The following is a 72,089-nucleotide window of genomic DNA, read 5'->3' as shown; positions in this document are numbered from 1 at the left end:
AGAAGATAGATAATTGAAAGAAAAGAATGGAGAAGAAATGCCAATTTCTGCCACAAATGAGCTTGAGAAGGCATCCTTGGAGAAAGGTCGAACGAAGTTGTTGGAAAAACCAATAACGAAAAGAATAAGCTTGATATGGTCTTATGAAATACATCTCAAATTATGAGGTGACAACCTGCCACCCACGGGGAAAGAATTGGATTGATATGAACAAATTGACGAGAAAGTATGTCGCACCGGAAATGATAAATGAAGAAATCGGATCATTTATAAGCACCATAGATAGCAACAATCCTTAGGGAAAGCTTTAGGTGAAATATAACCCAAGGTAACTCCAATGACGAGATTGATGGATTTAAAATACCTCATTCTTAATAACATGTGAATCATGAAACATGAACTCAAATTATCAAGAATGACATAATACCACCTCCAAAGATATGGTAGAAAGAAATTGCACTCCGGATTGCAAGATGAAGAATACTTCAACTTATTTGAAAAGAAACTTGATGAGCACTTCAAAAAGGAATTAAATCCTTGATGAATCATCATGTAGAACCTTCATGAAGAACTCCGGTAAACAAAGGAATGTTCAAATGAAAAGAAAGATGAAAAGAGTAAGGTTGAAGCCTTGCAATGATTAGATGAAGCTTTGCGACGAGATAAAGTGGAAACTTGGAACTCCGGAAAGAAAAAATGAAAACAAGTGAAACCAAGAATTTGGTGAACCTCCGGAATAAGAAATTAATCACTTGTGTGAAACAAGAGTAAGAATTATGTTATGCGTATCCTTCACCAATTAAATTGATGACAAACAATGGATTTGGCATACTACTTACTCTCTTAGAAAGGATTAAGATAGATATTGCGCAAACTTGGGAAGGTCTTCAACGAACCACCGATATGATTTGAAAGAACGAAAGAATGGATATGATAACGAAGGAAGAAGAATCTTGATCAAACCACCGTAAGAATTAAAAAAATGAACGAAGAGAAGATAAAGAAAACACCGGGAAGAATTAGCAAATGAATGAAGATGCTTGAGAGAATTTATATGTGAGAGAACGAAGAGATCATGCATTGATTAGAGGATATTTGATCGATGCACCGGTAAAATTAGGAGGATGAGAGATAAAAGCTAGAATGAATAATCCCGAAATGATGGCCTTCGGAGAATCAAACTGAAAATACTCTGAATTACTTCGGATGGGTGAAAAGAATTCTGACAAACGAATACAATTATGAGAGGATGGTAACAAGCTAGAATCACGAATCTTTGAAGAGAATGGAGCAAGATTAAAGAGAAACTCTTCTTCGGTCTTCAAAATTCGAGAATGACGACGAGAAACACCACCATGAATTATTTAGACACTCCGGAATGAAGAATGGAAAGGTTGAGCCAACGATAAAAAGAATTTGAAAGATCTTGGAGAAAGGCATTAGACTGATGATAACTCATTCTTACATCAAACTTTGAAAAGAATTTTAAGGATATCTCTGGGAGAATTAGAAGAGTCAGGTAAGATCCTGGGAAAAGACCTGTGGGTTAGGGCCCACTCAAAAGAAACACCATTGAAATGATTTAAAAGAGAGGTCGCACCGGTTGAATTAAATGACTTGAATGAGATAACAACCTCGAAAGATGTTGAATGAATGCAGAGTGGAAAACACGAATCTTCGAGATATCTTGAGCACTCCGGAACAATTAAATAGCGAGAAGTGAATGAATATTAGGTGCACCGGCATGAGAATGTATTTGAAATGAGGAAAAAGGGATATGAGATCAACACTGAAAGCTTGATTTGAAACCACCAGAGATGAAAAGAATGAAGAATGACAAACTTGAAGCTCCATTAGAATCTTCATGAGAATCACCGGATAAGAACATTGACGGAAAAGGAATGGAGAGGCTTCACAACAATAAAATGATATTGAATAAGAAATCTGGTTCCTTGAAGAAAAGGGTGGGAGGGAGGGAAAACAAAGGCAACTTGGAGACGGATGAAACAAACACCGTTCAGAAGAAACTGATACTTGATCTTGCGGATGTTGAAATGATCGGATCCACTTGAAGAGAAGCACGCCAGTTAAAAAGGATTGACAAAAACAATCTTGATGATCAAGAAGGATTGGTATTCACATCGGAGTATGAGAACACCATTTGGGGAAGGTATGGAATCAACATTTGACTTCGAAGCAACTCGAATACCACAACTCAAAAACAAAAACAAAGGATTGGCTTGCAGGATAAGCCGGAACAAACATATGATAGAGATTTCGTCCGAAGTTTTCGTGGTTGGGCCTACATGGGCTCGATCGTACATCACCGTCATGTACAAGGAAGTGCACATGACATATGAAGCGTCCTCGAGTCGGCATAGCCAAGGACTCTTTAAGACACAACGATACCACTGTAAAACCAACCGTGGATAGGTGGACCACTAGACGTCGAACCCCAATTTCATATCATACATCTGTCGGAAAGATATCCTAAGAGCTACTTGAATTCCCACTTATAAACTCCTAAAATTTTCCCAGTTATGCAATCAGGTGTTGGGGATACAGAGGAAGCATAATATCTCACCCAAACTAGCAAATCCAACATCCAGCTGTATCCATCCTTCAACACATAACCAAGAAACCTTCGGAAATCGTCTACCTCAACCTTCGAAAAGCATCCGTTATACAAGTTATGGCAATACTCCCGAACTCCCGCCCCAGTACTGGGTGGCATCGAGGTTATCTCACCAAAAACTGCATAAAAGAGATTTTCGATGTCGGCGAAACTAATCTCAGGTATTCCAGAACTGCAACGATAAAATTGTGACGACAACACCTCGGAGCTCAACTCCCCGGGACACTGCCACAACCCGTAAATGACAGGAGGCACCAAGAACAATGTTCTCGTCACAAAACCATCAGAACGATTCCAAGATACCCACGTGATCCTAAAAAAAATTTAGTGAAATTTGAGAAGAGAAGAGTCAAAACTCTACGTCAGGATGCCTCACTAGAGCGACGAAGGGACTGGGGAGTAAAAAGAATTCCTAACTCTCCGATATATAAAATCCTAAATGACTCAAAACATTTTTTCTAGACTCAACAACGCTAGCTATTCGATCAAGCAGGGGGATCCTATGGTCGGGGAAGGCTCTGATTACCAACTTGTAACGCCCTCGATGCGGCTATATCTCCCATGTGTCGAAGCACGACTTAGAGGCATAACCGCATTGAAAGCAATGTCGCAAGTGAGGTAATCTTCGCAAACAACCCATGTAATACAATAAGGGAAAAGAGATACATAGTTGGTTTATAATCGCCACTTCACACAATTACATGAATAAAGCATTACATCAACCAAATACAATCAAGGTCCGACTACGGAACCAAAATAAAAGAAGACTACCCCAATGCTACACAGATCCCCGATCGACCCCAACTGGGCTCCACTACTAATCAACTAGGACAAAACAACACAAAGGACAAGATCTTCATCGAGCTCCTCCTGAGCTTGGTTGCGTCATCTGCACGGACTCATCGGCACCTGTAAGCTGGTTTTGGAAGTATCTGTGAGTCACGGGGAGTCAGCAATCTCGCGCCCTCGCGATCAAGACTATTTAATCTTATGGGTTAGGTAAAGGTATGAGGTGGAGCTGCAGCAAGTGACTAGCATATATGGTGGCTAACATACGCAAATGAGAGCGAGAAGAGGAGGCAAATCACGGTCGAGAAACTATGATCAAGAAGTGATCCTAGAACAACCTACGTCAAGCATAACTCCAACACCGTGTTCACTTCCCGGACTCCGCCGGAAAGAGACCATCACGGTAACACACGCGGTTGATGTATTTTAATTAAGGTCAACTTCAGGTTTTCTACAACTGGACATTAACAAATTCCCATCTGCCCATAATCGCGGGCACGGCTTTCGAAAGTTCAAATCCCTGCAGGGGTGTCCCAACTTAGCCCATCACAAGCTCTCACGGTCAATGAAGGATATTCCTTCTAGCGGGAAGACCCGATCAGACTCGGAATCCCGGTTACAAGACATTTCGACAATGGTAAAACAAGTCCAGCAACACTGCCCGAATGTGCCGACAAATCCCGATAGGAGCTGCACATATCTCGTTCTCAGGGCACACTCAGATGAGCTCTCCATACAACTAAAACCAAACCTCGAGTTTCCCCGAGGGGGTGCTACATAGGGCTCTAGTTTGGACCAACACTCAGAGGAGCACTGGCCCGGGGGGGGTAAATAATGATGACCCTCAGGAGCGCGACTCCCAAGAGAAAAAAGGCTAGGTGGAAAATGGTAAAACCAAGGTTGGGCATTGCTGGAGGAGTTTTACTCAAGGCGAACTGTCAAGGGTTTCCCATTATAACCCAACCGCGTAAGGAACGCAAAATCCGGGAACATAACACCGATATGACGGAAACTAGGGCGACAAGAGTGGAACAAAACACCAGGCATAAGGCCGAGCCTTCCACCCTTTACCAAGTATATAGATGCATTAATTAAATCAGATATATTGTGATATCCCAACAAGTAAACATGTTCCAACAAGGAACAACCTCTCCATGTTCCAACAAGGAAAAAAGTTCAATCTTCACCTGCAACTAACAACGCTATAAGAGGGGCTGAGCGAAGCGGTAACATAGCCAAACAACGGTTTGCTAGGACAAGGTGGGTTAGAGGCTTGGTTCACAATATGGGAGGCATGATAAGCAAGTGGTAGGTATCGCAGCATAGGCATAGCAAAAGAACGAGCATCTAGCAAGCAAAGATAGAAGTGATTTCGAGGGTATGGTCATCTTGCCTGAAATCCCGCAAGGAAGAAGAACGAGTCCATGAAGAAGACAAACGGACGTAGACGAACGGGTCCTCACAAACGCGACGTAATCGGAACCAACCCGGAGAAGAAAACACCGGAAAGAAGCACACAACATTGTAAACAACCAACACATGAAAATGATATGATATGCGGGATGCGGTATGTGAAGCATATGCATGATTTGCAAGGGAATGAATGAACCTGGCCTCAACTTGGGAATCCAAGAGTGCCACTGGAAAGGTGAGGTGACTTCGGTTGAAATCGATATAAAGATGACCGGAATCGGATGCACGGTTTGGAAATGGCAAGCAAAACAAATATGGCACCGGTCTGTGATAAACAGCAAGTAGCCATCTTAATGCAACAAGTTAAATATGCTACAGCAATCAAACATGGCAACAAAATACATGGCAGGGATCCACTCATGAAGCTTGACAAAAGATGAACACTGAGCTACGGCTAGTTCATCCATTAACAGGTTCAAACAAGCATGGCAAAAATGCAAATGATAACAGGTTTCAGACTTAGTGAAATTAACACAAGTCTGGAATTTATCATCAGGAAGCAATCTTTAGAGCATGAAAACTATAAGCTACAGGAACTTAACATGGCAAAGCAAGGCATGGCATGAAGCTACTCAACGCACTTAACAAAAGTCCCTTAGTGACATTGAGCCAAAAGGGATCAGAAAATACAATTGCAAGCATGTGAACATGGCAAAAACATAAACAGATTCAGACTTGGTGAAAAACTGGAGCATGCAAAACAGTTAACGAGTAGGCATGTTAACGAGCTCGATGCACTCACTACAGAGCATGGCATGACAAGCTAAGCTTACACCCAACAAGCATACATGACATAGAAGCTAGGCATGGCAAGAAAAACAACATAGCATGCACGGATCAATAGCAACATCCTTGGCAAAATCGCTAACAAGTGAACAATCTGCCAGGATTCACGAAATAGCAAAAGTAGAGCTCGATTAACTCAATCTAGGGTGCTCCATAAATGCAAAAAAAAGACATGGATGGATAGAGCACCACAATGTTAACAAAACATTCTTACTGATCATCCTCAAAAGAGGCACGGATCACTAGGAAACAAGATGAACATATGGCATAACAACAAAATCAGGGCAAGGACTTAGTGAAATTCTAAGTCCCTGAAATCAGCATTACCGATTACGCTACTTTGCAAGCACCTCTGTAAATATGGCATGACATATATAAAAACACATGTATAGCTCAGGATCATATCATGCACACATTAAACATGACAAAAATGACAAATATCTATTTGATGAAACAGATCTAACAAATTACTCACATAGCCCTCTTCCAACAGCATTTCGGGCATCAAGATGAGCTCAAATGAAAATGATGCAATGAGATGGAATGATGTACTCGTCGAGACGAACATTTTGATATGCTACAAGCACGAATCGGAGCTACGGATGCAGAGTTACGACACGATGAAAAATGCATAAAATACTGAAATCCTCGGGACTTGGCAGAAAAATCACCACCTCGGAGCAAAAGTCAACGGCGGCGCGGGAGACGAGGATGACCGGGGAAGGCTGGGGACGGGCGCGCGTGGCGGATCCGGACCGGATCTCGCCGGATCCGGCCGGATCCCGGCGGGGGAAGGCGTGAGGAGGCGGGGGGGGGGGGGGGGGCGGCGGGGCGCCGGAGACGGTGGACGCCGGCGAGTGGAGGCGACCGGCGCGGTGACAGCGAAGTTTGCCAGCAAGGCCGCGCCGTGGAGGCGATGGCCGGGCGCCGGCCGGATTTGGCGGTGGCGGCGGGGCGCGCCTCGGCGAGAGGGCGCGGTGGCCGGCGCAGGCGCGAGGAGGCGGCACGGCGAGGCACAGTGTGGTGGCGGAGGCCGGACGGCGAGGGTGAAGCACTCTGGCGAGCCGAGCACATGCGGTGGCGCTCTCGGGCGGCGGCGGGTGGAACCGGGCTCGCGCGGGCCTGACGTGGGCCCCGCGGGCAGGCGGCGGCGGGAAGCGGCGACGCCACTTGGCGGTTGTTGATTGGCGCAGGAGGCAGCGGTGGGTGACATGTCGCGATGCTATTGGGCGGAGTGAAGTGGCGGCGGCGGCGGACACGTCCAGCGGCGGGACGGACATGTCCGGCGGCGCGGGGAGGAGTTTTTAGGGTTTCATCTGGACGAATTTCGGAGGGGAACACATATATATAGGTAGAGGGAGCTAGGAGAGTCCAAATGAGGTGCGGTTTTCGGCCACGCGATCGTGATCGAACGACCGAGATGATGGAAGAGGTTTAGGTGGGTTTTGGGCCACTTTGGAAGGGTGTTGGGATGCAACACTCACGAGGCCTTTTCAGTCCCCCGGTTAACCGTTGGAGTATCAAACGAAGTCCGAATGGCACGAAACTTGACAGGCGGTCTACCAGTAGTAAACCAAGGCCGCATGACAAGTCTCGGTCCAATCCGAAAACGTTTAACGTCCGCACACGAAAAGAGGTAGAAAGGGACACCGGAGGACATAGGAGCGCCGGATTGCAAAACGGACAACGGGGAAACTGCTCGGATGCATGAGATGAACATGTATGCAAATGAAATGCACATGATGACATGATATGCAATGCATGACACGCAAGAAATGAGAAGGCAACAACAGCGAAAAACTGGAGGACACCTGGCACATCGGTCTCGGGGCATTACAATTAGCTATGAGTTATAATGGTTTACCTTGCGTGCCAACATGCTATTAAAATGGTTATGATGTGGTATGATAGGGTGGTATACTCCTCTGAATGATTTAAGTGACTTGACTTGGCACATGTTCACACATGTAGTTGAAACAAAATCAACATAGCCTTCGCGATATTATGTTCATGGTTGTCGGCGTCAAAACCGGCGGATCTCGGGTAGGGGGTCCCAAACTGTGCGTCTAGGATCGATGGTAACAGGAGGGAGGGGACACGATGTTTACCCAGGTTCAGGCCGTCTTGATGGAGGTAAAACCTTACGTCCTGCTTGATTGTTCTTGATGATATGAGTGTTACAAGAGTTGATCTACCACGAGATCTGATAGGCTAAACCCTAGAAGCTAGCCTATGGTATGATTTCTGTATATGTTCTCTATCGTCTAGCCTGGCCTCGGTTTATATAATGCACCAAAGGCCTAGGATAATAAGAGTCCTAGCCGAATACGCTGGTGGGGAAGGAGTCCTTGTCTTGATCACCAAGTCTTGTGGAATCTTCCATGTATGCGGCAGCTGTCCGAATTGGCCCATGAGTATACGGCCATGGGGATCTTCGGGCCAATCTAACAGATCGGGAGATGACGTGTTGAGTACCCCCTAGTCCAGGACACCGTCAGTAGCCCCATGAACCGGTCTTCAAGTTAGGGACGCTCCTCGATTCTTTCGAACTATTCTTCATCTTCGGTTGTCGGTCTTGAAAACTGGTTCAACAAATCTTCTCATCTTCGATCTTGAGGATCGCTGAAATGCATTCGACGAGTTTATATGTCGGGTATCCGAGGATCCCCTTTAAGTTTCCGGCCTTTATCAATGCCTTGTTATTTTTATGCCACACCTCGGGTTTGAAGTTGTTCCCGGGAGGAAGTGTCCTCTTGCGTCCGAGCTCCAACACCGGACTGCATTCGAGGTATCTTTTGCAGACGAGCACAAATGCCGGACCGCTTCTGAGCTCCAACGCCGGAATGTATCCAGGCTCCAACGCCGGACTGTATCCGAGCTCCAACGCCGGACTATGTCCAAGCTCCAATGCCGGACTATGTCCAAGCTCCAACGCCGGACTGTCATAAATCACCCTGGTTCAAAAAAGTTGAAGGAGTTTAGCCGAGCTTAATGCCGGAAATGCCCTCTATGGAGCCAGCCACTAGCACCCGAGCTTTATGCCGGACTGCTTCCGAGGTGGTGCACCACCCCGACTGCGGGCTGATTTTTTGTCAATATTTTTTATTGGTGCAATTTATTCTCTGCCGAGATATATAGCCAGTAGCCCTCAAGGTGTGTATCGGTCTAAAACCAGAGATGCACCTGAAGGATGACGTAAGACCGCTGATCCCAGTAGCCGATGAGACTCAGGTTGATTTGCAAAATCAGCCTGAGGATCAAGTCCTAGCTCGGTAGAATACTTCGGGACACAAAAAGCAGCATGCTCAGTCCTCGAGACTCAGGTTGGATGTGGCCGACCAACCTGAGGATCAAAATCTCGTCGGAAACTGTATTGCACTTAAAATTTTCTGCATTGAACAGGAAATGCAGTAGCCCCTGAGACACTGGTCGGGTAGCAACACCAGATCAGGGGATCGATGTGCCCCTTTAATATTTGTAAATAATAAGCCCGAAGCCCAATAGCCCCCGAGCCTTAATGCGGGCACGGGTGGCCGAATTAAGGATCGATATCCATAGTAAAATCACAAATTATGTGTAATGACTATGTATCCAAGTACTTTACGTCATTAATGCTCGGATCCGCATTGTACAAAACTTTGTTGACCGACCATCGGCTTCCACCTCCTCGGCCAGTAGCCGAGGAGTGTTTGTCCTACTTTATAAAGCCTTTATGAGGGCAAAGACTTACGACAAACAAGGCAATATGGCCATACGGTTTTATAAACAAAGGTACGCAGAGAGATATGTTATATTACTGTTTAACATAAGAAATGTCTTCCAAAGAAAATAGTCCCGCTATTGGTTCCTTTCTTTGGGTTGTCATGCTAAGCATGATCATGAAACCTCAGCTCTAATGTAAGAGCGAAATATAGAGGATTTAGTTTGGGAGGCTAGTCAATAGCCCCCAGTAGTGTTCGGCGATAGTCAAGGTCAAGCCGTAAACACTTCGGCCATTGTTATGAATGGCCCGTCATTTAACACAGTCATCGGATCGCTGACCAGTTTACGCTTATTATGATAGTCAGTTTTCGGCTTTCTCCACTGAGGTGCTTAACCATGTGAGCTGGAAGCACAATCGCAGTGGTTCTCCCTTTGCACGCCTAGCCGAACAAAGCGGGACGTAGGAAGCAAGTGCAGGAGCCGGGCAACCCAACCATTGACCAAAGACACAATTCGAAACCGATGCATATATAGCAATATCCAAGAATGTTTTTGCCGAATCTCTAAAGGTGTCCGGCGTTGCTGTAACACCCTCGATGCGACTATATCTCCCACGTGTCGAGGCACGACTTAGAGGCATAATCGCATTGAAGGCATATGTCGCAAGTTAGGCAATCTTCACAACATCCCATGTAATATGATAATAGAAGGGGAGATAACATAGTTGGCTTACACTAGCCACGTCAATCAAGTACATAAATAACATTACATCATCCAAACACTCATGGACCGACTACGGCGCCAAAATAAAAGAGAACCCAACATGCGACAACGGTCCCGTTCACCCCCAACTGGGCACCACTACTGATCATCGGGAAAGGAAACATAGTAACGTTGAGAGTCTTCGTCGAACTCCCACTTGAGCTCATACGCGTCTGCTGGAGCGGAATCATCAGGCCCTGCATCTGGTGTAATAGTAATCTGTGAGCCACAGGGACTCAGCAATCTCGCACCCTCGCGATCAAGACTATTTAAGCTTATAGGTAAGGCAAGGTAAATATGAGTGGAGCTGCAGCAAGCGACTAGCATATATGGTGGCTAACTCATTCGCAAAAGAGAGCGAGAAGAGGAGGCAAAGCACGAGCGAGGAACTAGAGAACAACCTGCGCAAACATTACTCCAACACCGTGTCCACTTCCCGGACTCCGCCGAGAAGAGGCCATCACGGTAACACACTCAGTTGATTCATTTTAATTAAGTTAAGGTTCAAGTTATCTACAACCGGACATTAACAAATTCCCATCTGCCCATAACCGCGGGCACGGCTTTCGAAAGTTCAAATCCCTGCAGGGGAGTCCCAACTTAGCCCACGACAAGCTCTCACGGTCAACGAAGGAATAGACCTCCTCCCAAGACGTTCCGATCAGACTCGGTATCTTGGTAATTCAAGACACTTCGACAGGTTAAAACAAGACCAGCAACACCGCCCGAATGTGCCGACAAATCCCGATAGGAGCTGCACATATCTCTTTCTCAGGGCACACTCAGATTGTCCTGGGTACGGGTAAGCCAGCAAAGAGTTGCCCCTGGTGGCCACCGGTAGCTGACAGGTGGACCAACACTTAGAGGAGCACTGGCCCGGGGGGGTTAAAATAATGATGACCCTTGAGTCTGCAGAACCCAAGGGAAAAAAAGGCTGGGTGGCGAATGGTAAAACCAATGTTGGGCATTGCTGGAAAAGCTTTAATCAAGGCGAAATATCAAGGGGTTCCCATTATAACCCAATCGCGTAAGGAACGCAAAATCCGGGAACATAACACCGATATGACGGAAACTAGGGCGGCAAGAGTGGAACAAAACACTAGGCGAGAGGCCGAGCCTTCCACCCTTTACCAAGTATATAGATGCATTAAGATAACATGGCAATAAAATGATATCCCAACAAGTAAATAAATGTTCCAACAAGGAACGGCCTCGAATCTTCACCTGCAACTAGCAACGTTATAAGAGGGGCTGAGCTAAGCGGTAACATAGCCAAACAATGGTTTGCTAGGACAATGGTGGGTTAGAGGTTTGACATGGCAATTTGGGAGGCTTGCAAGCAAATGGTAGGCATCGTAGCATTGGCATAGCAAAAGAGCGAGCAAACTAGCATAGCAAAGATAGTAGTGATTTCGAGGGTATGATCATCTTGCCTGCACAGTTGTCAGAGTTGACTGGATCCTCGAAAGCAAACTCAATGGGCTCCTCATTAGCGAACTCGTCTCCCGGCTCTACCCAAACAACACAAACAAGCAACAAGTATACAATCAACCACGTGCAAACTCAAACAACACAATGCAAGATGATATGCTATGCGGGATGCAAAATGCAAGATATGACAGGAGATGTATGAACGTGGCCTCAACCTGGAAAACCAAGTGTGCCACTGGAAAGATGAGATGAAATCGCTTGAAAATGATATAAAGAACGCTGGAATCGGAGTTGCGGTTTGGAAATGGCAAGCGATTCAAAAATGACACCGGTCTGCGATTTACAGCAAGTAGGCATCTAAATGCAATGAGATGAACATGCTACAACACCCAAACATGACAAAAAAATACATGGAAGGGATGCACACAAGATGCTTAACAAAAGTCTAGCACTGAGCTACGGCCAATTCTTCCATTAACAGGTTCAAACAAGCATGGCAAAAATGCATATGACAAACAGATCTCAGACTAAGTGAAATTAACACTTGTTTGGAATTTCAGATCAGGTAGCACTCTTCGGAGCAACAAAGGTACATGCTATAGGATCTGAACATGGAAAAGTAAAGCATGGCATGGAGCTACTCAAAGAGCTTAACAAAAGTCCCTTAGTGACCTTGAGCCAAAAGGGATCAGAAAATACAATTGCAAGCACGTGAACATAGCAAAAACATAATCAGTTTTCAGACAGTGAAAAACTGACACATGCTGAAATATAACTCAAGTAGGCATGTTTACGAGCTCAATGCACTCACTACGGTACAAGTCATGGCAAGACAAGCATACATCCATCAAGAAGGAACAAAATGCAAGCTATACATGGGAAGAACAATAGCATAGCATGCACGGATTAACTACAACATCATCGGCAAAATTGCAAACAAGTTGACAATCTGCCCAGATTCACAAAGTAGCAAAAGTAGAGCTCGATTGACTCAAGCTAGGGTGCTCCATAATTGCAAACAAAGACATGGATGGATAGAGCACTACAATATTAACAAAACATCCTTACTGATCATCCTCAAAAGAGACACGGATCACTAGGAAACAACATGAACATATGGCATCATGAGATAAACAGCTCCAGGACTTGGTGAAATTACTAAGTCCCTGAAAACAGAATTAGCAAGTGCACCACTTTGCAAGCTTGCACAAGTCACCACACACATCACAAAAATACATGCGTTGCACCTCTGGAAAGATGAAAAAACCCTTAACAAAACACATGTGGAACTCATGGGCATAGCATGCACACATTAATCATGGCAAAAATGACAAAAGTGCTAAACGGAGTAGCAGATCTGACAATTAACTCAAGTAGCCCTCTTCTAACAGCATTTCGGGCATCAAAATAAGCTCAAATGAAAATGATACAATGGAATGAAATGATGTACTCTCTTAGATGAACATTTTGATATGCTATATGCATGAATCGGAGCTACGGATGCAAAGTTATGGAGCCGAGAACATGAGCACTTGAACTAAAATATCTGGGACTTAGAAAAAAACAACCCTCGGATCTAGGGTTTGACCCGGCGCGGAAATCGAGGCGGGGCCGGCGCACACTGTTCACGCCGGAGGCGGATGGAGCTCGCCGGAGCCGGCGTGGACGGTGGGAGGCGGCGGAGGCGAGGCCGGTGGCCGGGCGAGGCGGCGGCGGCGGAGGCGGCGCGTGGGAGCAGGCCGCGGGGGCCGGATCTGGGCTCCTGGGCCGCGGCGGCGGCTGGCGGTGGAGCGCCACGTGGCGGCTCCTGGTTGGGGCGGCGGCAACGTCCGGCGCGGGGCAGACAATGTCTGGCCGCGCGAGGTGGAAAATTAGGGTTTCGGCGAGGGAGAACCGGATTTCGGGGAAGGGGATCTATTTATAGGCATAGAGGGAGCTAGGAGAGTCCAAATGAGGTGTAGTTTTCGGTCACGCGATCGTGATCGAACGCTCTAGATGATGGAGCAGAGTTAGGTGGGTTTTGGGCCAAAATGGAGGGGTGTTGGGCTGCAACACACACGAGGCCTTTTCGGTCCCTCGGTTAACCGTTGGAGTATCAAACGAAGTCCAAATGGTACGAAACTTGACAGGCGGTCTACCGGTAGTAAACCAAGGCCGCTTGGCAAGTCTCGGTCCAATCCGGAAATGTTTAATCCCCACACACGAAAGAAAGCTAGAAATGGCCACCGGAGGAGAACGAAGCGCCGGAATGCAAAACGGACAACGGGGAAAATGCTCGAATGCGTGAGATGAACACGTATGCAAATGCAATGCACATGATGACATGATATGAGATGCATGACAACGATAATAACACACGGAGACAAAACCCGAACCCGAGAAAATAAAGTAACTTAACGCCGAAAATGGCAAGAGTTGGAGTACAAAAAGGGAAAGTTACATCCTGGGTGTTACAGTTGCACTGCGAGACTTGTGCTGAAAACACACAAAAGTGTCATAAGCTTGGAAAACCAAAAAACATCAGTAAAAACTTGACGTCCGAACAAGATCAAGTGTTCGGTGCCAATCTGAAAATTGGTCTTAGAAAAAAGAGTGCTTCTATCGTGCTTTAACATGACACATCCTATCTCAAGACTTCAAGCGGGTCAGCCTACAGCTTCAACCACCTATCCCGAAGGCGGAGTACTTCTCCTTAGGCCAGTTTAGCAAACTAAACTCTAGCGGCTTTGAGAGAGAAATTAGGCTCCCCGGCTAGTGACCACACACTCGTGTCGAAAAAGGGAGTGATGAATAATAATAGTAATAAAAACTTTACAACAACTAAGAAGAAGAACACTTATTATAAAACGGCTCATATAAATTTAAGAGCCCCCAAGTGACTTGGGTAAAAGAATTTTATGTATAATGATTGTATGTACCGAAGTACTAATATCATATCTTTGTTCACCCGAACTTTAAACGCGTCTTAACCGACCGTCGGCTTCTCCCTCTTCGGTCAAGGACCAAAAAGTGTTATGTACTCCACCTGTCGAGAATATCAACAGTGTTTCCGATAACCAGGAAACTGGGCCATAAGGCTGTAACAGACAAAGCGCACTCAGGGAACTTATGCTATATTACAGATGAAGTGTAAGAAGCATCTTCGAAGAAAATAGTACCCCCACCGATACCTTTCTTCGGTGCTCATTATTACTATGAGACTTGTGCAATAGATTTTTTGTACTCATGAGTTCCGTTGTGTGCCAACCATGATTGAAAACAATAAGAGCGCTAGCTTTCGGCTTCACCCAGTCTGAGGTCAGAGCTCGGAGGACTCGGTCGTGACAATCGCAGAGGTGCTCCCTTTACTCCCTAGCCGAACAATCGGGAACGTAGGGGTAAGCACAGGAGCCAGGCAACCCAGCTTGCAAATCGCTTAAGTCAATATGGTGCATATTGTGGCGTAATACACGAACAAGGAACGAAGCCGTACAAGTATAATCATATGCAAGAGGAAAAGCTTCATAAAGGAAGCCCCCAAATAATCGGGGTATTTGAATTTGTGCGTCAAACAAAGTTTGGACAAGGAAATTTTTTACAAGCAACTTTTTTTCAAAAAAGTATAATGCTTGGCCGAACCGAACACAAGTTAAAAATTTAAAACTTTGAGCATGAAGGCAACTTAGCTGGTTAATGTGTTCGGTATTGATGACAAGGTTCCATCCCCCAAGCCAGTCCCGAGGTTGCGGAGCAAAGGGCTCGGCACTCCAAAGTGGTGACATAGCACGGCCAATGTAGGCCGGTAGAGTGATGCCGAAGTCCCCGGCATGGGGTAATGAAGTGTTGACGAAGCCCCCCGTCCAGCCGAGGTGACGTGGTATGTTAGTACGCCGAGTTGACGATACTGCCCAACCCGGATCATTTTCCTGTGCACAAAAAATAGTGCAAATTGAAGATAATAGTAATGATAATAAAAAATGTTGCATAATAAATAATTTATGCAAAGTGAGTAATAAAAAAATATGGCCTGGCGCCGAAGTCAATATCGATGCAGGGCGTCGGGTGATGCGGTAAAGGTGTGGCAATTCCTGAATTCACAGGTCGGTCCGAGTTCCGGATGTGGCGTTCGCCGGACTATGTACAAAAACTGACTGAACCACTACGCGACCGTAGTTAGTGGGACATCATTCGATAGACCTGTGTACAAGAACAAACTAGAGTAATAATTTCTTGGGAAAAATAAACTCCAACAAGCAAAAATTACTAGGATTAATAGCACCTGGTTTATTTGTTGTAGCAATCCGAAGAAAGGTGACCCCCAAAATTGGGACTCAATCCGCACACCCATTGCCTGATGGCCGATAAAGCGATGCTGGCAAAGGTTGGCTTGCGGAGGCAAAGCCCTCGGTCCAGTTAATGTGACGAAGCTGGTCGGCTAGTGACGCTGAAGTCTCCGGAGTAGGTTGATGAAGAGATGGCGAAGCCCCCGGTCCAGCCGAGATGTCGAAGCCTCAATGTCAGCCGATGTGTCGAAGTAGGTCGGCATGATGGACATTGGCTTGAAGAAGCAATAGTGCGGCCCTGCTGATGCCGGTCGGGACGTGGTTGATGCCGGCTTGATGAAGTGACCGTGCAGCGATGCCGGTGTGCCCGCTCCGTGTAATCTGTGGGGCGGCGATGTTGGTGATAGTTTATCCTTCGCGATGCTAGACTCTTGTTCGGCTTGCCGAGATGATGATCCAAAGAAGTTGAGCTCGGCTCAACAAAGTGACGACGTGTCTAGCATAGGTCGGCAGCCTTGGAGCAATATTGCCGGACTAGTTTGACACCAGCATGATGATGAAGATGACCTCAGGGAAGGTTTAACAATTTACGGGCACGTGTTCTAAAAACAACGCACAATACCCTAAAATAGAATTCCTCTAAAAAGGTTGTCCAATATCATGTTCATAAAGAAATATGAATTCGGGTCAGATCTGTATTCGCGGAGAAAACGGATCCGAAAATTGGTCCACTCATCGGAAGGTTCCCGCAGTTTGAACCGTCCGATCGAGCTGAAATTTGGAGGGGTGGTAGATATGGGAATTCCGCAGTAGATGAACGGTTGGATCTTCCAAAGGACCTAAGAGCTGGGCTCTGGAGACCACGCCCTAAACTTGTACAGATTCCCGTCCAGATTTGACAGGGCTCGGGTATATCGTAGACTGTCAGAGATTCCTCCATCGGAACTCGACGAATTTTTGCATGGCTGTTGTAGACGTAATTCCGCACTATTCCACCGAAGCAATCGTAAAATTGACGCTCGAGGAGGTGGTGATGGCAAATACAAGTTCGATGTCCATAAAAACAGCACGGCCGCCCGATAGCAATGTTGACGTTGAGCCCTCGAGCTCCATGGATGACTCCTCTATGGTCATGATAGAGATCGGAGTTGATGTTGAAGAAGGCCCTCGTTCGAACATGACGATCGGAGATGGAGCACGGTCCTCGATCGAGCCAAGGTGACCAGTCAAGCCGGCGACGAAGATGCCGGCGTCGCAGTTGACCTGCGGGCGAGCCATTGATCCTTTTGCCGATCATACAGCGGAACTCTCAATGAAAGCACCAATGTCGGTGTCAAAACCGACGGATCTCGGGTAGGGGGTCCCTAACTATGCGTCTAGGATCGATGGTAACAGGAGGCAGGGAACACGATGTTTACACAGGTTCGGGCCCTGCTTGATTGTTCTTGATGATATGAGTGTTACAAGAGTTGATGAAGGTAAAACCCTACGTCCTGCTTGATTGTTCTTGATGATATGAGTGTTACAAGAGTTGATCTACCACGAGATCTGATAGGCTAAACCCTAGAAGCTAGCCTATGGTATGATTGTTGTATATGTTCTCTATCAACTAGCCTGGCCTCGGTTTATATAATGCACCAAAGGCCTAGGATAACAAGAGTCCATGTCGAATACGCCGGAGGGGAGGAGTCCTTGTCTTGATCACCAAATCTTGTGGAATCTTCCATGTATGTGGCAGCTATCCGAACTGGCCCATGAGTATACGGCCATGGGGGTCCTCGGCCCAATCTAACAGATCGGGACATGACGTGTTGAGTACCCCCTAGTCTAGGACACCGTCAATGGTGGATTATATCCTACTCATGCTTGCATTCGGTGTTGATTAATTTTAATGCATGTTCATGACCGTTGCCGCTCTCTAGCTGGTCGCTTCCTAGTCTTTTGCTAGCCTTCACCTGTACTAAGCGGGAATACTGCTTGTGCATCCAATCCCTTAAACCCCAAAGTTATTCCACATGAGTCCACTATACCTACCTATATACGGTATCGACTTTCCGTTCCAAGTAAATTTGTATGTGCCAAACTCTAAACCTTCAAATAAATATCCTGTTTTGTGTGCCCGAATAGCTCATGTATCAACTAGGGTTGTTTGTATCTTCCATGTTAGGCGGGTTATTCTCAAGAGGAGTGGACTCCGCTCCTCACTCACGAGATAAATGGCTGGTCACCGGGATGCCCAGTCCCATGATTTGTGCAAACTAAATCAAAATAATTGCAAACAAAACTCCCCTGGGACTCTTGTTAGTTGGAGGCACTCTTTGTTTCGAGCAAGCCATGGATTGATGCTTGTGGTGGAAGGGGGAGTATAAACTTTACCATTCTATTTGGGAACCGCCTATAATGTGTGTAGTATGGAAGATATCGCCATCTCTTGGTTGTTATGTTGACGATGAAAGTATACCGCTCAAAATATTATTCACCTATGTTTTAAAACCGAGCTCTGGCACCTCTGCAAATCCCTGCTTCCCTCTACGAAGGGCCTATCTATTTACTTTTATGCTGAGTCATCATCCTCTTATTAAAAAGCACTAGTTGGAGAGCACCGCTGTCATTTGCATTCATTATTGTTAGTTTACATTGAGTATGACTTGACTGGATCTCTTTTACCATGAATTACAATGTCTAGTCAGTCCTTGGTCTTTGAAGGTGCTCTGCATTTATGTTTTGCGGTCTCAGAAAGGGCTAGCGAGATACCATCCTATTATATCATATTATGGTTGTTTTGAGAAAGTGTTGTCATCCGAGTTTTATTATTATGGCTCGCAAGTTGATTATGCTATTGCTATGAGTAAACTTGAGACCTATGCGTTATTTCAAATGTGGTTAGTTATAATCTTTGCTAAAAACTTGAATGCTGGCTTTACATATTTACAACAACAAGAGCAAACAGAGTTTGTAAAAGTTTTTCTTTCTCACTTTCAGTTTGTCAAATGAATTGCTTGAGGACAAGCAAAGGTTTAAGCTTGGGGGAGTTGATACGTCTCCAATGTATCTACTTTTCCACACACTTTTGCCCTTATTTTGGACTCTAACTTGCATGATTTGAATGGAACTAACCCGGACTGACGCTGTTTTCAGCAGAATTACCATGGTGTTATTTATGTGCAGGAGCAAACGTTCTCGGAATGACCTGAAACTTCACGGATACACTTTTCAGAAAATAAGAAAAATACCTGCCAAAGATGAAGGCCACGGGGGCCATCACCTTGCCATGAGGGTGGGGGGCGCGCCTGCCCCCCTAGGGCGCGCCCCCCTACCTCGTGGGCCCCCTGTTGCCTCTCCGACTCCAACTCCACCTCCATATATTGAGTTTCGGGGAGAAAAAATCAGAGAGAAGAAAATCATCGCGTTTTACGATACGGAGCCGCCGCCAAGCCCTAAAACCTCTCAGGAGGGCTGATCTGGAGTCCGTTCGGGGCTCCGGAGAAGGGAATCCGTCGCCATCGTCATCATCAACCATCCTCCATCACCAATTTCATGATGCTCACTGCCGTGCGTGAGTAATTCCATCGTAGGCTTGCTGGACGGTGATGGGTTGGATGGGATCTATCATGTAATCGAGTTAGTTTTGTTAGGGTTTGATCCCTAGTATCCACTATGTTCTAAGATTGATGTTGCTATGACTTTGCTATGCTTAATGCTTGTCACTAGGGCCTGAGTGCCATGATTTCAGATCTGAACCTATTATGTTTTCATCAATATACAAGAGTTCTTGATCCTATCTTGCAAGTCTATAGTCACCTATTATGTGTTATGATCCGTTAACCCCGAAATGAAAATAATTGGGATACTTATCGGTGATGACCGTAGTTTGAGGAGTTCATGTATTCACTATGTGTTAATGCTTTGTTCCGGTACTCTATTAAAAGGAGGCCTTAATATCCCTTAGTTTCCGTAAGGACCCCGCTGCCACGGGAGGGTAGGACAAAAGATGTCATGGAAGTTCTTTTCCATAAGCATGTATGACTATGTTCGGAATACATGCCTACATTATATCAATGAACTGGAGCTAGTTCTGTGTCACCCTAGGTTATGACTGTTACATGATGAACCGCATCCGGCATAATTCTCCATCACCGATCCATAGCCTACGAGCTTTCCTTATATAGTTCTTCGCTTATTTACTTTTCCTTTGCTATTGCTATCATCACTAAAAAATACCAAAAACATTTCTTTTACTATTGTTACCTTTTGCTACCGTTATCACTACTATCATATTACATTACTACTAAATACTTTGCTGCAGATATTATGTTTCCAGGTGTGGTTGAATTGACAACTCAGCTACTAATACTTGAGAATATTCTTTGGCTCCCCTTGTGTCGAATCAGTAAATTTGGGTTGAATACTCTACCCTCGAAAACTGTTGCGATCCCCTATACTTGTGGGTTATCATTCCTGGTTACGATGGGAGGTCGGGGGCCGAACGATGCGCGTTTCTCTCGTACACGTACGCGCGTGTGTGCGAGGCGTTGGCTCTAACTGAACCCGAGCGATTGCGCTGCAGGCTACGCGTTACTTAACCCGAGCAATCGATCGATCGCTGTTAACTAAACCCGATCGAGCGATTCCTTCGCTACTGCTGCTAACTGAAGCCGATCGATGCTGCCTCTGGGATGAACAGTGAGCGTCGCGGGGGGGGAGGGGGGTTGGATGAACAGTGAGCAGTGGCGTTGCTTCTGGATGAACAGGACCCCATGGTGTGGTGGAGGGCTGGATGAACAGTAGACGGTGGAGGGGTGCCCGTGGAGGGGTGGTTGAATAGGACCCCGGGGTGTGGAGGGCTAGACGAACAGTAGACGGTGGAGGGGTGCCCGTGGAGGGGTGGTTGAACAGTAGCCGGTGGAGTAGCGTGCGGTGGAGGCTGGATGAACAGGAGCCCATGGAGGCTGGAGGAGGTCGACGGTAGCTCGTGGAGGCTGGAGGAGGTCGACGGAGGAGATGAACAGTATCCCATGGAGTCCCGTTTTGCGGTACGCCAAACCCTCCCAATGAACTGGACCCCCGTTTCGACCGTAGGAGGTTCGTTTCATCCGTTTTGCGGTACGCCACACCCCTCCCGATCAACATGACCCCCGTTTCGACCGTAGGAGGTCCGTTTCCTCCGTTTTGCGGTACGCCACACCCCTCCCGATCAACAGGACCCCCGTTTCGACCGTAGGAGGTCCGTTTCCTTCGTTCTGCAGTACGCCAGGCCTCGTTTCCATCGCCTGTTCCGTCCAAGCCCTCCTGATGAACACGACCACGCATTCTGTTCCGACCCAGCCGGTTGGCTCCCACGCATTCCGTTGCCTCCCGATGAACACGACGCATTCCGTTGCCTCCCGATGAACACGACGCATTCCGTTGCCTCCCCATGAACACGGCGCATTCCGTTGCCTCCCCATGAACACGATGACGATGATGTTTCTCCGTTCTGACCCAGCCATGTACACGAGCCATGGCCGTACATATGCGCGAGTAGGTGTTCGAGACCCTGTCCGTATGTACACATATGTGGCCGTATTTTCTTTCTTGCACCCTGGCCGTTGTACGTACATGTACATGCTACGTGCGTGCCTCTACTATGACATGTGCGCGCCTCTACATCGACCAGTATGTACGTACACGTTCGCGACCAGAATGACAACGCTACGTACGCTTCGACCAGGTGGGTCCCGACTGTCAGGACTTCCTTGCCTGCGAAGATGTAGCTGGTGGGTCCCAGCAGTCAGGGGGGCGAATCGTTTTGTTTTTTTGCCCGAACGCACTTCCTTGCGTGCGAAGGTGTAGCTGCTGGGTCCCAGCAGTCAGGGGGGCGAATCGTTTTTTTTTGCCCGGACGCACTTCCTTGCGTGCGAAGGTGTAGCTGGTGGGTCCCAGCAGTCGGGGGGCGAATTGTTTTTTTCGGACGCTCTTCCTTGCGTGTGAAGATGTAGCTGGTGGGTCTTAGCAGTCAGGGGGGTGAATCGTTTTTTTCCCAGACGCACTTCCTTGCGTGCGAAGATGTAGCTCGTGGGTACCAGCAGTCAGGGGCGAATCATTTTTTTCGTGAAATACGATGGCCCGTCCGATGGGTCCCCGCTGTCAGGTGGAGGAATAATTATTTTGCGCGTAATAAGGAGGCACTTCCTTGCGGCTGCCGTGGACCCAGCTGTCAGCCTCTCCACGTACAGTCCACGTCCGATGGAAGTCGTTCCTTGACCACGTTGACCACGCCGCATCGAGAGCACCAGGGCGGTGGACGACGGTGAGGCCTAGGTAGGGGACGACGCGGAGCCGAGGAAGACGCGGCAGTGGATGCACATGCGGAGAGGAGTATGAGGGTTCACTTGTTCGGCTGTGCTGGCATTGCCGCAGAATAACATGGGGTGTGGGTGAGTGGAGGGATGGCCTAGCCAGCTATGGGAGTAGTAGGGGGCGGTGAGGCCTCCGCAGCAGCACAGCCAGCCACGGGAGGCAGGAGCAGGCGGCACAACCGACGCTGCTTTGGGCGGCTGGATCAAGAAGACCAGAGGTTGAAGAAGCACGACGGCCGTTGGATGGACATCGTACGGTCACTGCAGCTAGAATCGTTTATATTGACTAAGTTGACAAAGCCCTTGGTACGTCAACTTAGTAGGCCCACAGGTCAGCTTCCGAAACGGTGCGCCCCAGATGTCAGGGGGAGGAATCATTTTTTAGGCGGGTGAAGCTAGAATATCTGAGATTGAAGAATAAGCACGGCATCCGTTGGATGGACATCCAACGGCCACTGCTGCTAGAACCGTGTGTTGACTATAAGTTGACAAAGCCTTGCATACGTGTCAACTCTATTTTTTTAGGGCACGCGTCAACTTAGTAAGGCCAGAAGTGTGTGGCAGAGAACTTATAGCCCATTTGAGATTTGTAAAAATGTGTAGCCCATTCTTGAATTCTAATGGAATTTACTACAGCCCATTTACAGTTTGTTAAAAGTACAGCCCATTTCAACCAACCATTCAAAACAAAATTCAATAAAATTTCCCACATTTTGATGGGATCCGAAATATTTTTATCCCAAACTTTCTTGTCAGATTAAATACAATTTCAATATAAATTTATATTACGTAAAAATCCAATGAAACATTGCGCTCGCAACAATTAATGAAATTAAAATTTTCAATATCCAAGAATAATATTTTATAAAGTAATCACGTGTTTGGTGCATTTTTTTATAGTTACTGTCCAGTTTTTATAATTACATCCCATTTATTATTTCTTAAAGCCCATTTTCTTGTTAAGCCTAATGCATCCCTCCTAGGAAAGATTTGCAGCCCAGCGGGGCGGAGAATAACAACTTGACCTTGCCTGGGTATTCCTAAAAAAAAGTATAGCTGGGCTAGCCATTTCTAGCTTGAAAAAAAAAATTAATATCTGGGCTGGATATCTGGCCTGGGCTAGATGGGCCACAGCCCGCCCAGTTAATACCTGCAGCGATGTTTTTGTTGTTGTTCAGAGGAGAAAAATTAATATTTGGGCTAAACATTGAAAAACTCTCCAGTGCTCACACCTCAAAAACACAAATACTGCTCGAGCTGCTTGGTCCCAGCTGTCGGCCGCTTCTTGTGCAATTCTCTCATTTATTGACTACTACATAGGTTGAGAATGGTGTGGGACCGTGATGTCAGGAAACCAGGAGGAAGCAAAATAAATTATAGTAAGGAGGCAATTGCGTATGTGAGGCTATGGACCTGGTGGGTCCCCATTGTCATCCTCTCCAAGTAAAGTCATCTCCTCCCCCGCGCGCGCTTTCCGTCCGAAACAGTCAGCGCCGCCCGCCCCGCTTCCCAGTGCAGGCGATTGCTCCACCTTCAAACAACACAAGTGCCGTCCGTCCATCCATCTACCACCCACATTAATGATACGCGGTTGCCGAGGCGGCTACTCCGGCGCCACACGTCCGTCCCTCCGCCCGCTCACAATTGCTATATAAACTGCTGCGCCGGCCATAGCCGCAGTCATCCGCATCCGTTCCCTTTCTCCTGTCCACACCACTACTACCCACCATGGCTTCCTCGCGCTCCAGCGCTCTTAGGGACGGGCAGACGATGGACCACAAGGAGATGGCAGCCATTGCTGCCGACCGGCTGGCCGGTAGGCAGCCAGAGGACGACGACGTCCCAATGGAGAACATGGTAGTCGACGATCTGGCGCCAACCCCCTCCTCTGCGCCATCCTCGCCGGTGCATTGCACCATGACCATTGGCGAGGCCTGTGCCCAATATATGGCCAGGGTGAGGCAGATGCGTGAGGAGCAGTTCCGGGAGGGGCAGGCCGACACCGCCTACAACCACCATCTCCTCCAGGAGCACCTGCAGGCGGAGGAGCAGATTTCAGCGGAGCGGGCGGAGCAGGAGGCGCTGCTCGACTTGTACCGCTCCACCCGCAAGGGCCGCCTCGAGCGCTGGCGGTACCGCATGCAGGTGGCGGAGGCTGCGGCCGCCTACAAAGAGGCTAGCAAAGAGGGCGGTGAAGCGGGCGAGACGCTATTTGGCGAGACCGAAGACGAGGCAGAGGACAATGCCGGCTCCGACGAGTCCCCGCTCCACTGGCGTCGACGAGGCCCTGCTCCGCCGAGGCCCCGTGGCGCCAACAACGAGGCAGAGGACACCGCCGGCTCCGCCGAGGCCCCACCCTGCCAACAATGAGGCAGGGGACATCGTCGGCTATGCTGAGGCCCCACCCTGTCGGCAACGAGATAGAGGACATCGCCGGCTCCACCGAGGCCCCGCCCCGCTGCCAACAAGGCCGCGCCACACAGAAAACGAGGAAGAGTAGAACAGGAGGGTTGAAGTAAGGCCACCGCTGCTACCCTCCGGTTGAAGCCAAGCTAGGCGGGTTGACCATTGACGGCCGGTTAGCTTCTTGGCAACGACGTGGAGTCGGAGAGCTACGCTGGAGAAGAACGCTGCTTCTACTTAACTGCTGGTGCAGTTGGCTGACTGACACGTGGGCCCAACAGGCCACATGTCAGTTACGCAACTGCACCTGCAGTTAAGTCACTGAAGCTTCTGTTCGGCTCAGCGGGACACATGTGGGTAGCTTCAGTTAATTAATTATACCTCCAGCGCACACCTTTGTAGTTGAAGAATGTATGAAATGTAATGAAATTCGGCATGTTTATATGAAATCCGACCATGTATGAATGAATTTATTTCGATTAGTTTGAAATCCTGTATCACTTGCATTGGATGAACATGCAAAACAATACGTACTAGCATTATTCCCAGGGTAATCACCTCATTTGCAGCAGTTTCACATGCACTCCCTCCGGTCCTTTCTAGTCTGCATACAAGTTTTGTCTGCAGTCAAAGTATCTCTACTTTGACCAATCTTATACAAAAAAGTATGCACTTTCACAATGTGCGAAGTAAAAAGGAACATAAGGAGTACAAACTGTTTGAGCAGCTTTTTAGCGTTTCTGTACATTGCAATCAAACACACAGGCCTGGAAGTTCATAGAGAACATTCAAAACAATCGATGATTATGCATCTCAGCGACTCACATGTCAGAGGCAATATTTACTTCACAACTAAAAAATGAAGAAAATATTGATCGACGCTGCTGACAGCAAAGGGCGTCCCATTCGAAAATATCAAACGCATGTCTTGCTAAAATCAATGAGCAAAATTTGACAAGGTTGTCCCATTCCAAAATATCAAATGCCTACGATTGTGGAATGGGCAGGGTTTGCCATCAGTTCGGACATTGACATGGCACCTCGTGCTAAATAAACCAGCTGTTCTTTTTGTGCAGTTCCACCAAAATCAACCAAATTCGCGCGTAGCTTGTACGATTTCGCCCTTATATGTTGCAACGCCTTGAACTTATCGGCACCTCCTTTTTTGTGGTGGAAATGAATGATTCGATGTATTCATGAACATTTTGTGCAGTTCCCATTGAAATCAAGCCGAGCACCCCTGTTTGCACAAATACAAAAAAGTGATTAGTATAAAGCAAACTGTACTATGAATTGACAGTTTCAACAGGCACATACATGGTCCATGTAGAGCACACTTTTAGAAAAATGGAACTCACCAGAAAGAATCCTAGAACAACATTGTACTCGCGCATCACAGCAAAGAATGGAGATTTGTCAGTCCTTCTGAGCTGAAGTTAGTTTGGTCTTGTGGGGAGTAATGTAACCATCCTTCAACTGTTCCTTCTGATGAGAAGATAGACAGGGCTTCTTCATCCTGGCATAATCGGAACTAGTCACTTCACGTACTCCATATTCTTCTTCAGAGGAAGATGATCTTGTTGTGCAAAGACAAGAGGACTACTAAATGCTAGCATCCCTGTTTTCTCGAAAAAAGGAAAGGAAATATTTAAAACAGCACAGATGAAGCACTTCTCAAGGACAATACCACTTTTTCATGACAGTATCTAAACAGTAGCACAACACCAATAGAGATGACAAAGCTCAATCATATGGATGAAATCAGTGGGCGAGTACCAACCTTTGTTAGGAGGCTTATTGTGTAGAGCATACAGATGAAGCACTTCTCCGGAACCATCTGTTGCTATCTATGGTGGTGGCCATGCTTACTATAAACTCCTCGATTAGTTTAATGTTTCCAACATCTTCTTGTGCAGTTCCACTAAAATATATGGTATCTTCAAAGAAGATCCCTGTTTGCACAAGTAGAGATAATTACATATTACATTAAGAGTGGCATCAAATCAGTGGCAAAACAATTGCTCGTTCCAGCCATAGCAATAAATTAAGATGCAAAACTATATCATTACTTGTGTCATCACAGTTCCAGTGCTTCATTACAGCACCGGGAGTTGATTTTTGTTTTTCTTTCACTTGTTCTCCCCCTTCATCACTTGGTTCAATAACAGACAAGCTTCGCCTTCAATGTGAGATTTGGCATGTCAATTAGGGAGCACAAGTATAGTACTAAACTTAATTTTCTAATGAAAGTGGCAAAATACAGGCCAGCAGTTGTGAAATATCCTTATCTTACCTCAGTGGGATATTATGGTGCACATACAGATTGGAAGTCTTGTCTCCATTTGTGCAGTTCACTAAAATCAAGCAACATTATCGTACAAGTAGCACAACATATGAAAGCACACTGCAGAATCATGTGAAAGAAGGCTAGTACTGACCTCTCATGATGCAGAATTCAAAAAACTCACAAGAAGAAGATCTGAACCAAATTCGCCTTAACGGATAGGAAGTAAGATCTCCTCTTGTGCAGTTCCACTAAGATCAAGCAATCAATCAACGTTGTCGGTGTGACATTTTGGTTGAACTGCACAAAACACTCTTAAAACAAAAGTGTTTTGTGCAGTGCAACAAAATGTCACAATGGCAACGAGGTGAAGTAAATAACCCTGTTTACACAGAGGTGCAAAGGAAACAATTAGTGGTTAATAACGGTGGATGACACAGAAGCCAACAAAAAAGAAGCATCTACCTTATCTAAATGGGAAAGAAAGCAAGATAGTAGCATTTCTCAATGGTGGTATTGATTAATATTAACATAGAGATTATATTAACAATAAAATTCGTTAAACATGTAATTTGCTTTTAACTAGGGCATTGCATCAATTTTCCAGCGGCATTATTAGAGGGTGTTTCTTTACAGGGACATTTTGGTGTAGGGACTAAAAAAAACTACGTGTCAGTCCCATCTAAACCAAACAAGAGGGACTTTTAGGGACTAAAAGTGGGCATTCGGGACTAAAGAAAGAAGACCCAGGGGAGCCTTTTTGGGACTTTTTCCAACAGTTGCCCCTGCCACGCATCGCACCTTGTCTCTATTAGTTCATTACTAGGGGTAACATGGTCTTTTAGCATGTCATTTAATAACCTCTAGTCCATGTTTAGTCCCTGGAACCAAGCAGGTAGGGACTAGGGAGTTTTTAACCAAACAGGGCCTTAGATTAACAACAACTAATGAGTTCCATGGGATAGTGGACGCACCAGCACCATGTGCATCTACCGATGTACTATGGTCATGCACAGTCTGTTGCAAGAAAGAACAAACAACCAAGGAGCATATTTGTGTTGGTCCCAGTTTTGTTATATTTGGACACCTTTCCCTATGTGAGCGCGGCAAATCTAGTCCTCCTCAAACTCTACAGCCTTGTCCCTTCCTTTCCTTTTTCAACTAGTACTTTCGCCCCTTCCTTTCCTCTTTGAACCACGTCCTAGATTTATGCGATACAACTTTCCCCACTACTTTCCCCCATTCCTTTCCTCTTTGAACCACGTCCTAGATTCATGCTATACAACTTTCCCCCTTCATTTCCTCTTTGAACCACGTCCTAGATTCATGCCATATACAACTTTTCCCACTACTTTCCCCCACTCCTTTCCCCTTTGAACCACGTCCTAGATTCATGGTATACATGCAGCTAGAGTAATGCATGTGGAGTAAGTAAATTATACCTTAAGGTTCTTGGGGCGTGGTTCGGTGGGCGACGGGACGGCGGCGAAGAAGAAGGGGTCGGAGGCCCTCCCGCGCCGCCACTGGGTGAAAAGTGAACAGCTGTGGCGGTAGTCCCTCGCCGACAGCGACAGCGTTAAGCCTCCTTCCCTTCCCGGCGGACGGATCTTGCCGGCTCTTTGAGCAGCAGTAAGGGGAGAGAGAGGCCAATGAAGTATTATTTAGATCTGGAGAGGGCGAGAGAGTGTGAAGAGAGCAACTACAAGCGTTGAGGCTCCAGCGGGAGAGGGCGAGAGAGTGTGAAGAGAGCAACTACAAGCGCTGAGGCTCTAGCATGTATATATATACTGGAGAGAGAGTGTGAAGCGTGCAAACCCTAGAAAACATTTTTACCAGTCAAAGAATCCTCCTGGCACAAATTATGCTCAAGTGTAGTTATCGAACCCGAGACCTCAAGTTTGATGAGCGAACAGGCTAACCAGCTACACAACCCTCCCGTTATGTTCAATGAGAGGGAAATAACCTTTTATACATTCCTGCATTCGTGTGACAAGCATGTCGTGTTTTTTTTGTGTGTGTGGGAGTCATTGAGATTTCAATCATAATCGTGTCATGTGGCTTTGGTGGTAAGACTATCAACAGTGGTGCCGAAATAATGCAACCTTAGTCACCTTACCTCTCTCCACGTAGTACGTTGGGTCCCACCAGTCAGAGGGTGAAACAAACAAATTAATAAGAAAAATTAAAAGCGCCAGCGGTGTTTCTTACCTCACACATCTCGCTACTGCTCGGGAACACTGTCCAATTGATCCCTCTGTTCGCTCACGTACTATTTTAAGTGAATCCTTACTATAACACGCACACAAATTTTGGGCACTTGTATTCGACTTAAGTCAGTGTGCCACCGTATCTCGTATACTTACTACTCCCTCCGTCTAGGTGTAATAAGTCACGTTAGAAGGTGCAACGGGACCAAGGTGCGTGCGTGTGTGTGTGTGTGTGTGTGTGTGTGTGTTTAACAGCATGTGTGTGTTAGAGAGAGTGACAGATCGACCTACTCCTACAGAGAGATGTTGTGTAGTGTACGATTTTAGCCACGAGAGTCGGTGCATCCTCTCGTTTCTAGGCGTGTCCGGTAGGGACATGCGGACAGCTGCCACGCCCGCTCCTGACTAGCCTGGCCCACCCAAAGCCCCTCCATCGCCCGCGCGCGCTTCCCGCCCAAAACGGTCAGTGCTGCTCCAAAGAATCGGTGGCGCATTCATGCCCGGGCAGAGCGGACGCGACCTCTCACTGGCGCAAGAGTGATGATTGCTTCGTCCGTCCAACTTACTGCTGGGTCTATATGATTTGACGGCTCATTGGTCTTTATTACTGAGGTGGTAGGACTGCTGGATGTCCCACTCTTTCGGCGAAAGGAGGTACTACTACTAGATTACAATTTCTCTAAATTCTTACAGCGGAGGCATGCAAGAGCAGTGAAAACACGCAGGCCCAGTGATTGCTAGGCCCACCTCACAATATCACCGTCCGACACCTAACTCTTTACATAGTACTCCCTCCGTTCCTAAATATTACTAGATGAGTCCCCGCACGTTGCCGCAGAATAGCGGTATATCTCTCTGCGCAAAATTATCGATTTCATAGAACTAAAAAAACTCTATAACCGCATGACAAATGTGGTAGCCAAACTAAATAAACTCCCATCATCATTTAGATCATCCCACGTAAGGAAAAAAGATCAGCCAACTCCTACTGCATAATGGGATTATATTTTTCTTTTTGACGTGTTAATGGGACTTAAAAGCTCACTTACATGCATGCTACCGGTGCATGCTTGCATGCAGACATGTTGATGTGATTTAAAACCCACTCACATGCCTGTGCCACGGTATTTCTGCATGCTTGCATGTGGCTTAGTGCGGAGCCTCTCAACTCTAGATCAGACGGCTATTATGGACTGATTTATTTCATCTAACGGCTACATCAATTTTGATGATGTGGCTCAAGGAGAGGATAGAGAATTCCTAGTAGTGGGGGCTAGCTATTACTAGTAGATAAGTCTTTCTAGAGATTCCACTACATACGGAACAAAATGAATGAATCTACACTTAAAATGCATCTATATACATCCGCATGTGGTTCATGGTGAAATCTCTACAAAGACTTATATTTAGGAACGGGGGAGGAGGCATACTAAGCAAGCTTCTCCTCGTTCTGCGAGTTGACGGGACACATCAAAAGTACTCCAGTGTATAGAGCCTTGCCTCTAAGGTAGGCCCCACATGGTTTGCCTCTTTTTTTAACATAACACGTCAAGTTGCAATTTGTTTGTTCACCCGTGGTAGACGATCCTCCCTTCACCAAGTGGACAACCAGTACACGTGCCAAATTACCACGTGGGCTGCCTTTTTCGTACAGAAATGAGCTCCACCATGTACCCGCGCGGGTGTGGTTGGGAAAGAGATGGGAGTACGTGCCCGTGCATGCAGCTCTTCTCTTCGTGCATGTCCCCCACCTACGTGGGTGTGTGTGAGAGATACAAGCCGCGTTCATGAGTGTTTTTTTTGTTTTGGGGTGGGGGTGGGGTGGGGGATTGATTTCGTGAATTTTTTGTGGGAATATGTGTCGATGACATCTCAAAAAAAATTTTGCATGCAACGTGTGTGAAATGGAGGCCTATCCATATCATACATAGAGGGTCGGGCAATCGACGAGAAGAGAGGGAGGGGTCATAGCTATCGATAGAGTCGAAGAGAGGATCAAGTGGGTGGGTGCGAGATCGATGAAGAGAGCCATCGAAATTGTGTGTGTGTGTGTGCAAGTCAAAGATATAGGGCGACTGGCCTACCGGAATGTTAGAGGGCACATGTCAAGTTTGTGTGTGGCAGGGAGACATGACTAGAGCGCTCGATGTATCGGTGTGTGTGGGGGGAGGGGGTGGGGGAGGGGTAGGCAGAGGCCTAACTATAGAGGTAGAACGACTCGTATATGTGTTGAGCAGGAGAGATCCAGCTATGTCTTGAGGGAGATCGGTCGACATCCATACATAACTGAAGGATGGGAAATATGATGGCACAGAGAGAGAGAGAGAGAGGAGAGAGGGAGGGAGAGGGAGGGAGAGGGGTAGAGTGTTGGATGTGTCATGGAGTTGCTTCTCGAAGATGGTGGGAGAGGCCTACAAGACAAACTGAGGGTGGAACTGCAATGTTATCAATAAGAGTGGGGATGTGTTTCTGTGTGTGCCAGTGCGTGATAGATCTATCGGGACGCATCCATGGATGATGAAGGGGAACCATGTTTTTGGTAAGCAAACCTAACTAGATCGGTAGATCAATTGTTGTTTGTCGGAGGAAGGCAGAGACACAACTAATGAGGACCTAGCTAGCTATATGTATAGCGAGAGATCGGTCAGTGTACGTCCACTTGTTAGAGGCAAATAACGCCCGGCGAGATGGATAGACAGAGAGAATGGAGCTAGGAGGTGGTGCGAGAGGCGCAACTACTAGCTAGATAGGGGGAGGAGTGTGCGGTTGTGAGATCGATGAAAAGAGGGGAGAGAGTTTACACGTGTGTCTGACCGTATGAGAGACATGAGGCAAGGACACATAAAGGAGGAGATTGATGGTGTGTGTGTGTATGTTGTAGGAAGGCATCGCTGGAGAGGTTTATCGATCGGTGTGTGTCGGAAAGGAGTTGTGGAGACTCTAGGAGAACTACCTAAAGAAAAAAATGAATGTGCCGGTGGATAGAATGCCGAGGGAGGGGGAGGGCGTGTGCATGCACGAGAGAAAGTTAGTGGTAGCTACAAAGGTTAGAGGACTGTGTGGGTGTAAGAGACTAACAAAGATCATAATTTGATATGAAAGCGGATTCATATATTTGAATAGGAGATCATAGTGTTTTAAACATTGCATGCATGAATATAGAGGTGATACACGTGCTGTGCACATGTTATACCATAATGTGATAATGCATGGCATTTGCAACTCACAGCTAAATGCCGAACAATCTAAACCATACTATACATCAAACAATCTCACATTTTATTTGAATTTGTGATAATGTGTGGCATTTGCAGCTTACAACTAAATATCGAACAATCTAAACAATACTATATATCGAACATTCTCACATTTTATTTGAATTTGTGGTAATGTGTGGTGTGTGCAACTCACATCTAACTACTTCTAGGCGTAGGGGGCGGGGCACCATACATAATGTGATAAACACATTATACATATGAGACATGGTTTAGATTATGAAGATCTAGCTAGAGCTAGAAATGTAATGTGATTTGAAATCAAAATAAAGTGGATTCAAAAAATCTAGTTCGATTTCATAAAGTACACATAGTTCATATGTAACTCGAGACTAATCATGTGGTGTGATGTGAAGATAATACACAAATGATGGTTTAACTTGACAATAATGATGATTGTAGATCTTATTAAAACAGAGAAACAAATTCAAATGCTTCAAATTCACGACAATCATTACTGTAGATCTTATTCAAATAGAGAAACGAATTCAAATTTAGTTCATATTGAAGCGGTAGTATATACGTTTGGAATGCACTAAGACGTTCATTTGAGTAGTAGGTTGCATGCATTATACACATAGTGAAATATTTTAATTGAACATAACATGAATTCAAAGTTTTGAATGACATTTGTAGTGCACATTGATTTGGTATAGTACACGTTAGGCTTGTCCGGAAATTTCAACCTGCGCCTTGTTAGCCCGAAATATTAAAGATATATCTTTGTCTCGTTGTGCTCCGACAACTCCCTCCATTTCAACCCGCGCCTTGCTATTCCGAAATTACAACGCGCGCGAAAACTCCCACCTCTTGTGAAATCCTGACACGCGAAATGCCTGTGGTACCCTTGAACCGAAATAACCGCCTCAAATCGGTGGGGGTACTTTCGTAACTTACCCCACATTTCGGACAAGCGCGTCTGTAAGCCATGGTTCCCCACATCCATCCCATCCGCCCACCCATTCGTACACCGAGGCTGCGAAAACCCGCGACGAAACCCAACACCCTGCTCCGTCCGCCACCCAGACGGAGCCTCTTCCCCGATGACGTCGTCCACGGCAACACCTGGACGTCCCTCATCCACCGTACCGGATGAGGATCTGTCGTCGATCTCATCATCCCGCAGGTTCATCCACCCCGTCCTCCACCTCCAAGGAGCTGCCCCGACGTTCCCCTCGTCTTTCGTGCCACCTCCATTCCCACACCGCCGTCTTCACCTGCAGCACCAGAAGAGCATCATCATCACCGTTTCCTCGGATGAAGATTCGGCCTAATCGGCGCCACCAAAGAGGTTGTACACTAATCGCCGCATTTTCTTCTTGATTCGATCTCACGGTGCTGCCGGCGCTCGGTCCCGAGCCGACACGGCGCGGCTCTATCCACGGCGGCGTCGCCGGCCACTTCCTCCACGGTGTCGCTCCCTCGGCGGCGACATCCACATCAGTAGGAGCTGCTGCTGCTTTTTCTCTCGCTCGTGTTGCTGCTCTGCTCTTGCTCTCGGTCCCCTGCCTGGTCTGCTCTTGCTCTTGCTCTTGCTCGTGCTGCTGGTCTCGCTCTTACTCTTGCTTGCGATGCTGCTCTGATTTAGCTACACTTCAGTCAACTCAATCGACTTTTGGGTCAGTCGATATTCATGGGGCGGGGGGGGGGGGGGGGGGGGGCTCACCGGGGTGAAGGAAGAACCAGCCGTAGCGGGGAGGGGGGCTCGCCGGAGAGGTACCCCACTATCTATCTTAGGGTTCAGGATGGGGGCAGTGGTCACCGGCGTTGGCGGGGCGGTGGCGTGGGGATCGCCGGAGAAAAAGCTCGGCACGGGGGGCCTAGAGGGATGGCCGGGGCGGCGGCGGGGAGTGTTTTCGGGGCGGGCGGGGCGGCGCACCGCCGGCCGCAGTCGACGGGGGGCTGCTGTTTGGCCGGTGGTGGCTGGCGGCTCAGGGGGTGGAGGTTGAAGATGAACCGCAGGCCCTTGATTTCGTATCCAACGGCTGCAAAATCGATTGGCCGGAGATGAAAAAGTCAGTCGACCGACGTGTATCCTCACCTTCCTAGTGCGTTCAGTTTTGACAGCAAAATTCATTTTCGACAACAAAATTCAGTTTCGACAGTTAAGTTCAGAGATGAGCGACTGATGTATTTTACATCTAGCACTTTGTGGTTATGTATTTTACGTCATGTATTGGAGATGCTATTAGAATTCCACTCAGGTTAACGTTGTTCGTTGTCTCTCTTGTCCTGCTTCAGCCTCGGCGTCGTACAACTCACCGGAGATGCTCCAACGACGAAACCCTCCATCACAGCGGAACAGTACCTCGGGCTCCATCTCCAGAAGCCTAAGATCTTCTTCCCCTCCTCTGACAGCAGAGTCAGCCGGAGCATCCTCACCGGCCAACCCAATGACACTGAGATCAACATGGCTTCGCCAAAGAGGTTGTACACTGTTGGAAATATGCCCTGGAGGCAATAATAAAATGAATATTATATTTCCTTGTTCATGATAATTGTCTATTATTCATGCTATAATTGTATTATCCGGAAATCGTAATACATTTGTGAATACATAGACCACAATGTGTCCCTAGTGAGCCTCTAGTTGACTAGCTCGTTGATCAACAGATAGTCATGGTTTCCTGGCTATGGACATGGGGATGTCATTGATAACGGGATCACATCATTAGGAGAATGATGTGATGGACAAGACCCAAACCTAAGCATAACACAAAGATCGTGTAGTTCGTTTGCTGTAGCTTTTCTGGATGTCAAGTATCATTTCCTTAGACCATGAGATTGTGCAACTCCCGGATACCGTAGGAGTGCCTTGGGTGTGCCAAATGTCACACCGTAACTGGGTGACTATAAAGGTACATTACAGGTATCTCCGAAAGTGTCTATTGGGTTGGCATGAATCGAGACTGGGATTTGTCACTCCGTATGACGGAGAGGTATCTCTGGGCCCACTCGGTAATGCATCATCATAATGAGCTCAATGTGATGAAGTGGTTGATCACTTGATCATGCATTACAGTACGAGTAAAGTGACTTGCCAGTAACAAGACTGAACAAGGTACTGGGATACCGACGATCGAGTCTCGGGCAAGTAACATACCGATTGACAAATGGAATTGAGTACGGGATTGATTAGGTCCTCGACATCGTGGTTCATCCGATGAGATCAACGAGGAGCATGTGGGAGCCAACATGGGTATCCAGATCCCGTTGTTGGTTATTGACCAGAGAGTCGTCTCGGTCATGTCTACTTGTGTCCCGAACCCATAGGGTCTACACACTTAAGGTTCGGTGATGCTAGGGTTGTATAGATATGAGTATGCAGTAATCCGAAAGTTGTTCGGAGTCCCGGATGAGATCCTGGACGTCACGAGGAGTTCCGGAATGGTCCGAAGGTGAAGAATTATATATAGGAAGTGTTGTTTCGGCCATCGGGAAAGTATCGGGGTCAACGGTATTGTACCGGGACCACCGGATGAGTCCCGGGGGTCCACCGGGTGGGGCCACCCATCCCGGAGGGCCCCATGGGCTGAAGTGGGGAGGGGAACCAGCCCATAGTGGGCTGCCCCCCCCCCTTGGGCCCCCATGCGCCTAGGGTTGGGAACCCTAGGGGAGGGGGCGCCTCCACTTGCCTTGGGGGGTACTCCACCCCTTGGCCACGCCCCCCCCTAGGAGATCCCATCTCCTAGGGCCGGCGCACCCCCCTAGGGGGCCTATATAAAGGGGGGGAGGGAGTGCAGCCGAACCTCAAGCCTTGGAGCCTCCCTCTCCCCTGCTACACCTCTCCCTCTCGCAGAAGCTCCGCGAAGCCCTGCTGCGATCACTACTGCATCCACCACCACGCCGTCGTGCTGCTGGATCTTCATCAACCTCTCCTTCCCCCTTGCTGGATCAAGAAGGAGGAGACGTCATCTGCTCCGTACGTATGATGAACGCGGAGGTCCCGTCCGTTCGGCACTTGCATCCCCGTTCTCTTGAACGCTTCCGCTCGCGATCTACAAGGGTATGTAGATGCACTCTCCTCTCGTTGCTAGTTGACTCCATAGATTGATCTTGGTGAAACGTAGGAATTTTTTTTATTTTCTGCTATGATCCCCAACAGTGGCATCATGAGCTAGGTCTATGCGTAGTTACTATGCACGAGTAGAACACATAGTAGTTGTGGGCGTCGATATTGTCAATTTGCTTGCCGTTACTAGTCTAATCTTGATTCGGCGGCATCGTGGGATGAAGCGGCCCGGACCAACCTTACACGTACGCTTACGTGAGACCGGTTCCACCGATTGACATGCACTAGTTGCATAAGGTGGCTGGCGGGTGTCTGTCTCTCCCACTTTAGTCGGATCGGATTCGATTAACAGGGTCCTTATGAAGGGTAAATAGAAATTGGCAATTCACGTTGTGGTTTTGGCGTAGGTAAGAAACATTCGTGCTAGAAACCTATAGCAGCCACGTAAAAACTTGCAACAACAATTAGAGGACGTCTAACTTGTTTTTGCAGCAAGTGTTTCGTGATGTGATATGGCCAAAGGTTGTGATGAATGATGAGTGATATATGTGATGTATGAGATTGAACATGTTCTTGTAATAGGGATCACGACTTGCATGTCGATGAGTATGACAACCGGCAGGAGCCATAGCAGTTGTCTTTATTTATTTATGACCTGCGTGTCAACATAAATGTCATGTAATTACTTTACTTTATTGCTAAAGCGTTAGCCATAGTAGTAGAAGTAATAGTTGGCGAGTAACTTCATGCAGACACGATGATGGAGATCACGATGATGGAGATCATGGTGTCATGCCGGTGACAAGATGATCATGGAGCCCCAAGATGGAGATCAAAGGAGCTATATGATATTGGCCATATCATGTCACTATTATTTGATTGCATGTGATATTTATCATGTTTTTGCATCTTGTTTACTTAGAACGACGGTAGTAAATAAGATGATCCCTCATAATAATTTCAAGAAAGTGTTCCCCCTAACTGTGCGACGTTGCGATAGTTCGTTGTTTCGAAGCACCACGTGATGATCGGGTGTGATAGATTCCAACGTTCACATACAACGGGTGTAAGACAGATTTACACACGCAATACACTTAGGTTGACTTGACGAGCCTAGCATGTACAGACATGGCCTTGGAACACAGAAGACCGAAAGGTCGAGAATGAGTCGTATAGAAGATACGATCAACATGAAGATGTTCACCGATGTTGACTAGTCCGTCTCACGTGATGATCGGACACGGCCTAGTCAACTCAGATCATGTTATACTTAGATGACTAGAGGGATGTCTATCTAAGTGGGAGTTCATTGAATAATTTGATTAGATGAACTTAATTATCATGAACTTAGTCTAAAATCTTTACAATATGTCTTGTAGATCAAATGGCCAATGTTGTCCTCAACTTCAACGCGTTCCTAGAGAAAACCAAGCTGAAAGACGATGGCAGCAACTATACGGACTGGGTCCGGAACCTGAGGATCAACCTCATAGCTGCCAAGAAAGATTATGTCCTACAAGCACCGCTAGGTGATGCACCCGTCCCACAGAACCAAGACATTATGAATGCTTGGCAGACACGTGCTGATGATTACTCCCTCGTTCAGTGCGGCATACTTTACAGCTTAGAACCAGGGCACCAAAAGCGTTTTGAGCGACACGGAGCATATGAGATGTTCGAAGAGCTGAAAATGGTTTTCCAAGCTCATGCCCGGGTCGAGAGATATGAAGTCTCCGACAAGTTCTTCAGCTGTAAGATGGAGGAAAATAGTTTTGTCAGTGAGCACATACTCACAATGTCTGGGTTGCATAACTGCTTGACTCAGCTGGGAGTTAATCTCCCGGATGACGCAGTCATTGACAGAATCCTTCAGTCGCTTCCACCAAGCTACAAGAGCTTTGTGATGAACTTCAATATGCAGGGGATGGAAAAGACCATTCCTGAAGTATTTGCAATGCTGAAATCAGCAGAGGTAGAAGTCAAAAAGGAACATCAAGTGTTGATGGTGAATAAAACGACTAAGTTCAAGAAAGGCAAGGGTAAGAAGAACTTCAAGAAGGACGGCAAGGGAGTTGCCGCGCCCGGTAAGCAAGCTGCCGGGAAGAAGCCAAAGAATGGACCCAAGCCCGAGATTGAGTGTTTTTATTGCAAGGGAAGTGGTCACTGGAAGCGGAACTGCCCCAAATACTTAGCGGACAAGAAGGCCGGCATCACGAAAGGTATATGTGATATACATGTAATTGATGTGTACCTTACCAGTACTCGTAGTAGCTCCTGGGTATTTGATACCGATGTGGTTGCTCACATTTGTAACTCAAAGCAGGAGCTGCGGAATAAGCGGAGACTGGCGAAGGCTGAGGTGACGATGCGCGTCGGGAATGGTTCCAAGGTTGATGTGATCGCCATCAGCACGCTACCTCTACATTTACCTACGGGATTAGTTTTAAACCTCAATAATTGTTATTTAGTGCCAGCTTTGAGCATGAGCATTGTATCAGGATCTCGTTTAATACGAGATGGCTAATCATTTAAATCCGAGAATAATGGTTATTCTATTTATATGAGAGATATGTTTTATGGTCATGCTCTGATGGTGAATGGTTTATTCTTAATGAATCTTGAGCGTAATGCTACACATGTTCATAGTGTGAATACCAAAAGATGTAACGTTGATAATGATAGTCCCACATACTTGTGGCACTGCCGCCTTGGTCACATAGGTGTCAAACGCATGAAGAAGCTCCATGCAGATGGACTTTTAGAGTCTCTTGATTATTAATCATTTGACACGTGCGAACCATGCCTCATGGGTAAAATGACCAAGACTCCGTTCTCAGGAACAATGGAGCGAGCAACCAACTTATTGGAAATCATACATACTGATGTGTGCGGTGCAATGAGCGTTGAGGCTCGCAGTGGCTATCGTTATGTTCGCACCCTCACTGATGACTTGAGTAGATATGGGTGTGTGTACTTAATGAAACACAAGTCTGAGACCTTTGAAAAGTTCAAGGAATTTCAGAGTGAGGTTGAGAATCAACGTGACAGGAAAATCAAGTTCTTGCGATCAGATCGTGGGGGAGAATACTTGAGTCACGAATTTGGCACACACTTAAGAAAATGTGGAATAGTTTCACAACTCACGCCGCCCGGAACACCTCAGCGTAATGGTGTGTCCGAATGTCGTAATCGCACTCTATTAGATATGGTGCGATCTATGATGTCTCTTACCGATTTACCGCTGTCATTTTGGGGCTATGCTTTAGAGACTGCCGCATTCACTTGAAATAGGGCTCCGTCGAAATCTGTTGAGACGACACAGTATGAATTATGGTTTGGGAAGAAACCTAAGCTGTCGTTTCTAAAAGTTTGGGGATGCGATGCTTATGTCAAGAAACTTCAACCTGAAAAGCTCGAACCCAAGTCGGAAAAATGCGCCTTCATAGGATATCCTAAGGAAACCATTGGGTATACCTTCTACCTCAGATCCGAAGGCAAGATCTTCGTTGCCAAGAATGGATCCTTTCTAGAGAAGGAGTTTCTCTCGAAAGAAGTAAGTGGGAGGAAAGTAGAGCTTGATGAAGTACTGCCTCTTGAAGCAGAGAATAGCGCAGCTCAGGAAAATGTTCCTGTGGTGCCTGCACCAATTAGAGAGGAAGTTAATGATGATGATCAAGATACTTCGGATCAAGCTCCTACTAAACTTCGTAGGTCCACAAGGACACGTTCCGCACCAGAGGGGTACGGCAACCCTGTCTTGGAAATCATGTTGTTAGACAACGGTGAACCTTCAAACCATGAAGAAGCGATGGCGGGCCCAGATTCCGACAAATGGCTGGAAGCCATGAAATCCGAGATAGGATCCATGTATGAAAACGAAGTATGGACTTTGACTGACTTGCCCATTGATCGGCGAGCCATAGAAAATAAATGGATCTTTAAGAAGACAGACGCGGATGATAATGTGACCATCTATAAAGCTCGGCTTGTCGCTAAGGGTTATCAACAAGTTCAAGGGGTTGACTACGATGAGACTTTCTCACCCGTAGCAAAGCTGAAGTCCGTCCGAATCATGTTAGCAATTGTCGCATTCTATGATCTTGAAATATGGCAAATGGACGTCAAAACGGCATTCCTTAATGGTTTCCTTAAGGAAGAATTGTATATGATGCAGCCGGAAGGTTTTGTCGATCCTAAGAATGCTGACAAGGTGTGCAAGCTCCAACGCTCGATTTATGGGCTGGTGCAAGCATCTCGGAGTTGGAACATTCGCTTTGATGAGATTATCAAAGCGTTTGGGTTTATGCAGACTTATGGAGAAGCCTGCGTTTACAAGAAAGTGAGTGGGAGCTCTGTAGCATTTCTCATATTATATGTAGATGACATACTTTTGATGGGAAATGATATAGAACTTTTGGATAGCATTAAGGCCTACTTGAATAAGAGTTTTTCAATGAAGGACCTTGGAGAAGCTGCTTATATATTAGGCATCAAGATCTATAGAGATAGATCAAGACGCCTCATAAGTCTTTCACAAAGCACATACCTTGATAAGATATAGAAGAAGTTCAATATGGATCAGTCTAAGAAGGGGTTCTTGCCTGTGTTGCAAGGTGTGAAATTGAGCTCAGCTCAATGTCCGACCACGGCAGAAGATATAGAAGAGATGAGTGTCATCCCCTATGCATCAGCCATAGGGTCTATTATGTATGCCATGCTGTGTACCAGACCTGATGTAAGCCTTGCCGTAAGTTTGGTAGGAAGGTACCAAAGCAATCCTGGCAAGGAACACTGGACAGCGGTCAAGAATATCCTGAAGTACCTGAAAAGGACTAAGGAAATGTTTCGCGTTTATGGAGGTGACGAAGAGCTCGTCATAAAGGGTTATGTCGATGCTAGCTTCGACACAGATCTGGATGACTCTAAGTCACAAAAAGGATATGTGTATATTTTGAATGGTGGGCAGTAAGCTGGTGCAGTTGCAAGCAAAGCGTTGTGGCGGGATCTACATGTGAAGCGGAGTACATTGCAGCCTCGGAGGCAGCACACGAAGCAGTCTGGGTGAAGGAGTTCGTTACCGACCTAGGAGTCATACCCAATGCGTCAAGCCCGATGAATCTCTTCTGTGACAACACTGGAGCTATTGCCCTTGCCAAGGAGCCCAGGTTTCACAGGAAGACCGGGCATATCAAGCGTCACTTCAACTCCATTCATGAAAGTGTTCAAAATGGAGACATAGAGATTTGTAAAGTACATACGGACCTGAATGTAGCAGATCCGTTGACTAAACCTCTCCCTGGAGCAAAACATGATCAACACCAGAATTCCATGGGTGTTCGATTCATCACAATGTAACTAGATGATTGACTCTAGTGCAAGTGGGAGATTGTTGGAAATATGCCCTAGAGGACATAATAAAATGATTATTATATTTCCTTGTTCATGATAATTGTCTATTATTCATGCTATAATTGTATTATCCGGAAATCGTAATACATGTGTGAATACATAGACCACAATGTGTCCCTAGTGAGCCTCTAGTTGACTAGCTCGTTGATCAACAGATAGTCATGGTTTCCTGGCTATGGACATGGGGATGTCATTGATAACGGGATCACATCATTAGGAGAATGATGTGATGGACAAGACCCAAACCTAAGCATAGCACAAAGATCGTGTAGTTCGTTCGCTGTAGCTTTTCTGGATGTCAAGTATCATTTCCTTAGACCATGAGATTGTGCAACTCCCGGATACCGTAGGAGTGCCTTGGGTGTGCCAAACATCACAACGTAACTGGGTGACTATAAAGGTACATTACAGGTATCTTCGAAAGTGTCTGTTGGGTTGGCACGAATCGAGACTGGGATTTGTCACTCCGTATGACGGAGAGGTATCTCTGGGCCCACTCGGTAATGCATCATCATAATGAGCTCAATGTGATCAAGTGGTTGATCACGGGATCATGCATTACGGTACGAGTAAAGTGACTTGTCGGTAACGAGACTGAACAAGGTATTGGGATACCGACGATCGAGTCTCGGGAAAGTAACGTACCGATTGACAAAGGGAATTGAGTACGAGATTGATTAGGTCCTCGACATCATGGTTCATCCAATGAGATAATTGAGGAGCATGTTGGAGCCAACATGGGTATCCAGATCCCTCTGTTGGTTATTGACCAGAGAGTCGTCTCGGTCATGTCTGCTTGTCTCCCGAACCCGTAGGGTCTACACACTTAAGGTTCGGTGATGCTAGGGTTGTATAAATATGAGTATGCAGTAGTCTGAAAGTTGTTCGGAGTCTCGGATGAGATCCTGGACGTCACGAGGAGTTCCGGAATGGTCCGGAAGTGAAGAATTATATATAGGAAGTGTTGTTGCGGCCATCGGGAAAGTTTCGGGGTCACCGGTATTGTACCGGGACCACTGGATGAGTCCCGGGGGTCCATAGGGTGGGGCCACCCATCCCGGAGGGCCCCATGGGCTGAAGTGGGGAGGGGAACCAGCCCATAGTGGGCTGGCGCCCCCCCCTTGGGCCCCCCATGCGCCTAGGGTTGGGAACCCTAGGGGAGGGGGCGCCTCCACTTGCCTTGGGGGGTACTCCACCCCTTGGCCGCCGCCCCCTAGGAGATCCCATCTCCTAGGGCCGGTGCACCCCCCTAGGGGGCCTATATAAAGGGGGGAGGGAGGACAGCCGAACCTCAAGCCTTGGCGCCTCCCTCTCCCCTGCTACACCTCTCCCTCTCGCAGAAGCTCGGTGAAGCCCTGCTGCGATCACTGCTGCATCCACCACCACGCCGTCGTGCTGCTGGATCTTCATCAACCTCTCCTTCCCCCTTGCTGGATCAAGAAGGAGGAGACGTCATCCGCTCCGTACGGGTGTTGAACGTGGTGGTGCCGTCCGTTCGGCACTTGGTCATCGGTGATTTGAATCACGGCGAGTACGACTCCATCATCCCCGTTCTCTTGAACGCTTCCGCTCGCGATCTACAAGGGTATGTAGATGCACTCTCCTCTCGTTGCTAGTTGACTCCATAGATTGATCTTGGTGAAACGTAGGAATTTTTTTTGTTTTCTGCTATGATCCCCAACAGTGGCATCATGAGCTAGGTCTATGCGTAGTTACTATGCACGAGTAGAACACAAAGTAGTTGTGGGCGTCGATATTGTCAATTTGCTTGCCGTTACTAGTCTTATCTTGATTCGGTGGCATCGTGGGATGAAGCGGCCCGGACCAACCTTACACGTACGCTTACGTGAGACCGGTTCCACCGATTGACATGCACTAGTTGCATAAGGTGGCTGGCGGGTGTCTGTCTCTCCCACTTTAGTCAGATCGGATTCGATGAACAGGGTCCTTATGAAGGGTAAATAGAAAATGGAAATTCACGTTGTGGTTTTGGCGTAGGTAAGAAACGTTCTTGGTAGAAACCTATAGCAGCCACGTAAAAACTTGCAACAACAATTAGAGGACGTCTAACTTGTTTTTGCAGCAAGTGTTTCGTGATGTGATATGGCCAAAGGTTGTGATGAATGATGAATGATATATGTGTTGTATGAGATTGAACATGTTCTTGTAATAGGGATCACGACTTGCATGTCGATGAGTATGACAACCGGCAGGAGCCATAGGAGTTGTCTTTATTTATTTATGACCTGCGTGTCAACATAAACGTCATGTAATTACTTTACTTTATTGCTAAAGCGTTAGCCATAGTAGTAGAAGTAATAGTTGGCGAGAAACTTCATGGAGACACGATGATGGAGATCATGATGATGGAGATCATGGTGTCATGCCGGTGACAAGATGATCATGGAGCCCCTAGATGGAGATCAAAGGAGCTATATGATATTGGCCATATCATGTCACTATTATTTGATTGCATGTGATATTTATCATGTTTTTGCATCTTGTTTACTTAGAACGACGGTAGTAAATAAGATGATCTCTCATAATAATTTCAAGAAAGTGTTCCCCCTAACTATGCGCCGTTGCGATAGTTCGTTCTTTTGAAGCACCACGTGATGATCGGGTGTGATAGATTCCAACGTTCACATACAACGGGTGTAAGACAGATTTACACACGCAATACACTTAGGTTGACTTGACGAGCCTAGCATGTACAGACATGGCCTCGCAACACAGAAGACCAAAAGGTCGAGAATGAGTCGTAAAGAAGATACGATCAACATGAAGATGTTCACCGATGTTGACTAGTCCGTCTCACGTGATGATAGGACACGGCCTAGTCAACTCGGATCATGTTATACTTAGATGACTGGAGGGATGTCTATCTAAGTGGGAGTTCATTGAATAATTTGATTAGATGAACTTAATTATCATGAACTTAGTCTAAAAACTTTACAATATGTCTTGTAGATCAAATGGCCAACGTTGTCCTCAACTTCAACGCGTTCCTAGAGAAAACCAAGCTGAAAGACGATGGCAGCAACTATACGGACTGGGTCCGGAACCTGAGGATCATCCTCATAGCTGCCAAGAAATATTATGTCCTACAAGCGCCGCTAGGTGACGCACCGGTCCTACAGAACCAAGATGTTATGAACGCTTGGCAAACACGTGCTGATGATTACTCCCTCGTTCAGTGCGGCATGCTTTACAGCTTAGAACCGGGGCTCCAAAAGCGTTTTGAGCGACACGGAGCATATGAGATGTTCGAAGAGCTGAAAATGGTTTTCCAAGCTCATGCCCGGGTCGAGAGATATGAAGTCTTCGACAAGTTCTTCAGCTGTAAGATGGAGGAAAATAGTTCTGTCAGTGAGCACATACTCACAATGTCTGGGTTGCATAACCGCTTGACTCAGCTGGGAGTTAATCTCCCGGATGATGCAGTCATTGACAGAATCCTTCAGTCGCTTCCACCAAGCTACAAGAGCTCTGTGATAAACTTCAATATGTAGGGGATGGAAAAGACCATTCCTGAAGTATTTGCAATGCTGAAATCAGCAGAGGTAGAAGTCAAAAAGGAACATCAAGTGTTGATGGTGAATAAAACCACTAAGTTCAAGAAAGGCAAGGGTAAGAAGAACTTCAAGAAGGACGGCAAGGGAGTTGCCGCGCCCGGTAAGCAAGCTGCTGGGAAGAAGCCAAAGAATGGACCCAAGACCGAGACTGGGTGTTTTTATTCCAAGGGAAGTGGTCACTGGAAGCGGAACTGCCCCAAATACTTAGCGGACAAGAAGGCCGGCATCACGAAAGGTATATGTGATATACATGTAATTGATGTGTACCATACCAGTACTCGTAGTAGCTCCTGGGTATTTGATACCGGTGCGGTTGCTCACATTTGTAACTCAAAGCAGGAGCTGCGGAATAAGCGGAGACTGGCGAAGGACGAGGTGACAATGCGCGTCAGGAATGGTTCCAAGGTTGATGTGATCACCGTCGGCAAGCTACCTCTACATTTACCTACGGGATTAGTTTTAAACCTCAATAATTGTTATTTAGTGCCAGTTTTGAGCATGAACATTGTATCAGGATCTCGTTTAATAGGAGATGGCTACTCATTTAAATCCGAGAATAATGGTTGTTCTATTTATATGAGAGATATGTTTTATTGTCATGCTCCGATGGTGGATGGTTTATTCTTAATGAATCTCGAGCATAATGCTACACTTGTTCATAGTGTGAATACCAAAAGATGTAAGGTTGATAATGATAGTCCCACATACTTGTGGCACTGCCACCTTGGTCACATAGGTGTCAAACGCATGAAGAAGCTCCATGCAGATGGACTTTTAGAGTCTCTTGATTATGAATCATTTGACACGTGCAAACCATGCCTCATGGGTAAAATGACCAAGACTCCGTTCTCAGGAACAATGGAGTGAGCAACCAACTTATTGGAAATCATACATACTGATGTGTGCGGTCCAATGAGCGTTGAAGCTCGTGGTGGCTATCATTATGTTCTCACCCTCACTGATGACTTGAGTAGATATGGGTATGTGTACTTAATGAAACACAAGTCTGAGACCTTTGAAAAGTTCAAGGAATTTCAAAGTGAGGTTGAGAATCAACGTGACAGGAAAATCAAGTTCTTGTGATCAGATCGTGGGGGAGAATACTTGAGTCACGAATTTGGCACACACTTAAGAAAATGTGGAATAGTTTCACAACTCACGCCGCCTGGAACACCTCAGTGTAATGTTGTGTCCAAACGTCGTAATCGCACTCTATTAGATATGGTGCGATTCTATGATGTCTTTTACCGATTTACCACTGTCATTTTGGGGCTATGCTTGAGAGACTGCCGCATTCACTTTAAATAGGGCTCTGTCGAAATCCGTTGAGACGACACCGTATGAATTATGGTTTGGGAAGAAACCTAAGCTGTCGTTTCTAAAAGTTTGGGGACGCGATGCTTATGTCAAGAAACTTCAACCTGAAAAGCTCGAACCCAAGTCGGAAAAATGCGTCTTCATAGGATACCCTAAGGAAACCATTGGGTATACCTTCTACCTTAGATCCGAAGGCAAGATCTTCATTGCCAAGAATGGATCCTTTCTAGAGAAGGAGTTTCTCTCGAAAGAAGTAAGTGGGAGGAAAGTAGAGCTTGATGAAGTACTGCCTCTAGAAGCAAAGAGTAGCGTAGCTCAGGAAAATGTTCCTGTGGTGCCTGCACCAATTAGAGAGGAAGTTAATGATGATGATCAAGATACTTCGGATCAAGCTCCTACTGAACTTCGTAGGTCCACAAGGACACGTTCCGCACCAGAGTGGTACGGCAACCCTGTCTTCTAAATCATGTTGTTAGACAACGATGAACCTTCGAACTATGAAGAAGCGATGGCAGGCTCAGATTCTGACAAATGGCTGGAAGCCATGAAATCCGAGATAGGATCCATGTATGAAAATGAAGTATGTACTTAGACTGACATGCCCGTTGATCGGCGAGCCATGGAAAATAAATGGATCTTTAAGAAGAAGACAGACGCGGATGGTAATGTGACCATCTATAAAGCTCGGTGTAGGATCTAAAGTATGTCTAGAGGGGGCGTGATTAGACTACTTGACCAAATAAAAACTGAACCTTTTCCCAATTTTAGTTCTTGGCAGATTTTAGCTATTTTGGGACAAGTCAAGCAATCATCACACAATTCAAGCAAGCATGCAAAGAGTATATTGGCAGCGGAAAGTAAAGCATGCAACTTGCAAGAATGTAAAGGGAAGGGTTTGGAGAATTCAAACGCTATTGGAGACACGGATGTTTTTCCCGTGGTTCGGATAGGTGGTGCTATCCTACATCCACGTTGATGGAGACTTCAACCCACGAAGGGTAACGGTTGCGCGAGTCCACACAGGGCTCCACCCAAGGGTAACGGTTGCGCGAGTCCACACAGGGCTCCACCCATGAAGGGTCCACGAAGAAGCAACCACCCACAAAGGGTCCATGAAGAAGCAACCTTGTCTATCCCACCATGGCCATCGCCCACACAGGACTTGCCTCATTAGCGGTAGATCTTCACGAAGTAGGCGATCTCCTTGCCCTTACAAACTCCTTGGTTCAACTCCACAATCTTGTCGGAGGCTCCCAAGTGACACCTAGCCAATCTAGGAGACACCACTCTCCAAGAAGTAACAAATGGTTTGTAGGTAATGAACTCCTTGCTCTTGTGCTTCAAATGATAGTCTCCCCAACACTCAACTCTCTCTCATAGGATTTGGATTTGGTGGAAAGAAGGTTTGAGTGGAAAGCAACTTGGGAAGGCTAGAGATCAAGATTCATATGGTAGGAATGGAATATCTTGGTCTCAACACATGAGTAGGTGGTTCTCTCTCAGAACATATGAGTTGGAATGGTGTGTGTGTTCTGATGGCTCTCTCATCGAATGAGGAGGAGGTGGAGGGGTATATATAGCCTCCACACAAAATCCAACCGTTACACAGTTTTCCAATCTTGGTGGGACCGAATCAATAAACTCGGTCAGACCGAAAAAGTAAACCTAGTGACCGTTAGTGATTTTCGGTGGCACTGACATGTAACTCGGTAGGACCGATATGGTTAGGGTTTGGGCATAACGTAATCTCGATGAGACCGATTACACAAACTCGGTGAGACCGAATTTGGTAATTAGCTAACCAGAGAGTTGGTCAGGCAAACTCGGTGGGACCGATTTGCTCTTTCGATGGGACCGAGTGGAACTCGGTGAGACCGAAAAGTTACAAAGGGAAACACTGAGTTTACATTGCAATCTCGGTGGGACCGATTCGCTCTTTCGGTGAGACCGAAAAGTTACGAAAGGGAAACAGAGAGTTTGCAACCCCATCTCGGTGAGACCGAGATCCTTACCGGTAGAACCGAATTGCTAGGGTTTGGCAGTGGCTAATGACAAGTGAAACTCGGTGGCGCCGGATAGGAAGAATCGGTAGGACCGAGTTTGGCTTAGGGTTTAGGTCATATGTGGATATGGGAAAGTAGTTGAGGGTTTTGGAGCATATCACTAAGCACATGAAGCAAGAGACTCATTAAGCAACACCTCATCCCTCCTTAATAGTATTAGCTTTTCCTAAAGACTCAATGTGATCTTGGATCACTAAAATATAAAATGAAGAGTCTTGAGCTTTTGAGCTTGAGCCAATCCTTTTTCCTTAGCATTTTGAGGGTTCCACCTTCACATCCATGCCATGCCAATCATTGAGCTTTCCTGAAATAATCATCTTGGAATAGCATTAGCTCAATGAGCTATATGTTGTTATGAATTACCAAAACCACCTAGGGAAAGTTGCACTTTCAATCTCCCCCTTTTTGGTAATTGATGACAACATATAGATCAAAGCTTCGACAAATGATAATAAGCATGAAATATATCGTCGCTTTGAGAAGTATGTGATAAGTAAGAGCTCCCCCTAAATTTGTGCATATTTAAAAATTTGCTTTGGACTGCAAATGCACAAGGAGTTAGAGTCATGGGTTACTCTTCCATGTCACATACATCTTGGTGGAGTGCTTAAAATGATAAGAATGAAATACATGCACTCATCACCAAGAATAATGAATGATCACATAAGATAGATAAGATAATAGCATTAAGCAATTATTAAGTGTAGCTTATGATCAAACACATGATCATCAATGTCTCACAAATAATGACGTAGTATCTCAAGCACTCAAAAGCAAACGAGTTCGAAAAACCACCAAATAAAGCAAGAGAGAAAAGCAACACTCTCTCTCTCGAAGCCTATGATCTATACATCTTCTCCCCCTTTGGCAACAAGTTACCAAAAAGTTCCTAGAAAATGTATAGCACTAGATCGACGCTCAGGCTTGATCTTCAGGTGGTGGTGGAGTCCGGATCACTCCAAGGACGAAGGCTTCGGTAGATGCTGAAGTAGACGCTGGAGTTGGAGCTGAAGTAGATGCTGGAGCTGGTGGAACTGAGGCTGTGGCTGGTGCTGAGGTGGTGGCTCTTGTGTCAGCAACTGGCACGGCAGACGACCTCGGACCTCTTGGCACTCTGGCAAAGGCATGAGTAGTAGTCCGGCCTCTCCTCTCCTGCATGTCCTCCTGGAGCTGCTCCACTTCAGACTGAACTTCCGTTACTTTGACATCCAGGTCATAGAACTTCTGTTCCATGATTCTCTCTAGGCTCTGCTGATTCTGAGTGAGGGTGGCCAGACTTTGCTCAATCCTCAGCGTGGATGCAATCAAGTAACCAAGATGCTCTTGTTTAGTCTTCAGGAAATACTCAGATGCCTCCTCTTGAGTTGGCATCTTGGCAGCTTTCTCCTTCCTCGCCTTCTCCTTCTTTGCGTAAGCTTGTACAGACGATGGCTCGTTCTCAGTCATCACAACTTCATTGTTCTCAAAATCTGGACGGATGGGCAAATGTTCCTTGTCCAATAAATATATGCCCGTGCCCATCTTGGAGTTGATGAGCTCCTGAATCTGAGGGGCATATCCGCAGCTCCTCTTCTGGTCTGGTGCAGTCCTCTTGATTGTTTCCACTATGAGGCTCATCACCTTGAACTTCTGGGGCACATCAAACACATGTAGCAAGTTGATAGCATGGCCTCTGATCATCTTGTGATCACCTGACTTAGGCAATAAGGTGTGCCTCAAGATCCAATTGATAGTCGGGAGCCCTGACAGAAGGTAATGTACTGAGCCAAACTTGAAAGTATCAAGTGCTTCATATGGGATCTCCTTGTACATATTTGACATTGAGTTGTGGTCCATCTTCTTCTTGGCATAGATCTCCACGTCATCATCATGCTCCTCTGGGGCATTAATCAACGTTGCCCATTCATCAACAGTGGATTGGTACCTCGTACCCTCAGACATCCATGTGATCCTCCCATCTGGATAAAAGTGAGCTATGGAGTAGAACTGCATGATGAGTTCCTCGTTCCACTTTGTGAGCTTCTACCCAACAAAGTCAGCTACTCCACAAGCTATGAAGCTGTCTTGCACTCCAGGATAGTGCTCCTCATTGTCCTTGATGTATGTCCAATCAACCCATCGCATATCACAGACAATGGGGTTCTTATCTAGCAGCACTGTCTCATCAAAATCCTGCTGCTCCTTGGTGTGAAACCTGTAGTCCACGGCAGTCCTTCTCCTTGAAGCATATGGGTCTGCTTCTCTCCACTTCCTCAGCCATGAATCTCTCCTGAGCTTCATGTCCTCAGCCACAGGATGAGCATCGTTGTGGTCTGGGATCTTGGGCTTTAGCTTCCTTAGGACATTCTCTTCCTCTTCTTCAGCAACAGTCTCAGGCACTGGGGCCTTGTTCTTCTCAGCTGCAGGGATGCTTCTTGTGTTCCTCTTTGGCTTTGGCTTTGGAGCTGGCTTGGCCTTGGAAGCAGCTCCCCCTGATTTTATGGCATCTCCCATTAGCTTGGGTGCCTTGGGTGCTGGTGCAGCTACTTCTTCTTCTTCTTCCTCTTCCATGATGGAAGCTTTGCCAAGCACTCTAGCCACAGTCTTCTTCACCCTTTCCTTTCTTTTCTTGCTCTCAGCTGCAACTGGCTCTATGGGCTTCTCAGTTGACATTCTGGCCTTTGACATTGGCTGCCTGCCTGCTGGCCTTTTGATTTTCAGGCCTGGCTTAGTGCCTTGAGCTGGCTCAACTCTCTTGGAAGTGGCCTCTTCCTCTGCCACATAGTCTTCATCTTCGGAATCAGAAGTCCTCTTCTTTCTCTGTCTCGTGGCAGCTTTTGGCAAGTTGCTAGGAGTGCTCCTGCTACCTTCATCAGAAGAGCTGGAGGGACTAGTGCCCTCACTAATCACCACTTGCTGTTCTGACAGATTCTGGCTATCACTCTGGTCTGACATGCTGCAAGCTCTGACTGCTGACCCTGTGAATAGATTATAGATGAGGTAGAAAGGATGAGCATCACAAAATGCAGAGATTTTTGCAAAAAGAATGATCCAAAAACTTAGTTTTAGTTTCCTACTGAAATCATCTCGGATCTACCGATTTTCAAACTCGGTGATATCGAAGCAGTTTTGGAACCTAAACTAGTGAACTCAGTAGGACCGAGTCACAGTTCGGTGGTACCGAGACTGCTAGGGTTTCACAGAGTTCCAAAATCGGTCACACCGATAAGTAATTCTCGGTCAGAACGAGTCTCACTTGTGCAATGGCATAAGCCAAATCGGTGGGACCGAGTTTTTCAACTCGGTGGGTCCGAGATGGTTTCGGCGGAAACCTAAACCTAGAATTTTCAAATCAAACCTAATCTATGGGCATTTTGACTGGATAGAAGTTTTTCAAGCGTGGCTAGAATCAATATGATCACAATGTGCTAGGAATCAGATTGAGGAATAGCACAAAGATCAAGTCCATACCCTAGTTCGGCGGGGACTTGCTACGGCGGCAACGGCGCGGCAGAATTCCCGTTGACGGCGACGGAGACCAGCGACTGGAGGCGGCTGGCGGCGAGAAGACGATCCGGAGACCACGAGGGAAGAGCAGGCTATCGCGTGGGCGAAGGGGTTCGGAGAAATTTCCAAATTTTTTCCCATGACTATATATAGCCCGACCCTGTCAGTGTGACCGAGTGGAACGACTCGGTGGCACCGAGATTCATAACTGCGTGCAGTTACTGAAACTCAGTGTGACCGAAAGGTTCAAATCGGTTGCACCAAGATCGAAAACCTAGATCAACTTAATGATCTCGGTAGGACCGAAAGTGGAGTATCGGTCAGACCAAGAATCATAAAGAGGTTTTGGAAGTTTATGTCTATGACGAATCGGGGACTCCGAGCGCTCCTCACACAGAGTGGTTCGAATCTGACTTGATCAAATTTTGTGATGCAGCATGAATAGAGTTTGAGACGAGAAAAGCATAGATAGCTAGAGGAGATTCTTAGGCATTCTTGTCCATCCACTTGGCAAAAGAAGATAAAACCAAACAATCAAAACAACAAGTGGATGTCCTCGAATGAGTAAAATATGCAACCAGCATGCTCACACAATAAGATGGCAAATGAAATATGTGACAAGGCATGCACAACTAATTCTAGCATCTATCAAGCAATTTGCGATGACTAGGTCATCTATATATGAGTATATTGACTTAGGAGTCAAGTGAGAACACTTGATCATAGGTCATACTCATCGTTTAAGCTCAAGTGGGGTTACCACTTTTACATAAAGCATTGTTGTGTTCACATCTTTAGAGTTGCTTTAGCTCAAGTCTTAGAGTAAAGCTCCCGCTAGATGTGATATCCCCCCTAAGAGGGATGAACTAACCTTGGGTTTTGTCGATGATGACTTCATGTAGATATTGAAGATGTGGATGCTCAATTGCACTTTCAATACCTACATGGGTTAGTCCCACAAGGAACAAACAAGGATATCCATAGACATAGAGTGATGCACACAAAAGATGATGTCCATGAAAACTTTTAGGTTACCTTGTCCCTTGTCTTACCAACAAGAGGGTTTGTGACTCCTTGAACTAGTGCAAGATGTGGAAGTTGATTGCACTGGTTCTTGCCAAAATGATAAGAGTGAAGTATGTTGGCGGAGTCACCCTCAAGAACTCTCTAGTTCTTCTTCTTTTGGATCCACATCATCTTGATGGGAATCTTTGGAGTTGTAGTCATACTTGATGAAGTGTAACTTGAAGTAGTCTTGGGAATCCACTTGACTAAGGTCTTAGGAGCTTCTTCAAATGCATCAATTTCCTCTTGAAGCTTGTCCTTGCCTTTTTGCTCGTAGTCTTGTGGTGGAAGATCATCTTGAGCTTGTGTCCCCTTGAAAGAAGCATCATACTTCTCTTGTTGAGGGACAAACTTTGTCTTGGGGTATTGATCTTCTTCCCACTCAACTCCATTGGCATTGAACTTTCGTTCAAAACCAACACCTTGATTCTTCCGGTGCATTCCTTGCTTGTGCACAATTTCCTCGAATTGCTTACTCCCGGCAAGGCTTTTGTACACTCCTTTCTCTATAATTCCCTTCAATAAGCTATTTTCTTGCTCAAGTGTAACTTGGCTAAGAGAATCATTAGTGGAATCAAGAGAACTGCTAGAAGCAACAATATTGGATTTAGCATGATCATTGTTACTACTAGAGGAAGAATCTTTCTTGTTACTAGACTTGACTTGAGGCATGTAAGTAGATAAGAGTAAGCGCTTGGCAATGTAAGAAGAACTTTTGTTGCGGAGATCATCATTGATTGCCTTTAAGAACTCATGCTCTTGCTCAAGATTGAGCTTTTCAAAGCGTAATTTCTCATGAGCTCTTAAAAGTTCTCGATGATCTTCGAAGATAGTGTCATGAGCTAACTTAAGAGTTTTTAGTTCTTTAGTTAGAGCCTCAATCTTCTCCTTATCATTGTCATTCGTTTTATCTTGATTAGCATGATTAATTGGTCTTTCATCATAGTATTCATCACTAGAGTTGTCAACAAGCAAATCATCACCTAACAAGTCATCTTCATCACTATTGAAATCAACATACTCGGGGTGTGTTACCTTAGGACCTTTGGCCATGAAGCATCTTCCAATTCCTTCATTTGGTGAGTCAAATATGTCGTAGGAGTTGGTTGACACAAGTGCTAGACCGGCAACACCTTCATCTTGAGTATCTTCGGAGTCGGAGTGATAACTTCTCTCGGAGTGGCTGTCGGAGTCGGAGCCGGATACCCATTCACCAACATGAGCTTGATGTCTTCTTCTTGTGTAGCTCCTTGATGATTTTTCCTTCCTTTCCGAATCCTTGCTTCTCCGTGAGTATCTTCGTTCATAACGATCATCTCTACTCCTTCTCTCTCTTGGTGGTGATTCTTTGCTTCTTCTTCTTGGAGAATCTTCTCTTCTCTTGTAGGGAGCCGTACACTCATTGGAATAGTGTCCGGGTCTTCCACAATTGTAGCAGTTTCGCTCTCGACTAGAAGATCTTTTGTCACTGTAGGACCTTGACTTGAAGCTTCTATCTTTGCTTCTACTCTTGTAGAACTTGTTGAAGTTCTTCACCATTAAGCTCAATTCTTCATTGAAGTCTTGTTTCTCACTTGATGATGTAGGGGCTTCACATGAGGCTTTATAGGCACCACTTGATTTGTTGTGAAGTTCCTCTTTATCCTTAAGTGACATCTCATGAGCAACAATTCTTCCAATCACCTCCGTTGGCTTGAGATCTTTGTAATTTGGCATCATTTGGATCAATGTGCACACGGTATCATATTTTCCATCCAAGGCTCTTAGAATCTTCTTGATGATGAATCTATCGGTCATCTCTTCACTTCCTAAGCCGGCAATCTCATTTGTGATGAGAGCAAGCCTAGAGTACATTTCAGCGACACCTTCACCATCCTTCATCTTGAACTTGTCAAGTTGGCTTTGAAGCACATCCAACTTGGATTTCTTGACGGAGTCGGTACCTTCGTGCATATCAATCAAAGTGTCCCAAATTTCCTTTGCATTCTCAAGACGGCTGATTTTGTTGAATTCTTCGGGGCACAATCCGTTGAAGAGAATATCACAAGCTTGAGCATTGTATTGCAACATCTTCAACTCATCCGCGGTAGCTTCACGGTTTGGTTCTCTCCCATCAAAGAAGTCACCTTGCAAACCAACACACACAATAGCCCAAATGGCGGGGTTATGTCCAAGAATTGCATTTTCATTTTATGCTTCCAACTAGCAAAATTAGTACCATCAAAGTAAGGACCTCTACGGTGAAAATTTCCCTCGCTAGACGCCATACTCTCCTAGGTTGTGAAACCAAGGCTATGACCACCAAAAGATATGGAGATCAAGAAAATGGAGACCAAAGCTCTGATACCACTTGTAGGATTGAAAGTTTGTCTAGAGGGGGGGTGATTAGACTACTTGACCAAATAAAAACTTAACCATTTCCCAATTTTAGTTCTTGGCAGATTTTAGCTCTTTTGGGACAAGTCAAGCAATCATCACACAATTCAAGAAAGCATGCAAAGAGTATATTGGCAGCGGAAAGTAAAGCATGCAACTTGCAAGAATGTAAAGGGAAGGGTTTGGAGAATTCAAACGCTATTGGAGACACGGATGTTTTTCCCGTGGTTCGAATAGGTGGTGCTATCCTACATCCACGTTGATGGAGACTTCAACCCACGAAGGGTAACGGTTGCGCGAGTCCACACAGGGCTCCACCCAAGGGTAACGGTTGCGCGAGTCCACACAGGGCTTCACCCACGAAGGGTCCACAAAGAAGCAACCACCCACAAAGGGTCCACGAAGAAGCAACCTTGTCTATCCCACCATGGCCATCGCCCACACAGGACTTGCCTCACTAGTGGTAGATCTTCATGAAGTAGGCGATCTCCTTGCCCTTACAAACTCCTTGGTTCAACTCCACAATCTTGTCGGAGGCTCCCAAGTGACACCTAGCCAATCTAGGAGACACCACTCTCCAAGAAGTAACAAATGGTGTGTAGGTAATGAACTCCTTGCTCTTGTGCTTCAAATGATAGTCTCCCCAACACTCAACTCTCTCTCATAGGATTTGGATTTGGTGGAAAGAAGGTTTGAGTGGAAAGCAAATTGGGAAGGCTAGAGATCAAGATTCATATGGTAGGAATGGAATATCTTGGTCTCAACACATGAGTAGGTGGTTCTCTCTCAGAACATATGAGTTGGAATGGTGTGTGTGTTCTGATGGCTCTCTCATCGAATGAGGAGGAGGTGGAGGGGTATATATAGCCTCCACACAAAATCCAACCGTTACACAGTTTTCCAATCTCGGTGGGACCGAATCAATAAACTCGGTCGGACCGAAAAAGTAAACCTAGTGACCGTTAGTGATTTTCGGTGGGACTGACATGCAACTCGGTAGGACCGATGTGGTTAGGGTTTGGGCATAACGTAATCTCGGTGAGACCGATTACACAAACTCGGTGAGACCGAATTTGGTAATTAGCTAACCAGAGAGTTGGTCAGGCAAACTCGGTGGGACCGATTTGCTCTTCCGGTGGGACCGAGTGGAACTCGGTGAGACTGAAAAGTTACAAAGGGAAACACTGAGTTTACATTACAATCTCGGTGGGACCGATTCGCTCTTTCGATGAGACCAAAAAGTTACGAAAAGGAAACAGAGAGTTTGCAACCCCATCTCGGTGAGACCGAGATCCTTACCGGTAGAACCGAATTGCTAGGGTTTGGCAGTGGCTAATGACAAGTGAAACTCGGTGGCGCCGGATAGGAAGAATCGGTAGGACCGAGTTTGGCTTAGGGTTTAGGTCATATGTGGATATGGGAAAGTAGTTGAGGGTTTTGGAGCATATCACTAAGCACATGAAGCAAGAGGCTCATTAAGCAACACCTCATCCCTCCTTAATAGTATTGGCTTTTCCAAAAGACTCAATGTGATCTTGGATCACTAAAATATAAAATGAAGAGTCTTCAGATTTTGAGCTTGAGCCAATCCTTTTTCCTTAGCATTTTGAGGGTTCCACTTTCACATCCATGCCATGCCAATTATTGAGCTTTCCTGAAATAATCATCTTGGAATAGCATTAGCTCAATGAGCTATATGTTGTTATGAATTACCAAAACCACCTAGGGATAGTTGCACTTTCACTCGGCTTGTCGCTAAGGGTTATCGACAAGTTCAAGGGGTTGACTACGATGAGACTTTCTCACCCGTAGCGAAGCTGAAGTCTGTCCGAATCATGTTAGCAATTGCCGCATTCTATGATTATGAAATATGGCAAATGGACGTCAAAATGGCATTCCTTAATGGTTTCCTTAAGGAAGAATTGTATATGATGCAGTCGGAAGGTTTTGTCGATCCTAAGAATGCTGACAAGGTGTGCAAGCTCCAACGCTCGATTTATGGGCTGGTGCAAGTATCTTGGAGTTGGAACATTCGCTTTGATGAGATGATCAAAGCGTTTGGGTTTATGTAGACTTACGGAGAAGCCTGCGTTTACAAGAAAGTGAGTGGGAGCTCTGTAGCATTTCTCATATTATATGTAGATGACATACTTTTGATGGGAAATGATATAGAACTTTTGGACAGCATTAAGGCCTACTTGAATAAGAGTTTCTCAATGAAGGACCTTGGAGAAGCTGCTTATATATCAGGCATCAAGATCTATAGAGATAAATCAAGACGCCTCATAGGTCTTTCACAAAGCACATACCTTGATAAGATATTGAAGAAGTTCAATATGGATCAGTCTAAGAAGGGGTTCTTGCCTGTGTTGCAAGGTGTGAAATTGAGCTTAGCTCAATGTCCGACCATGACAGAAGATATAGAAGAGATGAGTGTCATCCCCTATGCATCAACCATAGGGTCTATTATGTATGCCATGCTGTGTACCAGACCTGATGTAAACCTTGCCGTAAGTTTGGTAGGAAGGTACCAAAGCAATCCCGGCAAGGAACACTGGACAACGGTCAAGAATATCCTGAAGTACCTGAAAAAGGACTAAGGACATGTATCGCAAGCCCTTGATTTCGTATCCAACGGCTGCAAAATCGATTGACCAGAAATGAAAAAGTCAATCGACCGACGTGTATCCTCACCTTCCTAATGCGTTCAGTTTCGACAGCAAAATTCAGTTTCGACAGTTAAGTTCAGAGATGAGCGGCTGATGTATTTTACATCTAGCACTTTGTGGTTATGTATTTTACGTCATGTATTGGAGATGCTATTAGAATTCCACTCAGGTTAACGTTGTTCATTGTCTCTCTTGTCCTGCTTCAGCCTCGTGTCGTACAACTCACCGAAGATGCTCCAACGATGAAACCCTCCATCACAGCAGAGCAGTACCTCGGGCTCCATCTCCAAACGCCTAAGATCTTCTTCCCCTCCTCCGACAGCAGAGTCAGCCGGAGCATCCTCACCGGCCAACCCAATGACGCTGAGATCAACATGGCTTCGCCAAAGAGGTTGTACACTTGCTGCGTCTCTTTTTTACTCTACATGTTATATATATTGTCCACTGAGCACACGGATTTGTTCCTTTAGTGTCTCCTTGAAAGAAAAAACATAGGAATTTTAATTTTCACTTGTCCTCCTTTTCAAATTCCTATTCATGAAGCACAAGACTAAGAGATAGTAGCATAATAGCATTATAACCGTACATTTTCTTGTGGTTTGGCTTAATCTCACCATGCTTGTTTGCATCCTGTGATCTTCCAATTGTTGTGAATCAAACACCCAGGTTGGCAGAAATCCCATGTTTTTAAATTCTCTATTTTGCACGTGCATTCCTATCCTATTCCTGTCTATTTCCTATCCCTGCATTGTTGGAATCCTCCAATTCAAACAAGCCCTTACAGAATTACTTCTCTTACAGATAGTTGTCAAAGAAAACCTTGCGTGGTTTGTCCCGCTCCTACTGCGTCGTCGTCCACCCCAGCTCAGCTGCTCCAACGACAGAAGGGTCCAGCATAGTAGGGATCCGGCCTCCAGACTATCTTTTGCCGCCTCAGATCTTCTTCCCCGCCGCTAGCAGTCATGAAAACGGCATTACCATCATCAACCGAGCAGATGACCTCGAGGACTACACGGGTCGCAAGAGAGGTCGCACTCTTTCATGTCTGCTTACGTTATGCATCGCTTAATATTACATGCTACTTTATCGTCCTGTTCACCGATTAGACTCTGAGTCAGCTCCAAACTAATGGTCAAACTTGAGTTTTTAAATGGTAGTGGGGTACATATCGGGGCCGCTATCAATAGTATCTATCTACTATCTGGTTAATCTCCGGTGTCTACTATGAGTTTCATGTTGGGTGGGAAACAAACAGTAAAGAAACCATTATATGTATTTTTTAACTGAAGCCATTATCTGCCTACTATTATTGGTTTTCGGTCTATCCACAGGTTGCTACCATCACTCTGGATTTCTGCATGCACTACTTACATAATCTCACTATGTTTTATTCCTATGCATGACAGTTATTGTAAACAATGGAACTGAACATGTACAGCAAAAGAGACGAGCCTTGCGTGGCAATAAAATTTCATGCAGACGTCGCTCCATGGTAGGCGCAAAGGCAGCCCCCCTCCATGCATTTTGGATTGTAATCGAGAGGAAGATATCTGTTCCGAGGGGGATTCAGAAGGAGAAGACAACTCCTATTTACCCCCTGAGGTCTTCGCTCTAACTTGGGATGCTGATGTTGGTTATATCATGCATATGGTGTCTTGCATTACTTACTTTATACATCAAATATGCCATCTGCTTAGTTTAGACATCCTTTGTGCGAATGCCATCTGTTTAGTTTATTCATCGTTTATGTGAATTATGCAACGCCATCTTTTTTAGACAGGCATCATATATGTGAATTCTTAGCCAGTCATCTTATATGTAAATTATATCAGGCCATCCTTTTTTCGTTACATATTACATTTGTAAACAATGTTTGTACATTCAACTGCTCTTCGTGTGCATCAGCCATTTGACATGGTGATGGCAAATTCTGGAGTGAAAACAAGGTCTTCAGAGCAGATTATGCTATCTGACGAAGCGCATATCTCGCTGGTTACGGATAGCTCCTCAGAGGAGGATTCATAGACAGATGTACAGTCCTATCCCCCCCCCCCCCCGAGGTGTATGCTCTAACTTGGCAGGGTTATGTTGCTCATATCGTGCATATGGTGTCTCGCATTGCTATGTCATTTGATTAGTTTAGACATGCTTTGTGTGAATGCCACCTGTTCAGTGTCTAATTACCATATATGTGAATTATGCATTGCCATCTTGTTGCAAGACATTATATATGTGAATTATACAATGCTATCTTGTTGCAAAGGCATTATATATGTGAACTATGAAATGCCGTGCTGTTTAGCCAATCATCATGTATGTGAATTATATAATGCTATCATTTTTTTGTATTACGTGTTCCATTTGTCGACAACATTTGTATATTCAACTACTCTTCCTGTGCATGGGCCATTTGAAGCGGTGATGGAAGTATCTGGAGTGAAAACAAGGTATTCAGAGCGGACAATGCTACCTGCTGAAGCAGACATCTTGCTGGTTACAGAGAGCTCCTCAGAGGAGGATTCAGAGACTAATGACCAGTCCTATTTCCCCCCTGAGGTCTATGCTCAAACTTGGTACGGTTATATTACCCATGTCATGCATGTTGTCTTGCATTGCTTAGTTTTTACATCATATATGGATTGTCATATGCTTACTTGCTTACTATATAAATCATATATTTGAATTATATCATGCCATCATGTTTACATAGTACATACACATCATCTATCTGAATTATGGCATGGCAACCCATTTAATAAAGACATCATATAGTTATATGATCTCATCCTGTGTAGTGTTTACAGTCATCATATTTTGAATTATGGCATTCTATCCGTGAATGTATGTGAATTATGGCATGCCAACCTATTTAATAAACACATTATATAGTTATGTCATGTCATCCTGCTTACATAGTCTCATATTTTGAACTATGTCTTTCCATCTTTTTTAGTTTGCCATCATAATGTGAAATTGTGTCATGCTATCCTGTTTAGTTAGCCATCATATATGTGAAATTGTGTCATGCTATCCTGTTTGGTTAGACAACATAAATGTGAGTTATTTCATGCCCTCTTTTATTCCCCACTATCCATTGCACCTGTCTATCATACAATGTCTATACTTTCAATTACTTTTCTTGTTTATCAGCCATTTGAATTGGAGAGCGTGATGGCAGTATCTAAGGGAGTAACAACACGGTCTTCAGCAAAGATAGTGCTACTAGTTGATGTAGATAGAACCACGGTTGTACTTGCCCAAGGACTAGATCCACCACACATAACCCAGACTCTCGCAGATTGTACCCCTACCCACTTGGACAGAGAACCAGCTACACCCCTTCTAACCCCAACCCCGGCAGATAGTAACCCAGTTCCAGTTGACACATCACCATCTCCACCACAGAGCACCCAAACACGAGCAGTTAGTAAGGGAACTGCAGTGCCCAAAGCACGAGGACCACCACTCTGAATCCCAACTCAACGCTTAAAGGAGAAGAAGATTTGTTCTCAGGTCAGGTTCTCTAACTATGGTTCATACTCCTTTGCTCTTGCATTACTGTATTTACTCATACCAACTATTTTCAAATTTGAAGGACAGAATTGAAACTCCAATGGCGCAACAGGTATGTTTTAAACCTGTTTCTTTAACTGGTTTGCTATTGTAACCTGCTCTATGTTGATTTCAGTTTCAATTGAATAAACAGTTATGTTCTCATGTCTTGCACATTACAAGTGTTGTTATTGCTCTATAGTTACCCACACTTATATTTTGTCTATTCTCCTTTGTCTTGAACAAATATTATTTGAACTGTGTCTCTATCTTGATTTGGCAACAAAAACTAGAATGATATAGACCATAAAGTGACCATGGTACATAGATATATGTTTGTTTCATGTTGTTATCCTGTCCACTTTACTACTGAACTCATTTACCAAAATGAGTTTCATATACAACATGGTAAACATGTGATGTGTCTGCTTGTTTCTCTTTTAGAATGCGGACAAAATATTGGAGAATAGTACCGCGTTATCCACTGGTAAAGGAAGTAATGCAGATAAGGTTCAAGATAGTGAGACATCCCTGTTGGTCTCCAAGAAAGCTAATAAAAACTATCTTGATGACAGTGAGGGAACCCAAAAGTCCTGTCTTGATGTAGTGTTTGAGTTACTAGCCACTACTACTGGCACAAGCTCTTCGAACTCGCTGCCTGAATTAGTTCGTCTTCTTGAGTCTCAACTTCAAGTTGAAAGTCCCTGCAGAATTCTGATGCGTATTTTCTGGTGCAACAGCAAGCGCTGGAGGATTTAAGCGCCAAACAAGAGAAAGTTAATAAGCTTGCTAAGCATCTTGCCAGCATTATGGGTACCCAGAATATTGTTTCTTGAGATCTTCTGAAGTGGTTTCAGTTCTGGATTTGTTTTGCTGCGGCGTTTATTTGCGCTGGTCGCCAACTTTGACAACCAGTGTATATGATATACTACTTTGTTCCCTATATTTGCCCTGGTGGCGAACTTTGATGCCCAGTGGATGTAGTCTGTGTAATAGCCGTGATAGCCTAGCGTTAGTTGCTTGCTTATTTATTTCCTTGTTGTCTTGTTTATTTGTTTGCTTGTAGTCATTGCAGTTCTTTTTCCGCGGTTAGCTAGTGGCTGCAATAACCTATTTTTTAAAACTAGGCCACAATAACCATGGGCTAATATTTACTGTAGTGACACTGGGCCTCCTACTGGCCATAGAAATAGTGGGCCTTCTATGGGCCATAGAAACAATGGGCCTTCTATGGGCCGTAGAAACAATGGGCCTTCTGCAGGCCGTATCATCAATGGGCCTTATACGGGCCGTATGATCGATTGGCCAAACATGGGCCAAACAGACCGCATTATGGCCGTAAACGGGCTAGAGTTGGAATCGTTCGTTCATGGGATGACCATAATGGGCCATCGTTCATAGGCATTATTTGATGACGCTATGAAAATGGCCCAACGTATTAACAGACCACAAACGGGCCAACTGTACCCACAGGCTGAATTTGGCCCACAAGCAGAAAATGACAGTAACTGGCCGTAAGTAAACCAATGCTGGAAATGAGCCCAAGAATAAATGTGCTCTGAGAAGGCCAAAAGATAACATGGGCTGGAAACGGCCCAAAGGAATAATGGGCCGTTAATGGGTATAAAGTGATACACTGTTCATTATGGGCCAGTTTCACCATGGGCCGTTAATGGGTGTAAAGTGATACACTGTTCATTACGGGCCAGTTTCACCATGGGCCGTTAATAGGCCAAGAGTTACATAGGGCCTCATATGGGCCGAAAGACGTCATGGGCCATACATGCGCCAGAAGTGAAAACGGGCTGGAATCATATTGGATGGCCCAGATGACGCTACTGGGCCTAATTCGGATAGGGCGTAATGGGCCTTGGGTTAGCGGGCTGTAAATGGGCTATATGCTAATAGGCAGTTAACAGGCTTTCCATGGGCCGGCCCGCCACCTTTTGACCAAGTCAAATGGGCCGGCCTTTTCACAGGAATGGGCCTCTGTTGGGCCGTGCCACGTGTCGACGTATCATAGGCGCCTTCCGTTCAATGAGTGGATGACATCTGTCCCAACGATGAGCCGACACATGTTTCCTCCAGCCAATGATGATTTTACACGTGGAAAATCCCCATTGGTCGGGGCTATTAACGGGTTATCGGATCCAAAAACCGACCCGATAGCTTAACAACGTTCCGTTACGGTGGATGCCACGTGCTGGTCACCCTTGACGAAAGCACTTCTGTGACGCGCGATTTATCGTCATGGAAGTGGACACTTCCATGATGATAATTTTGGTGATGTCATGGAACACTTCTACGACAGCACAGGTATGACTATCTTGATTCTGTCATAAAATCGTCGTGGATGTACATGCATGGCAAAAAACGCGACCTACTGTGACAAACACGTATCATCACGAAAATGTATTCTTTTTGTAGTGTGTCATGCAAAGCTTGATTTATTAGGTTATAGACTCATATTGCATTAGGACATGTGATGTTACAGTAACTAGCTAAGTTATTGAAACTATCTCTCTCCTCATTAACTTATTGCCACATAAGCAAGTTTGCTGAGTTGGAGTCGATGTTACTGCTAAAGTTACTCCTACTGTGGCTTGTGATCTGATACTAGCTATTCGTCTATGATATACTAGCTACCTCACTGAGAGCATGGTTAATAATACAACCAAGGGTCGGCTATAAGAAGTTGCCATGTCATATACAGCCAACCTCTTAGCGGGCATGTACAATAGTAAGTTTATATACGTACTAGTTTATAAATAGTTGGCCCACCTTACATCCTCACAAAGTGTCTTGGGTCTCGTGTTGGAGCTGGCTCTACTAACCAAGAGCCTGCTTCTCTTCTCTTTCCTCCAACTAATAAGCATATATATGTTATTCTATTCCTTATAGCCTACTTAGACTACCCACAGTGGGAGTAACATAGGTAGTAACATCACACGTATCTAAATAAAATAGATGATGTGGCAAGCAATAAATGAAGAAAGAGAGGAAAGTGGTAACATACCTAGTTAGACTAGCCACAATGGGTAGTAACATAGACTAGTAGCATGCACATGTTACTAGTCTATGTTACTACCTCTATAGTGGGGAGTAACATATGTGTGGTAACATGCAACACTTCATTTATTAGGCTATAGACTCATTTTGCCTTGATATGTGTGTGATGTTACTCATACTACTAGTAACTAGCTATGTTACCACTTTCCTCCATTTCTTCATTTATTGCTTGCCACATCATCTATTTAACCTACATATGTTTGATGTTACTACCTATATATGTTAGGGCATCTCCAATGGTTGTAAGATAGTTGTTGGTAGACTTTGCCACATAGGATTTTTGATGATGTGTCATACAATAAATGAGGGAAGATAGCAAGGTTGTATGTACATGAACCAACACCCCTTGCACAAGCTCCCATGTAGAATGAGAGAGCATCTTATTTATTATCTCACGTCCTATTGGACAAACTAGATACAATCCATTGGAGTTGTTGTATGTTAAGGTGTTGGTTGATGACATGGCATATTTTACCAACAAGCTGACATACAAACTGTTGGAGATGCCCTTACTCCCACTGTGGGTAGTCTAACATATATAGGTAGTAACATCACACATATCTACGTTAAATAGATGATGTGGCATGCAATAAATGAATAAAGAGATGAAAGTGGTAACATAGCTAGTTACTACTAGTATGAGTAACATCACACATATATATCAAGGCAAGATGTGTCTATAGCCTAATAAATGGAGTCTTGCATGTTACCACACACATATGTTACTCCCCACTATAGAGGTAGTAACATATACTAGTAACATGGGCATGTTACTAGTCTATGTTACTACGCATTGTGGCTAGTCTTACTAGTAGTATGAGTAACATCACACATCTCAAGGCAAGATGACTCTATAGCCAAATAAATGAAGTGTTGCATGTTACTACACATATGTTACTCCACACTATAGAGGTAGTAACATAGACTAGTAACATTCTATGTTATTGTGGCTAGTCTTAATTATGTCACTCTATTGTGTACTTGCTCTAATGCATAGTATCATAGAGTAGCTAGTATCATATGTAGTACTTTATTTATATTGTCATCCATGACACATAGTAGCATAGAATTTATTATGATACGGTTTCATGATATGATACTTAACCCTCTCTTCCTTCATTTAATTAATTCTATGACAGCTCATCAAAATTGTCTAGTTGGCATGCATGATACTAGCTATGATACCCCCTTACTATGAGCCTAGCAAAGGTGTACAGATCATTTGTGCGTCGCTTTGTGAGTTTTTATCCATTTGCTCGAGAAGCGGGGAGAAGTTTCAAACATTTCGGCCACGAGGTGCGGCCACTGGTGTGGGCCTAGTTGGTATTTTAATTACAAGAAATTCAGATGGAGTTCGTACATCATCAAAATCGATGTGTGCCTGTGGCGTGCTCTCACGACCCCGTGGAATTTTTTTTGGTAAAGTTTGGCACAAGTTTTGATGACTGCTCCGTCCAAACCGGAGCATCTCACATGAAGGATCATAATTTTCCAAAAGGAGACGTGTCAATTCAAACTCCTATGGCCGGTGACTTCATCGTTTGGCCTCATAAAAATTTCCCCATGGTACGCAATCACCAATATATCACGTGTTTGATTTTCTGGCGCATTTGAGGTATTATTAGCTATATTTAAGTCATTTTTTGAGATTAACGTGCATTTTGTGCATAAAAATAAAATTACAACCGGAACTGCATGTGCTGTCGAAAGGGATGAGGATCGCCGTTCGATCTGGGAGCATCCAATAGTGCAAACGTATGATCCGTGGGGTTTGGGTTCTGGCCAATCAGAATGCACGACTCAGATCATGAGCGGGTTGCCGGGGTTTGGTCGGCACACGGCTTTCATCAATGAACCGTATGCTATTCGCAAACCAGATTGCATATATTTGTTCACACATACTGTAGTGAGATCAATTGAGTGTGCTACCTCTATGATATAATAATAATAACAACAACAACAAAAACAGTTCATATTCATTGCTTGAGCTGACAGCATATCAAGGTTAACATATTAACGGTTCGTCCATCAACAGAAAACCGGGCATAACTCACAAATTCAGTACATGCGACAGTTAATTGAACGAATTAAGTTGCAGGGTGGGCATAAAGACTAGTCTTACAGCTTAATTCCCATGTACATGAGGGGACTGGGATCATTAAGTTGACCCTGAATGAACTTGGGTTTTGATGATTTTACGCTGCTCTGTTACATGGGTGCATGGTCCCTTTGCTGGAAACTCATCAAATTCATCATACTCGTCCTGATCAGAAACATCATTGACACCCAGTACCCTTCTCTTCCCATGCATCACTAAATGGCCGTTCTTATGCAAGGGGTCTTCCACAAAGAAAATCTGGGTAGCATCGCTGGGAAGAATGAATGGGTCCACGTGATATGCCATCGTTGTCCTGTTAACACAGGCCTTCCTGTTCACAAAGAAAACCTGAATAATGCCACTTTAACTTTCACATAGTTAAGCTCCCAAATCTCTTTGATGGTTCCATAGTATACCCTTGTATCAGCTTCATTTACATTCATGCATTCTATTTGAACAGAGCTGTTCTGATACGAGGTCTTCTTATAACGTTCCTCAGTGTAGAACGCGTATCCATTTATGTCATATGCTTTTTTACGTTGGCACCTTAGGTGATGGCTTTTGTGCCAACCACGTAGTGATGTCATCGATGGATCCTTGTGCCAAATGGTTCTTCAGCCATTCGGCGTAGTTCTTAGTGTGCTCCTTCATCTCCACATCTGATGAAGGCACCATTGGTAAGAATCATTGGCATATCTCCACCAAGTGTTCTTCGGCATAAGCGATGAGAACTAGGTTTTTAAGCAGTACCGTCAAATGGGCTTTCTCTGCCAATTCTCTGGGTGCAGCCATTTGCATGCCAGTAAGGACCGGCTTACCTTTCAGCCTTCCCTCGTGGTAAGAGAGGGGCAAACCTATAGGTCTTTGTTTCATGTATTCGATGCAAAACTCAACCACCTCCGTGGTATAACCTTGTAGGATGCTTGCCTCTGGATGGTTTCGGTTCCGACAAAAGCGCTTTAGTATTCCCATGAACCGCTCGAAGGGATACATGTTGCGAAGAAACATAGGACCACAATACTTTATCTCGTCGACAAGGTGCATAGTGAGATGGACCATGACATCAAATAATGACGGTGGGAAAAACATCTCTAGGTTGGACAATATTCTTGCAATATCATCTTGCATCTGATCCAACTCTTTAGGATCTACAACTTTCTACCATAGTTGGTTGAAGAAATCACAGAGGTCAATGAGTGTGTTTCTTATATCTTTGTCCATCAGATTCTTGATGGCCACCGGGAGGATTTGTGTCAACATTACGTGGCAATCATGTGACTTCATGTGTCCCAACTTCATTTTACCTGAGCTCACATCCACGAGACTTCTGATGTTTGCGCAGTAGGAAGAGGGTGTCTTAACTGAAAACAAATAGGTGACGAACTGTGTTACTTCTTTTGTACTAAAATTGTAACTCTGGCGAGATTTGATGAATTTGTCATCATCATCTGCTTCACTCTTGCATTGTGATTGATCACCAAGCATATCGAGCTGTGAACTGTCACCATACTTTCTTTTACCTTTAATCTTGAGCAGAGTACCAAGGATGCTTTCACATACGTTCTTCTCTACGTGCATGACATCGATGCAGTGGCGTACACGTAGAATCTCCCAGTAAGGTAATTTCCAGAACACTAATTTCTTCTTAAACACTTCATCCTTGGGTGTTAGTTTCACCATCAAAGGGTGGTTCTTGCCAAGCAAAACATTAATTTTTTTAGCCATGTTGTGGACCACCTCCCCTTCATAGGGTCTTCGGCACGCACCTGCCTCTACTATACCATCAAATTCATCTTTCATCTTTCGGTATGGCTGATTTTTCCGTAAGAACCTATGATGACGCAAATACACTATTTTGCGTGAGTTGGGAAGTATTCTGCTAGCTCTCCTATCCATGCATGTGACACACCGTACATCTCCCCTTGATTTCTGCCCCGATGTGTTGCCTAATGCTGGCATATCTTGAATGGTGTGCACCAACATCGCATGTAGATCAAAAATCTCCTTTCTGTAAGCATCATAACATTTTATAGCAGACGCATCTATCCACACTGTCAGTTGTTCTTCTACCAGTAGCTAAAAGTAAATGTCGATGTCATTTCCAGGTTGCTTCGGGCCTTGGATAATCGTTGACATCATAATGTATTTTTTCTTCATACACAACCATGGAGCTAGGTTACATATGCACAGAAACACCGGCCATGTGCTGTGATTGGTGCTCATATCGCCAAAAGGATTCATCATGTTAGTACACTCCTCGAGCCTTATACTTCTAGGATCCTTGGCAATTTTTTGAAACTTCTTGTCGATTAATTCCCACTGAGCCCCATGTTTTGGGTGCCTCATAAAACTATCCGCAATTCACTCACCATGATGCCACCGCAACCTCTTTGCCTCTCTAGGGTTGCAAACAAACACCTCAACCTTGGAATTAAAGGCAAGTACCAAACAACCTTGAATGGGATTCCTGTCTTGATCTCATCGTCTAATTTGTACATGTCCTTTGCTCTCCTGCGCTTGTATCGTGCATGCTTGCATGTGGGACATGCATGAAAATCTTTGTACTCACCATGGTACAATATACAATCATTCACACAACCGTGTACCTTTTGTACTTCAAGTTCCAATGGACAAACACTTTTGTTCGCTTCATTCGTGCTTCTGGGGAACACGTTATCTTATGGGGAGCACGTTATCTTATGGGGAGCATGTTATCTTCTGGAAGACCTAACATCTCTGTGAAGCCCTTGTTTGATAGACCATCTGATGCTTTAAATGTAAGAAGTGCCAGGGTGGCACTCAACCTGGATTATTTCTTTTTGCAACCTAGATACAATTCTTTCTTGGAGTCCGCATCAATGGTTGGCAGATCCTTGTACCCAATCATATCCTTTTTTGAGCCCTCGAAATCTACAATCATAACAGCAAAATCTGGCATATCAAGATCGTCGTCTTCTGTGTCGACGTCTTGGTTTTCCAGTGGGCGTTTTGGCTTTCCGGTGTTCCATTGGTAGCTTGACGCCTCTGCCCCGATGTTAGATTCAACATCCATGTGACACTGGTCGGGGTTTGGCATCTTGCTGCCCTGGGTATCTTCATCCATGACCTCCTCTTCACCGTGTCTGGTCCAACGTGTATATCCATCCATGAATCCCCTGGAGACTAAGTGCATCTGGACATCTGCAACTTCATGTGACTCTGTATTCGCACAATCAGTACATGGACACAGGATGTAATCCGCATCACCAATTCAACTCTGTGTACTTTCAGCCAAATTCATGAACTCTGTCACGCCACTGATAAAATCTGCGGTTTTCTGATTCTTCATCCATCGAGATCGTTCCATCTGCAGCACACGAATGGTAATTCAAAACAAAACAACAACATTAATACATGGATTAACTGCTACCCAAAGATGCGTGCATAAATCACAAGGTTTTATTTTAATAATTACCGAGGGTGCTCCATGTTGTTATCCAGACATGCAATGACAAAAATTAATGGCCAGTCAATTTACACGCCGAGTACTAGTTACAACACTACACTTAGGAATTGAATGCCTTAATTTATCCCCTCACGAAAAGAATACCTTAATTAATTAGCTGGGTGGCGACCTCCACCTAGCAGACAAACAAGCACGATGCGGCGGCACGCCAAGACAGTAGGGTCGAGGAGCAAAGCTTAGTGCGGCTGCCGCCTGAAGTTCGACCTCAATTATCCTGCCATCAACCACAATGGATGTGCTCGAATCACGCCGATGCTGACCTCGATGGTTGAGCTCCTCCTATCTCCCGCCACAGACCGAGGATTGACCTCCTATGACGCCGCAACTGCCCACCGACCGAGGATTGACCTCCTATGACGCCGCCACCGCCCACCGACCAAGGATTGACCTCTTCTCCGGTAGCCACTACCTAGGCCACCGCCGCCATCTCTATATGCAGAGCGGCTGTTTTTTTGCGGATATTGGCAGAGCGGCTGTTTACACGGTATCTCACTGTAACTCAATTATATGGACAGGGTAGTACATCACATACGGTTATGTAATGACAGCCGTGTCTAACCTACGTTGTCTTGTCACACGGTTTGGTGCGGAAATGTGTGTGACATTGTAATACCTAACACAAATGACATGTACAAACAGTGTGCCGTATACAACATATATATAGTGCCATTAGTAGTTCCCAACCGTTAGCTTATCTCCACAGCTGACATTGGGGGTATGCGGATGAGTGGTGCTGATGGATTCGGTGCGGCTGCTCCTGCTCGTATCGCCGCCACGATGGCGGTTGCCGCCGAGCACTTGCCTAAGGTCATCAAAAGGCAGGTGTACTATATATCCGAATCGTCCTGTCAGGTTCCAATCTATCCCGATCTTTTTTAGCATGTCCAAAGTATAGCTCCTTGCTGAATCCGTCCTGAATCCCCCCCCCAGGAAAGCGATCTGCCGCAAGATCCGGAGCTTGACTCCAGACTCCCGCAACATGAGTTTGACTCCGAGTTTTGCGCCACCGAGAAGTAGCAAAAGTTGAGTTGTGTGCACGGGCACACTCCCACTCGACGTGTATGCACGGTGAGATTCAACATTGGCAGAAGGTTTCTCAGTTGCTCCTTAGTGGTTAGTGCTAATTAAGTTCATCATTTTACTTCAGTTAATGCCACCGCTCCTCCAGAATACTATTTAACATTGGCAGGGATATGAGGCTTGTGCCTTTGTTAACTGGCTGGATGAAGAATGACATGGCAGGGCTCAGAGTGTTATCACCAAGCTCGCAGAAGATAACGTAAAGCTGGAGAAGAAACTGGCTGATCTGGAATGTACAATCGGTACAATGAAGCAAGAAAGAATCAATCACAGGCAACAGATGAAAGCAAGAGACAAGAAGGAACTAGCATGTGTAGTTGTGGTTGTCGCATTAGCCATGTTCTATGCGCTGTTTGCAATGATGATTAGGGGTTTTGTTTGACAGTATTGCTAAAGCACATCTAGATGTGCTCTAAGTAATGCACATCTAGGTCCTATGCCATTGATGTTACGTGAAGATTCGTGC

The 72,089-nt window shown here is 45.5% G+C and overlaps 1 protein-coding gene across 1 annotated transcript; it reads left to right on the top strand.

The window, feature by feature from the left end:
- The first annotated feature begins 37,743 nt into the window (after positions 1–37,743).
- Positions 37,744–68,643, top strand: LOC147958765 (uncharacterized). The gene is made up of 2 exons (XM_087532294.1): positions 37,744–38,595; positions 68,575–68,643. The coding sequence occupies exons 1-2, from the start codon at positions 37,744–37,746 to the stop codon at positions 68,641–68,643; spliced, it is 921 nt and encodes a 306-aa protein (XP_087388420.1).
- Positions 68,644–72,089: the final 3,446 nt, after the last annotated feature.

Source organism: Triticum urartu, chromosome 7A (genome assembly GCF_056163025.1).
Source record: "Triticum urartu cultivar PI428250 chromosome 7A, HENAU_Tu73, whole genome shotgun sequence".
Classification (NCBI taxonomy): domain Eukaryota; kingdom Viridiplantae; phylum Streptophyta; class Magnoliopsida; order Poales; family Poaceae; genus Triticum; species Triticum urartu.
Note: the sequence above shows the minus strand (reverse complement) of the source record. Positions and strands in the feature narration are given on the sequence as shown.

What these genes read in the sequence shown, in the direction of transcription:
- LOC147958765 (XM_087532294.1), top strand. Translation starts at nt 37,744, where the DNA reads ATGGCCAATGTTGTCCTCAACTTCAACGCGTTCCTAGAGAAAACCAAG. An exon ending in AAGGTATATGTGATATACAT is followed by an intron (nt 38,596 to 68,574) that starts GTAATTGATGTG and finishes AATCTTGAGCAG; the next exon opens with AGTACCAAGGATGCTTTCAC.